Source organism: Chiloscyllium punctatum, chromosome 50, assembly GCF_047496795.1.
Source record: "Chiloscyllium punctatum isolate Juve2018m chromosome 50, sChiPun1.3, whole genome shotgun sequence".
Lineage (NCBI taxonomy): Eukaryota > Metazoa > Chordata > Chondrichthyes > Orectolobiformes > Hemiscylliidae > Chiloscyllium > Chiloscyllium punctatum.
In genome coordinates, this window is record NC_092788.1 from 56,225,061 (window position 1) to 56,297,149 (window position 72,089).

General features: G+C 45.3%; 1 protein-coding gene and 1 long non-coding RNA gene across 5 annotated transcripts; both read right to left on the reverse strand.

Annotated features, from left to right (window-relative positions):
- Positions 1-5,352: 5,352 nt before the first annotated feature.
- On the reverse strand, positions 5,353-34,794 carry LOC140470071 (uncharacterized). 3 transcript variants are annotated; one of them, XR_011956341.1, is made up of 8 exons: positions 34,704-34,794; positions 32,743-32,849; positions 26,148-26,254; positions 23,653-23,752; positions 22,004-22,108; positions 17,971-18,067; positions 7,971-8,058; positions 5,353-6,127 (listed from the first exon to the last, which is right to left on the reverse strand). It is a non-coding gene; the product is annotated as an uncharacterized lncRNA (long non-coding RNA). The 3 variants fall into 3 exon arrangements; XR_011956340.1 differs by having other exon boundaries at positions 7,971-8,063; XR_011956342.1 differs by lacking the exon at positions 7,971-8,058.
- Positions 34,795-35,567: 773 nt separating this feature from the next.
- Positions 35,568-44,535, reverse strand: LOC140470146 (endogenous retrovirus group 3 member 1 Env polyprotein-like). Of its 2 annotated transcripts, none has more exons than XM_072566580.1 (2): positions 43,495-44,535; positions 35,568-38,431 (listed from the first exon to the last, which is right to left on the reverse strand). In XM_072566580.1, the coding sequence occupies exon 2, from the start codon at positions 38,188-38,190 to the stop codon at positions 36,409-36,411; it is 1,782 nt and encodes a 593-aa protein (XP_072422681.1). In that variant the 5' UTR covers positions 38,191-38,431; positions 43,495-44,535; the 3' UTR covers positions 35,568-36,408. The 2 variants fall into 2 exon arrangements, 1 of the variants encoding a protein (XP_072422681.1); XR_011956419.1 differs by lacking the exon at positions 35,568-38,431 and adding an exon at positions 43,038-43,310.
- Positions 44,536-72,089: the final 27,554 nt, after the last annotated feature.

Sequence of the window (72,089 nt, forward strand, 5' to 3'; positions counted from 1 at the left end):
TCAGGCAAAAGCCTTTCATCAGGAATAGAGACAAGGTGCCTGCAGGGTGGAGAGATAAATGAGAGGAGGGTGGGGGTGGGGAGAATGTAGGAAAGAGTACAATAGGTGAGTGGGGTGATGCTGAAGGTGATGGGTCAGAGAGGAGGGTGGAGTGGACAGGTGGAAAGGAAGATAGGCAGGTAGGACAAGTCATGGGACAGTGCTGAGCTGGAAGTTTGGAACTAGGGTGAGGTGGGGGAAGGGGGAATGAGGAAACTGGTGAAGTCTACATTGATGCCCTGGGGTTGAAGTGTTCCGAGGCGGAAGATGAGGCGTTCTTCCTCCAGGCGTCTGGTGGTGAGAGAGCGGCTGTGAAGGAGGCCCAGGACCTCCATGTCCTCGGCAGAGTGGGAGGGAGAGTCGAAATGTTGGGCCACAGGACATTGTTTTTACCTAAAAATGAGCTACTTTTCAACAGACAGAACAGACAAACCTTTCTCGTTCCAGTTAAATGCCAATAATATTCAGATCCTGATGACTCTGCTGACTGTAGAAACATGCTTTTGAGATCCCGGTCTCAATTATTCTCAATTAATATCTGATAAAAATATTCACAAGACAAAGCTCACAGTCAGTGCAAGATGAATATGAAAGACAAATATTTCCTTGGTATGTGTCTGATGTGTAAATGCTCCTCTTCAAATCTCCCCGCCCCCACCCAGGAAGAGGACATGTCCATGCGCCTCGCTGTACCTTGCCCCCAATAAAGATGGTGGCCATAACCCAGGACCTATCATTGCCTGAGGACCACAGACATTTTACCATTTGCTTCAAATGTGGGAGCAGGAGTTTCTAATTCAGGACTAGCGACCTGTACAAAGTGTAATTAAACCCCTCCCAGTCTAAACTGATACATTTAATTCGGTTTCCGCTGCCACTCCCCCTCTCCCGTTTCCACCTCCTTCACACACCAAGGGTCATTCCGGTACCTGTGACCCTTCCTTAGATCCGATTGTAGGAATTCTAAATTTTCCCAGCCACCTTGTGGAAGCAGGGCCATCGGCCCAACAAGCTCGCATCCACCCTCCGATGACTATCCCACCCAAACCCATTCCCCGACCCTATTAGTCTACATTTCCCCTGACTAATGCACCAAACTATGCATCCCAGAACACAACAGGAAATGTAGCTTGGCCAATTTACCGAACATGCATATCTTTGGACTGCAGGAGATAGGGGATAAAGAGTAAATAATAGGTTGAGATGGAGTGCAAAGAGAGACAGGAATATTTGGAAAGACAAAGGAGTGGAAAATGATCTTGCTGGGAGTGTGCATATCTGTTAATGGAGGAGACAGGAACCTGTGTCTGGCAGCATCTCAGTGGCGTTGGTGGAAATGGTGGCTGATGATTTACGTTCTGCTGCAAAAAAGACCCTGAGCTTCCAGTTGCCTGCTCTTTAACACACAAGACTGTTCCCTGGCCAACATCTCTGTCTCAAGCTTACTGCAGTGTTCCAGTGAAACTTGATGCAAGCTGGCAGAACCCTCCAGAACATACCAAATTGCCTCCTCTTTCAAGGATTCACAATTTCCCCTCCCATGTGGTCAACAATGCCCTCCAGTGTATCTCCTCCACTTCCTGCACCTCTCCTCTTGAACCCCACACCTCCAACCGCAACAAGGATAGAACCCCCCAGTCCTCACCTTCCACCAAGATACAACACATCATCCTCTGCCAGTTCTACCACCTACAATCAGACCGCATCATCAGAGATATATTTCCCTTCCCACCCCTTTCAGCATTCCACAAAGACCATTTCCTCTGCGACTCCCTCATTAGATCCATGCTCCCCACCAACCCACCCTCCACTCCCAGCACCTTTGATTGCCAGTTCAAGAGGTGTAAAACCTGTGCCCACACCTTCCCCTCACGTCAATCACGGCACCAAAAGATCCTCCCACATCCAGCAGAGATTTCCCTGCACGTCCAGACACCTCACCTATTTTATCCTTTGCTCTCGATGTGGTCTCCTCTACATTGGGGAGTCAGGACGCCACCTTGATTCAGAGAACATTTCTGGAACACATGCACCAAACAACTCCACCACCCTGTGGCTGACCACTTCAACGCCCTCTCCCACTCCACAAGGACATGCAGGTTCTGGGCTGCCTCCATCGCCAAATCCCAGCCACCCGACGCCTGGAGGAATAACACCTTAACTTCCACCTTGGGACCCTTCAACCACATGGCATCAAGGTTTGCTCATCTCCCCTCCCCCCACCTTATCTCAGATCCAACCCTCCAACTCGACACTGGCCTCTTGAACTGTCCCACCTGTTCATCTTCCTTCCCAATTATCCATTCCAACCTCTCATCATTACCTCCCATCTACATCTACCTATTGCCTTCCGAGTTCCCATCCCACCAACCCCACACACCCCTCTTATTTGCCTCTCAGCCCTCTTACCTTTGGAGAGCTGATGAGTTAAGCAGCCTCCTTTCTGCATTAACAATTCTGTGAACATTTCATTCTGAGCCCTCTAAGGGAATATCAGGGCAGGGTTTGTAAAGAGGTCAGATTGAATGAGGGTCTCAGTGAACAAAAGTGAGACACAGATACAGAGAGGTTTTGGGATGGATTGAATCAAATGTTATCAATTTGCACGGCTGCCAACATTACAGAAGGTACAAAGGGGAGTGATCAAGAGAGTGGAATTAGAGCAGCAAATAAATCTTAAACATTTATGGAGCTAAAGGGGATGCTGGGTAAAGATACCACAGTTAGTGCTGATTTCATTCCAGACACACCAGCCAGGGCACACATCCTTGCTGTGTCTACCATATTGATCTCTTTAAGATTTTTGTTCATTTGAAGTGTTTCATGTTTAGATAGTCCAGAGAAGACAGCTTCATTCTCCTCAATCTCTTCTGCCAAGGCAATGTTACTGTTAGAATTCAAGTCACTATGACGTGTTACTGGCTGCTTCAAGGACTGGAACTGGCAATTGAGACTGAAAGGTTACTGTATAAAATATCTTCAATTGTATTGCCAGATTGCCAGACACGAGGGGCTTTAAGAAAAAGAACTTAAATGATGGGCACTGAGTGTCAGAGTGCCTACTGTTGTGGGGACATTCTGTTCAGATCCAATCTATTGGTAATTGTTAGAATTGACTTATCCTGGCTCCAGAGAAGTGGGCAGAGCATCATAATGGTCATCGAAGATGGTAACAAATTTCCCAGAGGTTACAAATCGTAAATGACAGAGTAGGCATGAGTTCTGCTGGTAAAAGTGTATAAATTTATTCAAAAAGGCTCCAATTTACTTTCAGAAACAAGTGAGAGAAAAGCACATTCCTGAGGTCTTTGCATTAGTCCAAATTTAGACATTCAGGAGAGCTGAAGGGAGAGCTGGTGTTGGGAGTTGTAGTAATGATAGGGAAAAACTCGTTTCACAGAGAGAGAGAGTTCACAGATGGAAAACTCAGCTTTAACATCACATCAACTGCAGAGTCGTCCAATTCTGCAGGTCCTGATCCTTATCAGTAATATAAAAGGGGAAAGCAGCATTCTTCGCTCAGACAAATCATTCCCATGTTAGGCAGCTGGTCGAATATTTAACTGGTCATGTGATCTGGGAAGACACCAATGTAACTGGACCAGGGCGAAGCTGTGTAAATGTGAAGAAATTTACTTACCCCTCCCAGTGGGACACTCACTGACACCGTCACACTGGGGAGAGGCTGTTCACCTGCCTCACGTATGGGAAGGGATTTACTCGATCTTACAATCTGCTGAGGCACCAGAGGGGGCACAATGGATTTAGATCCTTCACCTGCTTCTTGTGTGGGAAAGGATTCACTCAGTCCTCTGATCTGCTAAAACACCAGCGAGCGAGCTCTGGAGAATGACCATTCACTTACTCCCAATGTGGGGAGAGATTCACTCAAATGCCCCACCTGCTGAGACCCCAGTGAGCCCACACAGGGGAGAGGCCATTCAGATGGTCAGTGTGTGAGAGGGGATTCAGTGATTCGTCCTGACTCCCTGAGACCCCAGTGAGCCCACACAGGGGAGAGGCCATTCAGATGGTCAGGGTGTGAGAGGGGATTCAGTGATTCATCCTGACTCCCTGAGACACCAGCGGGTTCACACTGGGTAGGAGCTGTTTCCCTCTTTGTGTGACAAGGGGTTTGCTGAGACTTCAACACGACTGAGAGCCCAGTGAGTGCACACAGGGAAGTGGTCATCCCCCTGCTCCGTGTGGTGTAGAGTTCACACATCACTGCAGGACTCTGATTCTGATGTTACTGTCCACCAGAGTCAGGACTGGACCTTGTACATGATGACATTGCTGGAGTATTGATGTTGTTGTTGTTAACCACATTAACTGGGCTGGAGTTGACTGAATTTATATTGCCACTTTCTGAACCTCAGGATGCCTCTCTGGGCAGTAGGTCACCACACACAGCAATGTGACAATCAGCAGGGTTCATCTGTATTGATTTAAATTGTGATCATAGCACTGCTGTCTCACAGCACCAGGTAAAAGGTTGGAGTCCAGCCGTGGTCAACGGCCTATGTGGGGTATCCACATTCTCCCCATAATCGTGTGGGTCCCCTCCATGTGCGCTGGTTTTCTCCCACAATTCAAAGATATGCAGGTTAGGTGGATCGGTCGTCATAAATTGCCCACAGTGTTCAGAATTTGCAGACTAAGTGGATCAGCCATGGGAAATGCAGTGTTACAGGGATGGAGTGCTCTGGACGGGATGTTCTTCAGATGGTTGGTGGGGTTTGATGGGCCAATGCTCTCCTTCCACACTGTAGGGATTATATTCTATGATTGAGGATAAAGAATATTCTCGGGGTCTCCTTGGAGGAGGGGCATGTGGGGTGTATCAATGCTCTCTATGCCATTAGATAGAGGTGGGCACCGCAGGGGATACAGTGCATTATCTCCACCGCCACCGCCACCCCCTCACCCCCAACTCTACTTTGATTTAGTCCTTTCCTACTCTGTCACTTGTAACGGTTTGCTTTGCCCATAATGGGCTTTGTTTGTAAATATTCAACTGATGACACTGGTGTGCTCCTGCTGGCGATTATACGTTAACAAAAAACAAAATAATAGAATAATGATGTTGATGGTGGGAAGGTTGCTCAGCTGTGGGAGATAACACTTCTGGGGAGGAGAAAAATGCTTCACAGCTCACAGAACGAGAACTGAAAGTAGTTAAATCAAACCAAAGGTTCAAAGAGGGAAGGAATATTTCCCTGGAGTTTGAGTAACTGAAAAGTGATGGGGTCCGGGAGTAGGCAGGATTTTGTTTAAAGGGCATTTGAAATTTTAAAAACTGTTATATGCAGATAGTTTCAATTCTTTAAGTTTTATTTATTGTGGAATAAACTTGTACTTTTAAAAAAAAAACAAATTCACAAACCTTGCGTTAAAGATAAATTTTAAAGAAAATCCATCAAACCATCCCTCACTGAAAACAGAGGTCGAAGTGCAATCTCCTGCAGAATCCCTGCCCCCTTCTTCCTACCCAGGCTCCGTGACTATATACATACCTGGGAGATAGCAGCAGGAGGAGCCCATTCAGCCTTTCAATCCTGCCCCACCATTCAATGGGAAACAGCTGACCATTCAGCTCAGTCTCCTGTTCCTGCTGTGTTCCAATCCCCTTTCATGGCTTTACCTTGAAGAACTATATTTCAGTCCTCCTTAGGCTTCACTGCCATGTATACCAGCGATGTTGCTGTGTTATTGCTGGGTGTAGGCAGGGTTAATGTGATGGTGCTCTTCCTGGAGGATACACTCAGCGTCCCTCATCATCCTGCAGGAACATCAACTGGGTTTCAGCAATGAGAGATAGAACCCATTTCCAGGATATAGTCATCACTGGCTCAGCCAGCATTTATACCCCATCACTAGGTACCATTGAGATGATGGTCGTGAGCTGCTGTCTTGAACCATTCACCGTCCATTTGTCGCAGATAGACCGACAATGCTGGGAGGGAGAGAGTTGCAGGATTTTGGCCAAGTGATTCTCCATCTTTGGTTCTTCAAATGCTGGTTAACTTAATCACAATCTGCACATGATTTTGAGATTTCAGTCTGCAAATCTTCACCATCTAGCACTCTGTGTAAAGGAATATGTACAGATTAGAAATTCAGAACAGACTATTCTAGTTTCTCTGGAATATCTTTTTCCCCTTTCTTCCCCCAAAGCTGTAACCCTCCAGCCCACTTACTCTCTCCCACCATTCTGACTCTACTACCCCCTAATGTACACCCTCCTCATTCTCATGGAGTTACTGATAAACAGATCCATGTCACCACTTCCCATCCTGGTTTGACTCTGCACCCTTTCTGGGTTTACTTGCTTTCCCTTCAGTTGCTGCAAGTCAATAATGTAAGAGCAGAATGAAACAGACGGAAACAGAAAGGGAGGTGGCAGATCCTGGACAGAAGAGAAACCTTTAATCTGGGAGAATGGATCAGATTCTTCCTTGTTTCCCATTAGTTTATTCCCAGTATTACAATGAACTGGGGATGGAGAGTGGTCCCACGAGGGTGTAGTGACACTTTGACCCCCCAACTGATCAATACTACAAGCAGATACATTCCTCCTCAAGCCAATCACAGTGTGAAATACTTTCCCCTAATTACCCCAAAACACATGCTCCAAAACCCGCCCACATTCTGTACATATACAGTGCCGGGTTTCCCAATACACCTGTGGTTCCTGCCTCAGGAATTATGGAAGTTACAGTCCCCATGAAGTCACTGGAGCCCTGTCTCTGGAAAGTGAATGAAACGTGTGGGATGGAAGGGTGTTGTGTATAGGATCCCCATTCAGACAGACAGGACATTTAGCTTGTCACTGGGTTTGACTGAGACATCTGGTTAGACAACCCAATTTTTGACATAAGGAATATAGATTCAGTCAATTGCGGGGTGGAGGGGTCAATAAGTGGAAGCAGTTTTAGGCAGAGGTGGCTCAGTGGCTAGCACCTCTGCCTCACAGCTTCAGAGACCATGGTTTGATTCAAGCCTTAGGTGACCATGTGGAGTTTACACGTTCTCCCAGTGGCTGCATGGTTTTGTTCGGTGTTCCAGTTTCTTCCCAAAGTCCAACGATGTTCAGGTTAGGTGGATTCGCCATGGTAAACCACAGTGTCCATGCATGTGCAGATTAAGCCATTCACCATGGGAAATACTGGGAATGGGTGAGTCTGAATTATAGGATTGGTGTGGACCCGATGGATGAATACCCTGCTTCTGCACTGCAGGGATTCTATTCTATTCTCATGAAGAAGAATGTACCTATCTCAACGTGTTATGAATCTGTGGAATTCCCTATTCAAAACGCAGTGGATGCCAAGACAATGAGCAAATTTAATGGACAGATACAGATTTTAAATTTGCAATGAGCTGAAGGGTGAGAGAGAGAGGGGGAGAGGGGGAGAGGGGGAGAGGGGGAGAGGGGGAGAGGGGGAGAGGGGGAGAGGGGGAGAGGGGGAGAGGGGGAGAGGGGGAGAGGGGGAGAGGGGGAGAGGGGGAGAGAGAGAGAGAGAAGGTGGGAAAATCCAGCTGAGACCGAGGTGAGCTCAATCATCACCGTATTAAATGGTGGGGCTGGTTCGAAGGGCTGCATTACCTCTCCTGGGCCCAGGGCTTATCTTCTTACGGTAATAACTGGAAAGATGAATCCAAAACTCACCACCTTCACCAAAGGGGATTTTCGGAAACAGCAGGATAGTCAGATGGGTTAGCGTTCCAAACTTAGATAGTGAGGAAGCGTGTAGGAGATAATGGTTTTGCAATTTTAAACTGAGGGGTAACAGTGATTTATGGTTATAGATTGTGTCGTACATTCACACTGTCCAGAATACTCTGTTGTGAATATCTATTCTGTAATTTATTACAAAGCCAAGGTTACTGATAATGAAAAACAAAACACCCAGGATACATCGCCTCACCTCGTAATCTGACAAAAGACGCGTGATAAATCTGGTTGAATTTCGAACACAGATGGAAAGCGGGTAGATTAAATCCAGTCCGTAGATCCTGTGCTAAAACAATGAAGACTACAATAGGATGAGGCGGGAGTTGGTAATGTAGACTGGGAGCAAAGACTTTACGGTGGGATAGTTTACAGATAGTGGAGGAATATCAAAGCAATTTTTCGAAGTGCTCAGCAAAAGTTTATATATCAGTGAAAACGAAGGACTATCGGAAAAGGAATAATCTGCCATGGGTGTCTAAGGAAATAAGTGGAGTCTATCAAATTGAAATAGAAGGCATACAAATTGGCAAAGACCAAGGAGAAACTAGGAGATTAGAAAAACTTCAAAAGGTCAACTGAAAGCTTGATGGGAGTGGGTATAAAAAGTGATGAGTAGCAATGCCCAGGGACAGATAGCAGTTTACACTGTTAGAGGGAATACTGGATTAGTGGTGCTGGAAGAGCACAGCAGTTCGGGCAGCATCCAACGAGCAGCGAAATCGACGTTTCGGGCAAAAGCCCTGGGCTTTTGCCCGAAACGTTGATTTCGCTGCTCGTTGGATGCTGCCCGAACTGCTGTGCTCTTCCAGCACCACTAATCCAGTATTTGATTTTCAGCATCTGCAGTCATTGTTTTTACACTGTTAGAGGGAAACCTATTGTTTGGTGAACATATGGCCTCTGTAATTGTTGAAGCATTTAACAGTTACCAGAGAGATAATCCTGATCAAGTTAAAAATCACAGCACACTCCAAAAGCTTGTACTTCCAAATAAACCTGTCGGACTATAACCTGGTGTTGTGTGGTTTTTAACTTTGTCCACCCCACCCCAACCCCGGCTCCTCCATATCAGAATCCTGATAGACAGCTCCACTGAAACTGAAGCGCCTGTAAGGTACTTGAGGGAGCCACAGGGGGTGTGTGGGGGAGGGGTGTGTGGTTTAACCAGAGTTGAACTGAACTAGAGACTTTTTAACTGTTGTTGACATGGAGATAATCCTGAGAGACAGTCTCTATGCAGTCACAAATCACATAGGTAGAAGAATGGGAGCCATACATCGGACCTGATGCTGCCTAAAGGCGTTTTGCACATAAAATACCCAGGTAACTACCATGTCTCATCAATAAAGACTCAAAGAAGACCTCTCAGAGTTCTGTGCCTAGTTATTCCTATCCAGCAGGGTTCAGGAATATGAGTACACAGCAGTCAGTCTTCACAGTGGAGAACACGAAGAACATGCCAGTAATTGACAAGGAGACTGAGGAAGGTGAGGATCTAGATAATAACCATTATCGTGAAAGAGTTAGAGCTGGGCAAGCTAATGGCGCTAAAGGTAGACAAGTCTCATTGCCCTGATGGAATACATCCCAGGATACCAACAGAGTTAGGGGGAGAAATAGCAAATGCACTTAGAGTTATAGAATCTGACAGCAGAGACAGGCCCTTTGGCCCAAACTGGCCCATACCGACCAGAATGTCCATCCACACTAACCCCATTTCCCTGCACTTGGCCCATTTCCTTCTGACCCTTTCCTATCCATGTATTTGCCCAAATCCCTTTTACCTGTTGAGAGTGTTCCTGCCTGAACCACTTCCCCTGCCAGCCCCTCCCATATCCATCCCCCCCTCTGTGTAAAACAGGTGCCCCTCAGCTTCCCTTTGATTCTTTCCCCTCTAACCTTAAACTGATCCAATCAAACCGTCCGATCCTCGAGTTCCTGGGAAAAAGACGGAGTGCATTCACCTTATCCATGTCCCTCATGGTCTTATACACTTCTAGAAAAGAACTCCCTCAGTTTCCTCTGCTCTAAACATAAAATCCTCACTTGTCCAACCTCTCCCTATCACTCAGACCCCTGAGCCCTGGCATCATCCTTGTAAATTTCTTCAGCACCTTTTCCAGTTTAATAACTGAAACCTACACTGCACTCATCACATTTCCAGTGTTTCCCCACAGCGTTGGAACAGACATGACAACGCCAATGGATTACAATTAATGATCGATAATTTACCCCATTACAACAATCCCATTTTCATAGCTTTTTCCATGATGCAGGAATCCTTTTGTGTTTCCTGTTTCATGGTTAATTGTCCTCATACAAAACCAGTGGCTTAACTGTTCCTGGGAAATGTGCCATGATTGTTTAGACTTTCAAAAACCAATGAAATCTCTCTCCACAGTCCCCACACTAACATGGACTTCGCTGTCTCAGTACTTTTTTCCCCAATCACACTGACATTTGAAATACTCATCCACGGGCAGAATGCACCACCTTTCCATCCAGGTAAGGCCAATGATGCTCAGATCTGCACGGATCCAGTAACTATCAAAACTGAACATGAAGTTCAATTTGAATTTCTCAACTGTAAATCCCCCCTTTCAGTACTACACAACAGAGAAAACTGAAAGTGCTGGAAATCCTCAGCAGGTCTGGCAGCATCTGAAACGCTGACAGATGCAGGAAACATTGCAGCCTTGAAGAAGTGGTTAGATTATCACACCAGGCACGTGCGCTTGATGGCCAGTATGTAGAAGATGGGGGCATTGTGTTCAACAGTTTTATACCAGAGACTCTGACCTCATTTGATTCCATGTTTCTCTGCGATTCCCTCTTTTCGGAAGCAGGCAGGAGTGGGAAGCAGTGGAGAATGTAAATGATGGGTGACCTTCCTAGTGAGAGGATTCATGTATAGTAGCAGGGATCCCTTTCTGGAAGGGCCTTGGTGAGACCACACCTGGAGTACTGTGTATACCTTTGTTCCCCTTTCCCAAGGAAGGCTACCCTGGTTATTGAGAGAGTAAAGGAGGGTCACCAGCCTGAGTCCTGGGATGTGGAGATAGTTATGGGCTGCAGATGCTGGAAGTCAGAACCCATACAATGTGGATCTGGGGAAGTGCAGCAGGTCAGGCTGCATCACAGGAGCAGGAAGGTTGATGTTTTGGGTTGGAACCCTTTGTCAGCCCTGATGAATAGTCTTGACCCGAAATGTCACCTTTCCAGCCCCATCGTATTCATGCTGGTCATCAAGCACCTATTAATTCTAGTCCCACGTTCTGGCACTCAGCGTGTAACCGATATTGTAGTGCCTGGTGTGATCATCTCAACACTTCTTCAAGGCTGCAATGTTTCCTGCATCTGTCAGCATTTCAGATGGTGCCCGACCTGCTGAGGATCTCCAGCACTTTTTGTTTTTATTGTGGATTTCCCTCATTTTGCTCAAGCACTTAGAGTCAGAGAGCTGTACAGCTCCATATTTTGCTGACTATAATTCCTGGGATGGTAGGACTGATAGATGAAGAGGGACTCAATCCTCATTTCATCCTCCTTCCCTTTGGCTTTCTGAGCCGCTGACTACATCACTACTATTCTACCTCCCATTCCCTGTCCTGAATCTGACCCATCTAAGCCTACACTTTAGTTCCCATCCCCCTGATAGACTAGTTAAAACGACACCAATGGGACTGGCAAAAGCCTCCACCAGGAGATTTCTCCCAGCTCTGCCCAGGGGTAACCGGTCAGGCTGGTACAGGACCCACCCAGAAACGGTCCCAGTGCCTGAAGAATCTAAACCCTTCTCTGGTATACCATTTCGCCAGTCACACGTCCAGCTGATCTATCCTCTTATTCCTGCTCTCACTAGCCCATGGCACTGTGAGTAAGTCTGACATTATTTTATTTCAGGAGCTACATTTTACTGTATCCCTGATCTCCCTATATCCAGCTTTCAGGACCTCATCCCTTTGTTTAATGATGTCATTGGTATCGGTGTGTTCCACAACCACTGACTTTACCCTCCAGCTCCAGAATGTCCGGCAGTTGCTCCATGATAATCGCGGATCCTGGCAGCAGGGAGGTAACATACCATCCTGGATTCATGTCTGTGGCCACAGAAGTGCCTACCTGTACCCCTGACCATTGAATCCCCTGTCACTATAGCCCTGCCACTGTCTTTCCTCCGGTTCTGTACAGCAGAGCTATCTGTGGTATCATGAACCTGGCTGTTGCTGATTTCCCGAGAAGCCACTCCACACATTCACCCCCAACAGAATCCAAGCAGGATTCAGTATCTTTTTGAGAAGTGGATGATCACTGGGGATTCCTGCACTGCCTTCCTGAGCCTTTTATTTGGTTTGATGGTCACCCATTCCCTTTCTACCTTGCAGTGTGACGAACTCACTAAATATGCTGTCCATAACATTCTCAGATGCTCCACAGTGAGTACACTCATAACTCCAGGTCTGAAAAGCAGTTTCCCAGCAGCTGCAGGTGGGCCCACTTCCTGCACACATAGCCGTCAGGGACACTGAAAGTATCCCTTATTTCCCACATTGTACAAGAGGAGCACCCCACGGGTCTGAGGGCTCCTGTCACAACGTCTCTCTCGATTCAGCTAATTACTCCCATTAAGAGAATTTAATAGAACGTTCAACCTTTCTCCACTTCAAACATTTCCATTATATATCAAAAACCCCAATCTTTACTTAAGCTGATACGTTATATTTTAAAAACTTAACAAATACTCTGCAGGTATCACTTACAAATTGGCTGTTCCCATTGGGACCATGTGAACACTCAATGACAATGACAGGGCTGCACTGTCTGCTCACACCTACACTGCCCTCAGCCTCCTGTCCTGTTCTAATGCATCTCAATGGGAGCTCAGGAACTGCATCTCATCTTTCAGCTCAGCCCTTTGTAACCCCAGAGTCAACATGGACCTCAGCAGTTTCTGGATGAACAGAGAGTTGTCAGAACCTGGAACATTCCACCTGAAAATGTGCTGGAATTGGAGTCCACAAAGCATTTTAATGAGAATTTTGCAGGGAGTAGAAAATTAGGAGTTTACAGGTTAACATCATGAAGTGAGTGATTGGGACTAAATCTGACAGTTCCTGCAAAGAGACTAGGTATAATCTGGATAAATCTGTGCTCCCACTCAGGCCAAATCACCCAGGGGGGATTCAACCACAAATTTGAACATCTTTCTGCATGTTGCTTCACAAAAGTATTGGAGATATTTTCCCAGAGACAAAACAGACAGCCCTTTCTCCTTCCACAGTAAAATGCTAATGATATCCAGATCCTGATGACTCCGCTGAGTGCAGAAATCTGCTTTTTTGAGATCCTGTCCTCAATTATTCTCATTTAATATCCCATAAAAAGAATTCACAAAACAAATCTCAGCCAGTGCAGGATGAATTGGAAAGACAAATATTTCTCTGGTATGTGTCTGATGTGTAAATGCTCCTCTTCAAATCAACCCTCCCCCACCCAGGAAGAGGACATGTCCATGCACCTTGCTGTACCGTGCCCCCAGTAAAAATGACGGCCATAACCCAGGACCTATCACTGACTGAGGCCCACAGCCGTTTTCCCATTTGCTGAAAACATGGGACCAAGACTTTCTAATTCAGGACTAACACCCTGTACAGACGTGTAAATAAAACCTCCCAGTCTAAACTGAATCATTTTCTCCCGGTTTCCGCTGCCTCTCCCCCTTCCCAGTTTCCAGCTCCTGCACACACCAAGGGCCATTCCGTGTCCATTGACCCTTCCTCAGAACAGATGGCAGCTGGGAAAATTAGACTCCCTACAGTGTGGAACCAGGCCATTCGGTCCAACAAATCCACACTGACCCTCCGAAGAGTATCCCACCCAGACCCATTCCGCAACTCTGTTATTCTAAATTTCTCCTGAACAACGCAGCTCACCTACACATCCCTGAACACGACGGGAAATTTCGCTTGGCCAATTCACCTAACCTACACATCTTTGGACTGCAGGAGATAGGGGTAAAAGAGTAACTAATAGGTGGGATGGAGCGACCCTTCAACAACATGGCAACATTTACTCATCTCCTCTCCCCGACCTTATCTCAGATCCAACCCTCCAACTCAGCACCTCCCTCAAACTGTCCCATCTGTCCATCTTCCTTCCCAATTATCCACTCCACCCTCTCACCATTACCCCCACCTGCATTTTCCTATCACCTTCCCCACTACCTTCCCACCAGCCCTACACATCCATCCTATTATCTGTCCTCTTCCCCACCCTCACATTCCTGAAGAAGTGCTTAGGCCCAATATGTCAATTCGCCTTCTCCTTGCATACTGCCTGACTTGCTGTGCACATCCAGCGCCACACTTTAACACAAATTGGAAGAACATCACCTCATCTTGTACCTGGCGACTCTTCAGCCCTCTGGCCTCAATATTGGATTCCATGATTTTAGGTCTTACGTCTCCTATGTACTAGTGTCCTAGCCCCCATCCCATAGACCAGGCCCTGTTATTACATCGCCTGCAATTATACACTACCTAGGGTTAGTCACTAACAGTCTCCATAAACAGCTATTCACCCTCCCCCAGCCAGATCGTTATACATTCCTTTGTCCAACTGCTCCCATCGCGTTCTTTGGAATCTATCACCCCCTGACTGTGGCTCTGCCCTGGGATGAGCTTCATCATTCAGTGAATGGGGCAGTATCACAGAGCACAGCGGCTGGGGGCTATTCAGCCCATTGGGGCTGTACTTTCTTCCTCTGGAGATGCTGCCAATCTGCCCTTACTCCACTCCCATTTACCAGTAGCCCTCCACATTTATCCTCAAATAGTTAAATTCCAAATCTGTTTTGACAATAACAAAAGCTGCATCCAGCTGTGGTTCAAACTGTTCCAGATGCTCAGAACCTACTGAGTTTTTAACCTGCATTATTTGCCAATTACCTGAAGGTAGTTACCAAAAATTGTGACAATAATTTCTCTCAGTGTCTCTGTAAATTAAATATCCTGGAAACAAATCTGTTTCTGGTTGAAATCACTGCTTAAGCTCCTCAGCTCCAAGGAGAATTGTCAGGTCTTTTGCTAACTTTCCATAAAAGAGAAATGTATCATAATTTTAATTTATTAGTGTCATAGAGATGCACAGCATAGAAACAGACACTTCGGTCCAAATCGTCAATGCCGCCCAGATATCCTAAATTAATCTTGTCCCATTTGCCAACACTTGGCCCATATCCTTCTAAAAGTTTCCTAAACACGTACCCAATCAGATACCTTTTAAATGTAATCGTACCAGCCTCCACACTTCCTCTGGCAGCTCATTCCACACACGTACCATATTCAGCTTGAAAACATTGCTCTTTAGATCGCCTTTCTATCTTTTCCCTCACACCTCACGTCTGTGCTCTCTGGTTCTGGACTCGCCTAACCTGGGAATAAGACCCTGGCTGTTCACCCTAACCATGTCCTTCACGATTTATCAACCTCGAAGGTCACCTCTCAGCATCCGATGCTCCAGTGAAAACAGCCCGAGCCTATTCAGCCTCTCTGTATGGGTCAAACCCTCAACCCTGGAAACATCTTCGCACATCTTTTCTGAATCCTTTCAAGCTTTATAATATCATTCCGATAGCAGGGAGACCAGGACTGAAAGCAGAATTCCAGAAATGGCTGAATCAATGTCCTGTACAGCTGCAAAATAATGTCGCAACTCCTATACTCAATGCACAGACCAATAAAGGCAAGTATACCAAACGCCTTCTTCACCACCCTGCCTATTCCAATTTCAAAGAACTATGAACCTGCACCTCAACATCTCTTTGTTCAGCAACACTCCCCAGGCCCTTCCCATTAAATGTATAAGTCCTGCCCTGATTTGTTTTTCCAAAATGCAGCACCTCACATTTATCTGAATTCCACTCCATCTGACACTCCTCAGCCCAGTTGATTGAAGTCTCATTGTACTCTGAGGTAACTTTCTTCCCTGTCCACTGCATCTCCAATTTTGGTGTCTATGCAAAGTCACTAATCATAGCTCCTATATTCACATACAAATCATTTATATAAATGATGAAAAGCAGTGGACCCAACACCAATCCTTACACCATATTGCTCAGCACAGACCTCCAGTCTGAAAAGCAACCCTCCACCACTATCCTCTGTATCCAGTTTTCCAGCCAATTTTGTATAATTTGTTAACCAGTCTGTTATGTTGAACCTGTTGAACATCTTTCTTGTCACCAAGTTAGTGATTTCCATGCACAAAGCCATGCTGACTATTCCTAATTATTTCTTGCCTTTCCAATTACATCCAAATCCTGTCCCTGAGAAGCCCTTCCAACAACTTGCCTGTCTTCAGGCTCACCGGTGTATTGTTCCCTGGACTTTCCTCATCACCTTTCTCAAATAATGGCGCCCGTCTTACAGCACCTCACCTGTGGCTATTGGTGATACAAATATCTCAGCGAGGGGCACGGCAATCACTTCCCTAACTTCCCACAAGGTTCTGGGACACACCTGATCAGGTCCCAGGGATTTATTCAGCTTTATGTATTATAAGCTATCCAGTACCTCATTCTCTGTAATATGAACACTTGTCAAGTTATCCCTATTTATTTTTCCAAACTGTCTCACTTCCACATCCTCTAAGTAAAAGCTGACATGGTTCCACAGACAGCCTTGCTGATCTTTGAGGGTCCCTAATCTCTGGTGGTTACTCTTTTGTCCTAGGTGTATTTGTCGAATCTCTTTGGGTTCTCCCTTAAACCTATTTCCCAAAGCTATCTCATGTCCCCTTTTAGCCATTGGTTTCCCCCAACTATACTCCTACTGCCCTTTTACTCCTGGAGGGATTCACGCAAACCCAGCTGTCTGTACCTGCCATATCCCTCCTTCATTTTCTTGACCAGGCCCTTAATTTCTCTCGACAGGCAGCATTCCCTACACCTCCCAGCCTTGGCCTTAACAGGAACATACTCTCTGTGTACTCTCGTTGTTGCAGGCCTATGGAGGCAATGGCAGATGAGGACAGAGAAGCAATCATTCTCAGTAAAGAGGTGGTGTTGGGAAATATAACAGCCTAAAGGTAGATGGGTCGTCTGGCCGTGATGGAGTGCATCCCAGGGGACTATAACAGATGGCAGAGGCTAAATAGCAAACGCACTCTTGATAATTCACTGAAATGTGCTGGACACTGGGACGGTTCTGACAGATTAGATAGCTGCAAATGTGATGCCAATATTTTAAAATGGACCTGTTCGCATAACTTCTGTAGAGGGGGAAATGCTCGATCTCTCAAGGAAGAAATAGCGAGCTATCTGGATCGAAATTGTCTCAGAGCAGACACAGCATCGATTCAAGAAAGGTAGACAACACTAAGCTGAGTGGTAGAACAATGTGTGCAGAGGCCACTGTAAGTCTGCAGAGGGATACGGATAGGTTAAGTGAATGTGTAAGGGTCGAACAGATGGAGGACAATGTTGGGAAATGTGAGGTCATCCATTTTGGTCGGACTAACAGCTAACTGATGAAATGGTGAAAACATGCAGCACGCTGCTGTACAGAGGGAGCTGGATTTCCTTGTGCATGATTCACAGGAAGTTGGTTTGCAGGTGCAGCAGGTAAATAAGACAGTGAAGGTAATATTGTTTTTCATTGCGAGAGGGATGGTTATGCTGCAGCTGTACAGGGAGCTGGTGAGGCCACACCTGGAGTACTGTGTACAGGTTTGGTCTCCTTACTTCAGGAAGGATGTACTGGCACTGGAGAGGGTGCAGTGGAGGATCACTAGTTTGAGTCAGGATTTCAGAGGGTTGGCGTATGCGGAGAGATTGAGAAAACTAGTTCTATACTCATTGGAATTTCGAAGTATGGGGGGTTTGATTGGAAAAAAATTGAAATTATTAATGGAGTAGATAAACTAGAAGCAGGGAGGTGATTTCCACTGGGGACGGAGCAAACTAGGGAGCAGAGAGTCAAAATAAGGGGATATCAGATTTAGGACTGAGTTCAGGATGGACTTCTTCAGATAAATCTGTGAATCTGTGGAATTTGCTGCTGAGTGCAGCAGTTGATGTTATCAACTTGACTATCGTTAGGTCAAAAGGTAGATTTGTGAACAGGAAAGGAGTTAAGGGTTATGGTGAGAGAACAGGACAGTGGAGCTGAGACCATGAAAAGATCAGCCCTGACCTTATTGAATGGCAGAGCAGGCTCGAGGGGCCAGGTAGCCGACTCCTGCTCCTCTTCCTTCTGTTCTTATGTTCCCACTTTCCAGCTGTCCCTTTACCTGGGAATAGCAAAGAAATATTGAAAGTTCTCGCCTTGTACCGTCAAAATTCGCCTTTGTCCAATTTAGAACACCGTTTAGATCTGGTTTATTATTTTCTGTAACTATTTTAAAACTAGTAGAATTATCAGAGAATCCTGAGTGTGTGGAAGCAGGCCATTCGGCCCATCACATCCACACTGACCGTCAAAGCCTCCTACCTTAAACCTGTAACGCTACATTTCCCATGCCTAATCTACCGAGCCTGCGCATCCCTGAACAATCTGGGCAATTCAGCCTGGAATATCCACCCACCCTGCATATCTTTAGATAGTGGGAGGAAACCACAGCAAACAGACGAAACCCACGCAGGTAATAACAACAAGGTGATCATCCCTTTCTTATTTCCCAGGTCAACCTAAATAACTTCGCTGGACGTAATCTCAGAATATCCTCCCTCAGCACAACTGTAATGCTACCCCTAATCAAAAAGGCCACTCCGCCTCTTCTCATGTCCCCCTTTCTATCCTTCCTCTTGCATCGATACCCTGGAACATTACGCTGCCAGTCCTACCCATCTCTGAGCAACGTTTCTGTAATACCCATGATATCCCAGTGCCACATTCAAAACCATACCCTGAGCCCATCTGCCTTCCCTGTCAGGCCTCTTGCATTGAAGTAAATGCAGTGTAACTTGTCAGTTCTACCTGGTTCTGTGCCTTGCCCTTGTCTGCCTTGACTGTCTGACTTCTGAACTGTACCAGCCTCAGACTTACCTCTTTTCTCACCATCTCTTTGAGTTTACCCACACTTCCTCACTGGTTTACTGACTCCTGAGTAGTACGAGCAAATCTCCCTGCCTGGATATCAGACACCTTCCAATTCAGGTACAATCCATCCTTCTTATGCACATCAACTCTACTCAAGAGGAGATTACAATGATCAAAAGATGTGAATCCTTCTGCCCTACACCAGCTCCTTAGCCAATCATTCATCTCCTCCATCCTGCTATTCCTACTCTCACGAGCATGTAGCACCTGGAGTAATCCACATATTATGACCGAGGACCTGGTTTATGATATTCCAGGCTAATTTGCTATATTCTCTCATCCGGATCTTTTCCCCTTCTTATGTCATTGGTACCAATGTACAATGACCCCCCCACTGGTCATTCTTTCCTTTGAGAATATTCTGCTACCTGTCCGAAACATCCTTGACCCTGGCACCAGGGTGGTACCACCCCATTCTGATGTCTCACTGTCAGCTGCAGAAACAGCAGTCTGTGCCCGACTAGAAAGTCCCTGATCATCCTTGAGCGTTTGGAATCTGATATACCTCTGATTATAGTGGAGTCAATCTCAGTACCAGTAACTTGGCTGTCAGTGCAACATTCCCTGAAATTCTATGACAACCTACATTATCCAAAACAGTAAACTTGTTTGAGATGGGGATAGCCACAGGAGACTCATGGCTGAAAAAATGTGTTGCTGGAAAAGCGCAGCATTAAAGGAGCAGGAAAATCGACGCTTCGGGCATAAGCCCTTCTTATGCCCGAAACGTCGATTCTCCTGCTCCTTTGATGCTGCCTGACCTGCTGCGCTTTTCTAGCAACACACTTTTCAGCTCTGTTCTCCAGCACCTGCAGTCCTCACTTTCTCCACAGGAGACTCATGCTCGACCTACCTCCCTCTCCTACCTTTCCCAGAGGTAACCCATCTACCTGACTGTATCTGCAGTTTTCCGGCCTGAAACACATCCTGACTCTTGTAAATTCTTCATTACCATGAAGCACTACTCCATCTGATCCATGTGATCCAAGAGGATTTGCATCACTTCCTGCAGGCTATCATCAGGATCACTCAAACTCCCCCTACTCTCCTCCAGGAAGTGCACATCACTGTACGAATGGCCATCTCTGCACCTTAATCTGTAGACCCAGAAAAAGGCAGAGTCTTACAGCTTTACAAAAGACTACTCTCGAATACATTAGAACCTGTATTTTATATTTAAAACATTGAACCAAAAGATCATAACAGAGGCACTTAAACTAGTAAACACTCACCCTACTGAATGTTGTGGATTTTAAAAAGTAAAACAGAGTAAGATTTACCTTTTAAGAGACTGAAACCCACTGAGCTGATCCCCGGCTGCGAGTCACAGACATACAGCACGGAAACAGGCCCTTCAGTCAAACTCGTCCATACCGACCAGATATCCGAACCTAATCTCGTCCCATTTGCCAGCACTTGGTCGATATCCCTCTAAACCCTTCCTATTCATATACCCATCCAGATGCCTAATAAATGTTGCAATTGTACCAGCCTTCACAACTCCCTCTGGCAGCTCGTTCCATAAACGCAACACCGTCGCATGAAAATGTTGCCCCTTCGGTACTTTTTATATCTTTTCCCCTCTCACGCTAAATCTATACCCTCTAGTTCTAGACTCCCCCACTCCAGTGAAAATACCTTGTCTATCTATCCGATCCATGCTCATGATTTTAGAAACCTCTGAGACCACTCCTTAGACTCTGACACTCCAGGGAAAACAGCCCCAGCCTGTACAGCCTCTCCCTATATCTCAAACCCTCCAACCCTGGCAATATCCTGATAAATCTTTTGTGAACCTTTTAAGTTACACAACATCCTTCTGATAGGTGGAGAACAGAATTGCGCACAATATTGCAAGAGTGGCCAAACCAATGTTCTCAACAGCTGCAACCAGACCTCCCAACTCTCTTACTCAATACAATAAAGGAAATCATACCAAACACCTTCACTATCCTATCTACCTGCACCTCTCCTTTCAAGGAGCTGTGAACCTGCACAACAAGGTCTCTTTGTTCAGCAACACTCCCCAGGACCTGACCATGATGTGTATCAGTCCTGCTAAGCTTTGCTTTTCCAAAATGCAGCACCTCGCACTTATCTGATTTGAACTCCATCTGCCACTCCTCAGCCCATTTGCCCATCTGATCAAAATCCCATTGAAATCTGAGGTAGCCTTCTTCACTGTCCACTTCACCTCCAATTTGGTGCCATCTACAAACTTACTAACTATACCTCCTGTGTTCACATCCAAATCATTTATATAAATGATGAGAGGTAGTGGACCCAGCACCAATCCTTGTGGCATTCCACTAGTCACAGGCCTCCAGTCTGAAAAATAATCATCCATCACCACCACCCTCTGTCTTCTGCCTTTGAGCCAGTTCTATATCCAGATGGCTACTTCCGTGCGATCTAACCTTGCTAACCAGTCTCCCATGGGGAACCTTGTCGAACGCCTTACTGAAGTCCATACAGATCACAACTACTGCTCTTCCCTCCTCAATCCTCTTTGTTACTTCTTAAAAACCAGATCGAGTATGTGACACATGATTTCCCATGCAGAAAGTTATGCTGACTATGCCTAATCAGTCCGTGCTTTTCCAAATACACGCAAATCCTGTCGCTCAGGGCTCCCTCCAACACCTAGTCGAGCACAGCGTCTGTAGTTCCCGAGCTTGTCCGAACCGCCTTTGTTAAATAGTAGCACCGTATTAACCAACCCGCAGTCTTCTGGCACCTCGGCTGTGACTATCAATAATACAAAAATCTCAGCAAGAGGCCCAGAAATCACTTCCCTCGCTTCCTACAGAATTTTAGGGTACACCTGATCAAAGCCTGGGGATTGATCCACCTTTATGCGTTTCCAGACATCCACTACTCTGCAGTATGGACATTTTTCAAGATGTCACCATTTATTTCCCCACATTCTACATCTCCCGTGTCTTTCTCCACAGTAAATACTGTTGCAAAATATTGCATCTTGATAAAACAAACAAGGGCAGGACTTACACTCATTAAAAGTAAGGCTTTGAGTAGTGATATGGAACAAAGAGACCGAGGAGTTCAGGTCTTCTTAGTCTGTGTCACATGTAGACAGGGTGGTTAAGAAGGTGGTTAGCACACTTACCTTCATTGCTCAGACCTCTGAGTACCGGAGTTGGGAATTTAGGTTGAGGCTGTACAGGATGCTGGGGAGGCCTCTTCTGGAATACTGTGTCCAGTTCTGGTTGTGCTGTTACAGGAAGGATATTATTAAATTGGAGCGGTTTCGGAAGAGACTAACCGGGATGTTGCCATGAATGGAGGAATTGTGTCACAAGGAGAAGCTGAATAGGCTGGGATGCTTTTTCACCACAGCGTAGGAGGTTGAGGGATGACCTTAGAGGTTTATAAAACCATAAAGCGTGTACATAAGGGGGTGTGGGGGGATTCAAGACCTGGGTGCATACAATTTTAAAATAGATGAGAAAGGTTTAAAAAATAAATTGGGGATTTGTTTTTACTTTTACATGTGTGAAGTGAACTCCCAGAAAAAGAGGCAGCTGTGAATACAATTACAATGTTTAAAAGACATTTAGACAAGTACATAAATAGGAAATGTTTGGATGAATGTGGACCAAGCGGAGGCAGGTGCGATTAGATTAGTTGGGAATTATGGTCGACACGGACTGGTTTAACCACAGGGTCTGTTACTGTGCTCCCAAGAAAATCGACCAATCACGTGTCATCTATTCTAGTATCACCTTTTCTGACCTGATGTCCAATGGAGCCTGTCATATTCCTATAATAAACATCTCAGCGGTATACAGAACAGAAAAACGCTCTAGTGGTCCATTGAGTCTGTGAGAAAGAAAACTACCACCGAAGTATCCTCATCTATTTTCCAGTACTTGTGGAAAAGTGTCATCTATCATGGCATAGCAAGTGCACACTAAATACATCTCAAATGTTTTGGGGATTTGTGTCTCCCACCCTCACAGACAGTGAGGTTTAGTGCAACTGGTGCTCGATGATGACATCACCCACAGGAACACAGAGCAGCTGGGTCTGTGCAAACCAGAGATCGCCCATACATTGGGAAGGATGGCAGGGTCCCTGAGAGGGGGCACAGGAGAGTTACCAGGATGGTTCAAGGAATGGGGGATTTTAGTTGCAGGGACATGGGTGTTGTTAATACATATCAAGAATATCCATCTATAATAGATGGACTCTCGTTCTCAACCTCTCCCCTTGCCTGGGCTGTCGTAACCTTCAGGTTAAACCACCACCAGACATCTCTCCCTAATAAGAGAGCAGCCCTATGGTCTGGTAGGACAATGCTGACTTTACCTTTTACACAGTGATGCCACTGTGCATCGGGGGTGGAGAGAGGGAATGCTGAAGGTGGTGGATGGGACACCACTCAGGCACAGTGCTTTGTCCTGGAGGATGTTCACTTTCTTTAATACTGTTGAGGGCTGCACCGATGCAGGCAAGTGTAGAATGTTCCAACACGATCCTGATGTGTGCCTTATAGACAACAAACAGACATTGAGGAATCAGGGGTTTGGGAAAACTGAGATTGTTCTCCTTGTAGCAAAGGAAATTGAGGGGAGCTGAGAGACAAGTGTCTGCAAAACATATACATTAGGATGTTAAACCTTACAGTCATCAACTCATCGTACAAGGATTACTGGACACATATTGAAGATTTCGGGGAGATCTATTGACAGGGTGGTTTGATTCAAAGGAGAATTTTTACGCAGAAAATGGATTTGAGCTGAACAATATACTCACACACAGTGCAAATATCCAGGTCCTGATGAATGGAGTAATTCAATCAGCGTTTGGTGTTACAATTACTGAGATTCCCATCTGAATATCCACCTGTAGTATCCTGTAATACAAGTTTATAAAATCTGTCACTGTCAGGTCAGGTTAGAAACTCACACCATCCCCTCCTCCTGGGCCAGGATGACTGGACACATTACCCCTTGTGGAGACCAGTAGTCAGTTCAGGGGGAAATCTATGTGGGTTTCTATGAGTTTCCAACTTGGGACTTCATGTGACTGAACAGGGCAGATCTTTGCCACATGGGACAGAATGTTCCAAGAGTCAGTGAGATGTGGCGACCAGGATTTCCTTCCTTCTGTGCTGCCGCTGTGCCTCATCAATAAGACATGGGGGGGGGGGGTGAAAGGCTCATGCAGCTCGATGGGCAAGTTGTCTCCATTCTCACTAAGGGGCAGCAAGATCCTCCCAGTCATTCCAAAGAGTCTCTCTGAAAAGACAGCAACTCAGCATGCTTCCCACTGGCCGGTGCTCCCTGGAAAGATTTAGAAGAATGAGGGGGGTATCTCCTGGAAAATGCAGAACAGTAAACTTCTAAAAGGATTATAAACTGTTTACAGACAGGGATTCGTTGGAAAAGTGTACAAGTTGGTAAAAGGAGCATAACTTGGGATAATGTGAATTTGTTTATTTTGGAGGAGGTAATAAAAGAACAGAGGACTATTTAAATGGTGGAAACTGTAGAAAGCTGCAACACAAAAGGGACCAGGGGTTAACTGTACAGGAAACACAGAAAGCTAGCACACAGTTACAACAGGTCATCAGGAAGGGGAATGGAATATTGTTCCTGATTTCAGGGGATTTGCAGTAGAAGAGTTTCGAGTATATTCCTGAGAGCCACTTTATATAGTGCGAGTGAGACCACATCTGGAGTAATGAGAGAAGGTTTGGTCCTTTATTTAAGGAAATACATCACTTCATCGGAAGCATTTAGAGAAGATTGACTGGGATGATCGCTGGTTTGCAGGGACTCTCTTTTAAGAAAAGGCTGAAGAAATTGGGACTCGACTCACTGGATTTGTGGGAGAATGAGAGGGGACCTTATTGAAACATATAGGCTTATTAAAGGGTATGACAGGGTAAATACTGAGAGGATGCGTCCCATCAAGAGGGAACCTAGAACCAGACTCTGGGTCAGTTGCAGAATCAAGGGTTTTGTTTTAGATTTGTCAACTTTAATGCAACACAGACATGGGTAAGGGGTTTCAGTAGCAATGGAGCTGGGGTGAGGTGGAGAAAAACAACATTTTAGAGATTGGAATTCCTGGTGTTTGCGATTGTGTCGATGTCTGATCAGAAGATCAGCTTGGGGTCAGAATATGAGAGCAATATTGTGAAGAGTGTAGTTCTGCCTCAGGCATTTACCAGTGAGAGGGAAAGGAATTTGTAATAGCAACTGAAGGCAAGGGGTTTAACCATTGCAGTGTTTCATTGGAGGAAATTGCAGCCAATCAAGTTGTAGGCGTGTGGTAAGCAGTTTGATGAATGAGTAACAGTGGAGCAATGGAGAGGGATGATAGGGAGAGAGAGCTGGGCATTGTCAGTGTACATGTGAAACCAATACGATGTCACCTCCTGGCAGTATGTAGGTGAGATACAGGAAGGAACAAAGATAGATCCTGGATGGACACCACATATGAAGAATTCAGAAAGGGAGAGTGGAGATGGAGCAGGATTTTCCAACAACCTTGAGGTCAAATATTCGTTCTTAGCAGAATTGGAGAGAAGGTCATAACCAGAAAAGACAGACAGAACAACGAACAATATTTGTGAATGGGTGAGGGGGAGTGATGAGGAGAAACCAGACTCCAAAACTGCTATTTCTACAACAGTGACATCACCCAACTCCACCCTAGTCTCAGCCCATTTACTGAAATACTCGTCCATCCCGGTGTTATCTCCAGACTTCATTATCCAAACACACTCCCGTCCAGCCTCCCACATTCAACTTCCATGTAATCTCAAGAGTATCTAAAACCCTACTGCCTAAGCGCTCACTTGTACCAAAACTTGTTGATCCATCAAAAGGCTCCTATTAACAAGCAACAATTTAAAATTCTCACCCTTGATGTAATTCCTGGCTGTGAACATCCCTGTCTCCCTGCACCACACAACCCGAGAGACCTCGACAGCTCATTTTCTTTCAGACTCCCAAAGATGCATTTATTCATTGCTTCACCAGTCTGGCTGTTTCGACACGGTCATGGGAACACAGTCTGGAATTCGCAAACTAACCCTCTCAGACTTGCTTTCCTCAAAACCTGCTTATTTGACGATATTTTTGATCACCTGACCTAATATCCCCATCTGTGGCCTTATGTCAGAAATTCTCAATTTCTGTGAAATTATAAAAATGATAAAAATACAAACTATTGCTGATTTGCACACACATTGTCAACTCTTCACTGTCGCTGAGTGAATAATCTGTAACATCTCTTACCCAAGAACATTGTGGGAGCACCTTCACCACACGAACTGCAGCTGTACAAGGAAGTCAAACATCACCCTCTCCACAGGCAATGGGACTCTGGCATTAATCACTGGTGGCTGTGGACAGAGAAACACAGTTGATATTTCAGGGAGTGCTAAATGCATTACAGGAAGTGAGAATGTTGCAGAATTTGATGGTCAGAAATGGAAGGAAAATGCACTCTTTTGTTGAAAAAAAAAGAATTATTCACTGGCAAAGATACTGTGGAAAATTTAGTCCGTTTAGAGAGCAGCACATTGTCAGGGGTTGGGCAGCAGAGGAAAATTAACTTACAAAAGGTCTGTGAAAGTAACAGTAAAACACTAAACAAGCCAAACAGCCTGTGTCCAAAGACTTTAACTCCCCTTCCTGCTCCACCAAGAACATGCAGGTCCTGGGCCTCCTCCACCGCCAAATCCCAGGCATCTGATGCCTGGACGAAGAACACCTCATCATCTGTGTTCGGACCCTCCAACCAGATGGGATCAATGTGGATTTCACCAGTTTCCTCATTTCCACTCCCCCTACCTTATCCCAGATCCAGCCTTCCAACTCAGCACCGCCCTCTTCACCCGTCCTACATGTCCATCTTCCTTCCCACTGATCGGCTGCTGCCTGACCTGCTGTGTTTTTCCAGCATCACACTTTTTGACATTGAAAACATCCTGACTCTCACACTGCGTAAATCCTGCCCTCTCACTTCCTGCCAGGGAAGGCTGCGCATGCGTCCCCCTGCAGCTTGCCCCTTACAAAGTCGACGGCTACACACATGTCCCGTGGATCACTGCCCCCAAGAAGGATGGCGTGATCACTCACAATTTCACCATTTTCCGGTTTGCCACAAACATGGGCCTGGGATTTTCAAATTTGTGTTTTCCGATGTGCACTAAGTTCTGTAAAATGTCTCAGCCCATTCCATTAAAATTTCCTTCTCTTCCTGGTCAATAGGTCATTCCATAACCGTGCCCTGCACCTTCACACATTTCCAATGGCTTGGTCCCAACAACACTGTGCTGCCAGTGAAGCTTATCACGTGGCTGAGTACAGCCACGCCCCTCATTCACTCAGATTTGTTGGAGGACCAACTGGCACTGCCTGGTCTTCCAGTCCCGTCTCCATCATCTTATTCGTCCTGCACTGAGATCAATCACCAGAGGCCCATTATGGGCTGGAGCATGCTCAGTGCTTCCTGCTTTTGCTGCTGTTCATCAGGTATAAAAGAGAGAGAGGGCTCATTCCTGTTTCTCCTAATGTCAGACAATAACAACAACTACCTGCATTGTATGGAGCCTTTCACATTGACAAATCCCGAAAAGTGTTTCACGAATGCTGGAAACGTTGATTAAAGAGAACAACTTTAAGATACATCTTTGAGGAGTTCAGAGGGTGTTAGGAAGGATATTGAAGAGGTTTTATTTTTTATGATTAGATTACTTAGACAAACCGCCTAAAGAGCAACCCACTCAGACCCATTCCCCAACATCTAACACTGTGGCAATTTAGCATGGCCAATTCACCTAACCCGCACGTTTTTGGAATGTGGGAGGAAACCAGAGCACCCGGAGGAAACCCACGCAGATACGGGGAGAATGCGCAAACTCCGCACAGACAGTTGCCTGAGGCGGGGACAGAACCCGGGTTCCTGGCACTGTGAGGCAGCAGTGCTAACCACTGTGCCACTATGCCGCCCATCTGCAGCTCTGTCCTCTGCAGCTCCAATCATACAGTGATGTCTGTGGGAAACAGCTTACAACGGAGACAGTTAGTGGCAAACCATAGTTTAGCAACCTCATGTCCTAGCCCCGCCCCCCCCCCACCCTCCTACCCACACACCAGGCCTCGTTCTCACAGCCTGCCATTACACACTACCTATGGTTAGCCACTAACAGTCTCCATTAACAGCTAGTCGCCCTCCCCCAGCCAGATCGTTATCCACTCCTTTATCCAACCCTTCTTCTCACTCTATCCCCACCTATCCTTTACTCCTTACATCGTCCCCTAAACCCTACCTTCTGCACATAAACTGATCTTTTTTTCTCAGTAATATCTGTTCTGAGGAAGGGACACTGGGTCTGAAACTTTAACTCTGATTTCTCTTCTCAGATACTGCCAGACCTGCTGAGCTTTTCCAGAACCTCCTGGTTGTTTTTTTCTGATTTAGATCTTCCGCAGTTCTTTTGGTTCTAATTTACCGGGAGTTTGTAATTCAGGTCCCACAGCCTCTGTCCCAGTCTCTGCTGTCTCTCCCAACCCCAAACAGTGACATTGCACCTGCACAGCTCATGGACAGGTGTTGTCTTGCTGGCCACACCCCTCATTCACTCCCATTGGCTGCAGGACCACACAGCCACTCCTCCCATTGGTCTGGAGCTGCCGTCAATCAGCGAGGCCCCATTGTGATGAGAGTGGAGGGCTAATCCCTCTCTCTGCCCTGGGATGAGCTTCACCATTCACAGTGAATGGGGCAGTATCACAGAGCACAGGGCCTGGGGGCTATTCAGCCCATTGGGGCTGTACTCTCTCCCTCTGGAGATTCTGCAAATCTGTCCCAATTCCCCTCCTATTTGCCCACAGTCCCCCAAATCTTTCCTTAAAAATTAAAATTCCAATTCTGTTTCAGAATACCTGCTGAATCTGTGTCGTTCAGACTGTTCCAAATGCTCAGAACTTACTGAATACAATAATGTTCATATTTTCACTTTGTATTATTTGCCAATTACTTGACAGTAGTTACTAAACATTATGACAGTGTTAACAATTCCTCTCTCTAGACAAATTCAAGACCTTGGAACCAAATCTGCACCTGGTCAAAATCACTGCTGCACCTTCTCAGCTCCAAGGACAATTATCTGTGCTGCAGCTTGCTTTCCACAAAAGAGGAACACATCTTAGTTTATTAACGTCATAGACATGTACAGCACAGAAACAGATCTTCGATCCAATTCATCCATGCCAACTAGGAATCCTAAACTACTGGAGTCCCATTTGCCAGCTATCCATCAAAACCCTTCCTGTTCACGTACCCAATCGGATGCCTTTTAAATGTTGTGATTTTTCAGCCTCCACTACTTCATCTGGCAGCTCATTCCATACACACACCACACTCAGCTTGAAAACGTTGCCCTTAGATTACTTTTAAATCATTGCTCTATCAACCATGTGCTCTAGTTTTGGACCCACCTAACCTCAGGAAAAAGAACCCCAGCTGCTCACCTTATCTATGCCCCTCGTGATTTTATAAATCTCCATGAAGTCACCTCTCAGTCTTGGACTCTGCAGGGAAATTAACCCCAGCCTATTCAGCCTCTCCCTGTAGCCCAAGTCCTCCAAACCTGGCAACGTTTTTCTAAATCTTATCCGAACCTTTTCACGTTTCACAACATCCTTCCCAGAACAGGGAAATTCAAACTGAAAATAGAATACGAGAAGTGGCTTAATCAATGTCTTTTAAATGTTGTAATTGTACTAGCCTCCACCCCTTCCCTTGGCAGCTCACTCCAAACATGCACTGCCCTCAAACTATCCAACTCTGGCAAAGTCCTTGCAAACATTTCCTGAAAAGTTTCAAGTTTCACAACATCATTCCTGGAACAGGGAGATTGGAACTGAAAACAGAATTCCAGAAGAGCCTTAATCAATGTCCTGTACAACGACAACATGACAGAGACCATAACAAACGCTGCATTCACTCCCTTGCCTATCTGTGACTCTACTTTCAAGGAACTATGAACCTGCACTCCAAGGTCTCTTTGTTCAGCAAGACTCTCCAGGACCTTACCAGTAAGTGTATAAGTCCTGCCCTGATTTGCCTTTCCAAAATCCAACAGCTAACATTTATCTAAATTGAACTCTATCTGCCATTCCTTGCTCCACTGGCCCATCTGATCAAGATCCTGTTGTATTCTGAACTAACCTTCTTCGCTGTCCACTACACCTCCAATTTTGGTGTCTTGTGTAAAGCTACTAACCATACTTCATATTCACATCCAAGTCATTTATTTAAGGATCCAATATCGATCCTTGTAGCACACTGCTGCTCACAGTCCTCCAGTCCACAAAGCAAATCTCCATCATCACCCTCTGTCTCCTACCATCAAGCCAGTTTCGTACCCAAATGGCTTGTTCTCCCTTCATTCCATGTTATGTAACCTTGCTAACCAATCTGATTTGTGGAACCTTGTTGAATGTCCATATAAACAACGTTCACAGCCTGGTTTAATCAATTTTCTTTGTCACTTCAAAACATTCAGTCAAGTTAGTGAGACACGATTGTGCACGTACAAAGCCACATTGACAACAGGAGAAAGGAGGACTGCAGATGCTGGAGATCAGAGCTGAAAACGTGTTGCTGGAAAAGTGAAGCAGGTCAGGCAGCATCCAAGGAACAGGAGAATTGACGTTTTGAGAAGGGCTGATGCCCGAAACGTCGATTCTCCTGTTCTTTGGATGCTGGCTGACCTGCTGCGCTTTTCCAGCAACACATTTTCAGCTCCACATTGACAACAGTCAATGATTATTCCTTACTTTTCCAAATAGATGGATATCCTGTCCCTCAGAATCCCTTCCAACAACTTGCCTGCCACTGACTTCAGGCTCACTGTTTTCTTGTTCCATGGCCTCTCCTTACCACCTTTTAAAATAATGACACCTCACCTGTCACTATCAATGATACAAATACCTCAGAAGAGGCCCAACAATCACTTCCCTAGATTTCCAGACAGTTCCGGGATACATCTGATCAGCTCCCAGGGCTTTATCCATCTTGATGCGATTCAAGACATCCAGTAACACCTCCACTCTAACATGGATACTTTTCAAGTTCTCTCTGTTTATTTCTACAACCTCTCGAGCTTCCATATCTTTCTCCAGTAAAAAGGGCGTGAAATATTTGCATATCTTCCCCACACCCCGGTGGTTCCATAGACAGCCTCGTTAATCTTTAAGGGGTCCTATTCTATGGTCCAGTTCATCTTTTGTCTGTGATATATTTGTTTAATCTCTTTGGATTCTACTTAAACCGTTTCCTGAAGCTATTTCATGTCAAACAGCATCAGCAGCAAGCAACAGAGCTAAACGATCCCACAACCAATAGATCAGATCGGAGCTCTGCAGTTCTGCCACACCCATTTGTGAACGGTGATGGACAATTAAACAACTCACTGGAGGAAGCATCACAGATATCCCCACCCTTACTGATGGAGGGGTCTCACACACCCATGCACCAGATAAGATGATAGCATTTGCAGCAATCTTCAGCCAGAAGTGCAAAGTGGGATGATCCATCTTAACCAGTGGTTTCTAACATCACAGATGTGAATTTTAAGCCAGTTTGATTCAGTTTGAATAACATCAAGAAATGGTTAAGTAGTGCAAAGGCTACGGGCCCTACCAATATTCTGGAAATAATACTGATGGTTTGTGCTCCAGAACTTGCCACCTACCAAGCCAAGAACCGCTCCTGCACTGGCATCTACCCATAATGTGAAACATTGCCCAGGAATGTTCAACACAAAAACACCGCTCCTGCACTGGCATCTACCCATAATGTGAAACATTGCCCAGGAATGTTCAACACAAAAACCAGCCAATTTCCATCTATCAGTCCACACTCGACCAGCAGTAAAGTGATGGAAGATGTCATCAACAGGGCTACCAAGCAGCAGCTGCTTAGCAACAGCCAGCTGAGTGACACTCATGTTTGGCTCCACCAGGGCCACTCAGCTCCCGATTGTGTTACCGTCCTGATTCACAACCTGACAACTAACTGATTCCCAGAGGCGAGGTGAGGGTGACAGACTAGTCCCACTCCAAGATCACTATTTCTAGCTGATTCTACCCTTGTCTCAGCTCATATACTCTCATCCACCTTCTGTTATCTCCAGACTTCAGTATCCAAACACACTCCTGGCCAGCTTCCCACATTCAATCTCCCTGTAATCTTAAGAAAAACTAAATCTCTGCTGCCCAAGTGCTCCCTCGTACCAAAACTTGTTGATGCATCAAAAGGCTCCTATTCATAATCAACAACATAAAGCCACAGAGATGTACAGCATGGAAACAGACCCTTCAATCCAACCCATTCATGCTGACCAGATATTCCAATCCAATCTCGTCTCACCTGCCAGCATCCGGCCCACATCCATCAATTTAAAATTCTCACCCTTGTTTTAATTCCTGGTTGTGATCATCCCTAGCTCGCTGCATCACACACATCCTTGAAGACCTCGACAACCCATTCTGTTTGAGACTCCCAATGATCTGTTAATTCATTACTTCACCTGCGTGGCTGCTTTTACAGTTGTCAAAGCAACATTTTCTGAAATTCGCAGCCAAAACCTCACAGGTCTGCTTTCCCCCTTTAAGACATTCCTCAAAGCCTGCTGATTTGGCAATGCTTTTGGTCACCTGACCTAATATCATCAGTCTCTGACCTTATGTCTAAAGTTCCCAATAATATTTTGGTGAAATTATAAGCATGATGATAAAACTACAAACTGTTCTTGATTTGGACATTACCTTCAAATCATCACTATTGCTGTAATGAATACTCTGTAATGTCTCTTACCTAATCACATTGTGGGAGCACCTTCACCAAACAAACTGCAGCTGTACAAGAAAGTCAAACATCACCCTCTCCACAGGCAACAGGACTTTGGCATTAATCACTGGTATCTGTGGAAGGAGAAACACAGTTGATGTTTCAGGGAGAGCAAAACAGATTACAGGGAATGAAAATGGTGCAGAATTTGATAGTCAGAAATGGAAGGAAAATACACTTGCTTATTGGAAAAATAATTCCTGACTGTTCAAGATTTTTCAGAAAAAAATTAATAAGCAGCACATGGTCGGGGCTGGGCGGCAGTGAAAAATTAACTTACAAAAATGCCTGTAAAAGTAATCGTAAAATACTAAACAGATCAAAAATACACCCATTGTCAATATCTAGCTTGCTCAGAATCGAACAAAGTGCTCATAAGGGAGCCCAAGGATGAAGCAGAGTTGTATAAGCTGTTATGATCCCACAGTCATAGAGATGTATAGCACCGACACAGACCCTTCGGTTTAACTCATCCATGCCAACCAGGTATCCGTACCTAATCTATTCCCATTTGCCAACACTTGCCCCATATCCCTGTAAACGCTTCCTAATCAGATCATGTGTCTATTTAGATGCCTTTAACATGTTTTAATTGTACTAGCCTCCACCACTTTCTCTGGCAGCTCATTCCACCCACTGCATGAAAGTGTTTTCCTTTAGGCCCCTTTGAATTTTTGCCCCGTTCACCCTAAAGCAATGTCCTCTACTTTTGGACACCACTACTCCAGGGAAAACACCTTGTTCATTTACCCTGTTCATGCTCCTCATGATTGTATAAACCTCCATAACATCACCGCTCAGCCTATGGCACTCCAGGGAAAACAGCCCCAGCCTTTTATGCCTCATCCTGTAGCTCAAATCCTCCAACCCTAACAACATCCTTGTAAGTCTTTTATGAAACCTTTCAAGTTTCACAGCACCCTTCTGATAGGAGGCAGGCCAGAACTGCACACAATATTCCAAAAGTGGCCTAACGAATGTCCTGTACAGCAACATGACCTCCCACATCCTATATTCAATGCTCTAGCCAATAAAGGAAAATACACTGAACACCTTCTTCATCATCCTATCTACCTGCAACTTGACTTGCAAGGACTATGAATCTGCAGTCCAAGGTCTCTTTGTTCTGCAAACGTTTCCAGGGCCTTGCCATTCAGTGTATAAGTCCTGGGCTAAAAAACGTGTTTCTGGAAAAGCACAGCAGGTCAGGCAGCATCCAAAGATCAGGAGAATCGACATTTCAGACATGAGCCCTTCTTCAGGAATCCTGAAGAAGGGCTCATGCCCGCAATGTCGATTCTCCTGATCTTTAGATGCTGCTTGACCTGCTGTGATTTTCCAGCAACACATTTATTAGCTCTGATCTCCAGCATCTGCAGTCTTCACTTTCCCCTAGTGTATAAGTCCTGCCCTGACTTGCTTTTCCAAAATGCAGCACCTCACATTTATCTAAATTAATCCGTATCTGATCAATATCTCACTGGAACCTGAAGTAACCTTCTTCACTATGCACAATACCTCCAATTTTGAATGACCTGCAAACTCAGTTACGATAGCAAGCCATTTAAATGAATGACGAAACAAATCCAGAAATAAACATCCATTTCTCTGAGTTTGAATGTGCTCTGTGTAAATCCTACCCAATGACTCTGTACCAGAGAAAGGCTACACAAGCACCTGGCTGCACCTTGCCCCCTACAAAGATGGCGGCCGCGCACGTGTCCAGTGAATCGTTGCCCCGAATAAAGATGGCGGCGCTCACTCAGGCCTGCAGCCGCGCTGAGGCAATTTCCCGTTGACTACAAACACGGGACTGGGACGTTCAAATTTGTGCTTTCCGACGAGCACAATTTATTTGTAAAACCTCTCCGCTCATAGCAACACAGTTTTTCTCCCGTTTCCCCCGGTTTATTTATTTCTTTCCTTACCGTATCCTTTCGCTCCATAACTTCCTGAGTATTCATTACAGCGACTCGCCGCTGTGGGCGAGGGTGATCACGTGGTTTGTCTAGTTCTGCCCCTAGTTCACTTTGATTGGTTGGAGGACCAACCTTCCGCCGGGTCCTCCAGATCCGCCCACCGTCCTTTCATTGGTCCGGTGCTGACATCAATCACCTGGGGTCCCTTTGTTGGGTTGAGCATGCGCAGTGTTTCCTGCTTTTGCTGATATGTTGGGTAATGTGATGGGTCAGTTCAGTGAGGGGAAGGATCCCTTTGTGTGAGCTCTGCAGTAGATTTCCTTTATTAATGGAGGGAATTGCCTTCCTACTCATGACTGTATAGCTGTGATTGATGAACCAATGCCATCTGAACCAGTACATAAACACCCCATTTTCACAACATCTGAGATCTTCAGCTCATTGTATCGCGCTCTTCTTTGGAAACAAAACAACATGAAATAGAGCCTCAAGGAATTGGAGCAGGAGTAGGGCATTCATTCCCTTCAGCTTGTTCCCCCCATTCTGTCAGATTATGGCTGGGCCAACCCAGACCTCAATACCTCTTTTATGCTTGATCCGCATAGCCCTCAACTGCTCAATATTTCAAAAATCTATCTGCCCTCTTTTAGGATAATTTGAGATAGAATCATAAATTCCCTACTGTGTGGAAACAGGCCCTTCGGCCCAACAAGCCACACTGACCCTCTGAAGAGTAACGCAACCAGATCCATTCCCCTACCACATTTAACTTTCACAATTGTTTGGGCTTGAAAATTCTAGACATTCACTGAGAGAATAAAAATCTTTACTGTTAGAAACGAAAATCGCTTCTTAATAATCGCTCTAGACAAATTCAGGAAAACAAAGTTTTATTAGCAAGTCTGCAGAGTCGGGCACCCTTCTGAGTAAAAGGCGCCCCGAGGCTTACAAAGTTTCTCATTATATACAGTACAAGTCCCTCCCCTCCTTGGTTCTAACGAGCCATGAGGTTCACATTCTTAAAAACATCATTATTCTCCAACTTGTATCCTTATCACAAAGTCTGCAACAAATGTCTCCAGACCCTCCCCTTCCTGGCTCTTAATGAGCCATGAGGTTCACATTCTTAAGAACATCATTATTCTCCAACTTGCATCCTTATCACAAAGTCTGCAACAAATGTCTCCAGACCCTAGAGGTGTTATTTTTCTCTCCCTGTAGTCTTATCAGTCAAAGACTTATTCTTCTCTGTGCTGTAGCAGATGTCTCTGTATCAATCTGTAGCAGATGTCTCTCGAGTCGTTTCCCTGTTTTGCAGCCTCTATCAGTCAAGGACTCCTCCTCCCCTGTCTGTGTTTATGGTTTCATCAATCAAGGGCCTGCTTGTTTTACTCTGCTCACAAATTGCCAGCATTCTGCACAATTTAAACTATTCTACTTTTGAGTATACAAAATGTTTTTAGAAAAAAAAACAAAAAGTCTAATGTTTTAGAAAAGACGTCACTCTGCTTACAAATTGTCAGCAATATGCACAATTTAAACTATTCTACTTTTGAGTATATAAAATCTTCTAGAAAAGAAACAAAAGTTTTGTCTTTTATTATGGATCAGTCTGTGGTCCAGGCACATCTTAAAGTTTAAACCGAAATTACCTCTCACAATTCCACCCTTTTCTTTCTTTAAGATGTGCCTGACCAAGATAACCCCCCCCTCCTCAAGGGCCCGGGAAATCCTTGGTCTTTCGCAGCAACATCACTTTAAGTTCACGCGTCCCATGTTGTGGAACCACCACTGCCTGGAGTCGGGAAATATTTTTCTGAATTAAAAACTGAATACAGGGGATTAGGCAGGGTAGTACGAGAAGAAGAATCATGCCCCCCCCAACCATCAGCAACGCTGTGCGCCACCAACTACCACTTAGGAGACCATCCCACCATCCGATGCCACTAAGAGGACGCCAAGATTGTACTGGCACATGGGCCAATTTCCGAATTTCATCGGAAATTTCCAAAACCGCTTTACCATTATCGTCAATTTCTAGACAGCAGTTTGTCAGGTTAAACTTCCCGCACACGCCCCCCTCCGAGGCCAACAGATAATCCAAGGCAAGTCGGTTTTGATATATAGCAGCCCTCATCTGATCCTGCTGCTTAGCCAGCAACTCCAGGGCCAGAGCGGTCTGGTTAGTAATGACCTCTACGACTGCTTGGAGCCTGATAATTCGATTTAACATATAGATAGGAGTACGATATCCCCATGATCCGTCCTGTGCCCATGTAGCCGGCCCGTAGTATTCAATAATCCGGGCCGGTGGCCACTCATCCCCCCAATCACCGACTTGGATATCTCTTGGCAACCTACGCAGGGAGTCAAAGAGTTTAATTCCCAAATCATCGCCTTCCTCCCGGGGTAATAGGAAGAATTCAGGTCGTATTAGACCCAGGAAGCATACTCCAGCCCATCCCATGGGGAGTTTGGAATATGCCTGATTACCGCATATCCAAAATAGGCCATCTGGAGCAGGCCCCCCCTGTTTCGCAACTTTATTCAACACCTCTTTTACCCCAGGAATGCCCTCATAAGGGCCGGAGCCGCTACAATTCCAAAACCGAGAGTCATCACCCAGCCTCACACAATTGCGGTTCTCCTGTTTTGCAATGTACCATGTGATATCCTTAGGCCACCAGACTTGTGTGGTTGCATTCAATACACTCTGACAGGGGCTGATACCCACCTCAATCTTCCCTTTCCCTTCAACACACAACTGGCCTTCCGGGCTGTTAGTCAGTCTCCACCTCTGTCCTTTTCTTTCGTTGACATGTGTCCAATTATACTGATGTAACTCCCATATATCTAAGCTATGACCAGACCACGGCCATTGTGCAGTCATATGCGGCCCCCCACAAACCCAGCAATTGCTAATATTTAACACGGTGGCTATCCTAGACGTAAGATCAATAAACAGGTTCTGTGTTACATCGGGAAGTTTGATCTCCTCTTCTACCTCCTTGTATATAGACGGCACCTTGGAGACAACGGCCGTCCTTTGACGGTCCTGCTCTTTCTCTAACTTCCGTACAGTATTCTGTACTCTGGTCTCCCTGACTCTGTCCACATGTTCCTTGAGCAACATAGAGGGTAGGCCCCACTGCCCAGCTTTGTTAACACAGACCCAGCGGTCATTTTTGGGGCACCCACGGACCCTGCCACCGTATCCTTTATTATACACTTGATAATAGGGTTTTCCACCCTCCCAACATTCTTGCCGTGCATTCAAATCGTAACACCGATCGTCCACATGGGAGTGAGAAACAAATGATCCCGAGTAGATCCTACTCCCAAGCCTCACCGTAGTCCGACATTTGTCACATCTCCCCTCACCCTCCCCCACATACAAGAGAAAACTGATTAATATCCCCACCAATACAGTCCAAGTAGAGTTCATTATTGCTGTCTTTTCAGTTTTACCACCAACGGCTTGTCCCCTGGCTCGCATGTCCAAGTGCTCTCTCCTTCTGGCGGAACAGGTCCCTTTATCCTTGATGCGTGGACCCACCCTTTTTCTTTCGTCCGAACAGCTGCTTCAGTTGTTAACAGAACTAGGAACGGTCCTTCCCACCGCGGCTGGAGCTTTTCGGCTTTCCAGGTCTTAACAAGTACCCAATCTCCGGGCTCCACCTTATGCAGGAGGAAGTCGAGCGGCGGAGTCTGAGCCAGGAGACCTTTCCTCCGGAGTTCTGCAAAAGAACGGGATAAGGCCAGTAAATAGTTTCTGACAAATACATCTCCCCCTTGTAGAGTGGGACATCCATCAACCTTACTCCAATATGGTAATCCGAACAGCATTTCATAGGGGGAAACCCCGACATCCCGGCGAGGTGCCATACATATCCTCAATAGGGCAATGGGCAGGCACTTCAGCCAAGGTAACTTAGTTTCTAACACCAGCTTAGTCAATTGGGTCTTGAGTGTGCCATTCATTCTCTCAACCCGACCCGAACTCTGAGGATGCCAGGGTGTGTGGAATTTCCATTGGATACCCAGGGCAGTACAGATCAAATGGTGTAGTTTAGAAATAAAATGTGTCCCGCAGTCTGAGTCGATAGATTCCATTATGCCATATCTCGGGATTATGTTCTCTAACAACAGTCGGGCCACGGTTGGTGCATCGGCTTTGGCAGTTGGGAAAGCCTCTACCCAGTGAGTGAAATGGTCTACTATTACTAGCAGATATTTCCATCGCCGTACTGGGGGCAATTCTGTAAAGTCAACTTGGATCCTCTGGAATGGCCTAATTGCGAGGGGCTGACCACCGACTGGCATAGAACGCATGGCTTTCTTGTTAATACGCCGGCAAGTGGGGCATCCGACTACCTCCTGTTGGGCTAATGTGTATATCCCCCTGCACACATAGTCTCTCAGGATCGTATCACACATGGCTTGCACCCCCCAGTGGGTTTGATGGTGTAATCGGTGCAGAATACCCCGGGTGATCTGTTTGTTCAGTACTTGTCTCCCATCAGGAACTGTCCACTTCCCGTTGGTACCTAGCCGGGCACCCAATTGATCCATTTTATCAATCTCCCCCTGGTTGAAGACGGGTTGTTTAGCGAGCCCTTCCCTCAACGGTATTAACGTTAACAATTGGACGGATTTTTCGACCGCTGCCCGCTTGGCTTCCTCATCTGCCAGCCGGTTTCCCACCGCTTCCGGTGTCGACCCCTTCTGGTGACCGGGTACATGGACTACTGCAAGCTCCGTAGGTAACGCCAGGGCTTCCAACGTTAGGCTGATCATTTGTTCGTGTGCTAATTCTTTTCCCCGGGAAGTTATCAATCCTCGCTCTTTCCAGATTTTCCCAAAAGTATGAACGATCCCGTATGCATACTTTGAGTCAGTATATATGGTTCCCACCTTCCCTTCCAACAACTTCATGGCCCTCTGGAGGGCGTACAACTCACAGGATTGGGCTGACCACTTCGCAGGCAGTCGTCCGGACTCGATCGTCTGCTTTGCTGCACCATCTATGATAGCGTAGCCACTGTACCGTACCCCACTGATGCACCGGGAGGACCCGTCGATGTACAGTTCCTGTCCTTCACCCAGCGGGGCTTCTTGCAGGTCCTCTCGGGTCTTGGTCTGCAAGTCTACAAATTCCACACAATCATGCTCCTGTTCTCCATCTACAGGACGTCCGTATAGAAACTGGGCTGGGTTGCAACTAAGATCTTTTGCAAAATTGAGATCGTCCCCGGTCATCAAAATCGTCTCATACTTCAGGATGCGAGAGTCTGTTAACCAGCGGTGAGCCTTCTGAGCCAGTATGGCACTAACCGAATGTGGGGAATATACTGTGATCCTTCCTCCAAAGGTAAGTTTTCGGGCCTCTTCCACTAACATTGCCGTAGCTGCCACTGCCTGTATACAGGTCGGCCATCCACATGACACAGGGTCTAACATTTTTGACAAAAATGCAACCGGCTGACGTTTCCCTGCCCGCAGCTGGGTAAGCACGCCCTGGGCAATTCTGCCGGCGGTATTGACATATAACTGGAACGGTTCCTTCAGAGTGGGTAAAGCCAATACCGGAGCTCGGATCAGTTTACTTTTAATAATATTAAATCGCTGCTCCTCCTCATCTGACCAGTCCACCTTTTGTACTTCTTGTCCCAGTTTGTCGTACAAGAATTTTACTAAAGTGGTGTAACTTTCAATCCATATCCGGCAATATCCTACTAGCCCCAGGAATTGTCTGATTTCCTTCTTCGTCCTGGGTATTGGCATAGCCGTAATCCCTGATATTCGTTCTGGCGTGATACGGCGATGTCCCTTACTGACTTGATGGCCCAGATATCTTACTTTTTGCTCCACAAACTGGAGTTTTGTCCTGGAGACGCGTAGGCCCTGTTTCCCCAGGAAGTTCAGCAGGTCAACGGTGTCTGTCCGTACCTCCTCTTCTCTTGGTCCTGAGAGTAAGAGATCATCGACATATTGGAGCAATTGATTTTCCGCGTTACACCGAAATCCTCCTAAGATCTGCTCCAGTATTTGTCCAAACAAGTTGGGTGACTCCGTGAATCCCTGCGGCAAGACCGTCCACCTTAACTGTCGCTTTCGTCCTGTGAAGGGATTCTCCCATTCAAAGGCAAAAAGGTTCCGACTTTCTTTGTCAAGGGGGCAACTCCAGAAGGCATCTTTCAGATCTATTACGCTGAACCATTCGTGTTCGGGGGAAATTTTACTCATTAACGTGTAGGGATTGGGTACCACCGGGTACCTAGCCTGGACTACTTCATTCAACCCCCGCAAGTCTTGCACCAGCCTATATGTCCCATCCGGCTTCCTCACAGGGAGTATTGGAGTATTGAAAGGGGACATACATCCCTCCAGTAGTCCATCTGTGATTAATCTTTCTATCACAGGTTGTAACCCCTCGCGTCCTTCCATAGCAATCGGGTACTGTTTCCTTCTTACCGGGCCTTTTCCTGGTAACATGGTGATTTGGAGAGGTTTGATGTTTAAACCCCCTCTGTTCCCTTCTCGGTACCATACTTCCGGGTCTATTTGTTGATCATCTTCTTCGGTGAGGGCGAACAACCTTACCACTATTTCCCCGTTACTTGGTACCGTTCCGATCCCTAGTTTGACCTGCAAGTCTCTTCCTAACAAATTAAACCCCGCCGATGGCAGTAGAAGGAGGTCTCGTTTAGTAGTTCTGTTTTCATATCCAATTTCCACGTCCTCCACCACTGGAACTTGTAATTTCTGTCCTCCAATTCCAGATACCCCCATAACTTTTTCTCCTGTTCGGGTGCCGGGGGGTATTTGGATTATACTTGATCTTTCGGCTCCCGAGTCCACCATAAATGTGATCTCCGATCCTTGGGGTCCGACTTTCAAATTTACCAGGGGTTCCTGTCTATAGTCCTTTTGCCCCAAGGGTAGGAACCCCCGACCTCCCTAATCTTCCTCCATCAGTGCGTACGACCGCACCTCCTGCTTGTAGCTGGGGCACTCCCGTTTAAAATGTCCCTCTTCATTACAGTAGTAACATCTGAGTATCCTCTTTGTTTCCCTGTCGCGGTCTCGCGTTCCTCCACTCTTCCTTTGTTCCGGCCATGGTTCTCTTTTCCTCTGCTCTTGCCACGACTCTCCCTTCTCCTGTTTCTGCCACGGTTCCCCCTTTTCCCTTCTTCCAGCTGTCATTTGTTGCACCGCTTGCATCATTATCTTTGTCGCCTTCTTTTGCTTCTCATCGTCCCTTCTCACAAACACCTTTTGCGCCTCCCGCAGTAGTTCACTTAGAGATTTACTATCCCAATCATCCATTTTCTCTAACTTCTTGCGTATGTCTGGCCAGGCTTTTGATACAAACTCTACCCGTATGAGTTGTTGCCCCACGTCCGTCTCAGGGTCCACCCCAGCGAACTGCTGCAAATTCTTCCTAATCCTGTCTAGGAAGTCCATCGGGGTTTCCTCCGGGTTTTGATGATTACCAAAGGCCTTGGTAAAATTGTGCCCCTTCGGGGCTGCGTGTCTTATTCCTTTTATCCAATAGTCCCGCATGTCTCTCATGTTGCGCCGTCCTTCCTCCGTGTTCTTATCCCACTCGGGGTCGGTGAGGGGAAACTTCTGCTCCCCTCCTTCTCCTCCCTCTCTCTCCCAGGCCAAGAGCGCAGCTTGTCGTATCATCTGTCGTTCCTGGCTAGAGAACAATGTTTTCATGATGGAATACATCTCTTCCCACGTGTAAGTATTCGGACCCAGGAACTGATCTAATTGTTCAGCCAGGCCCATGGGGTCCTCCAGTAGGCCCTTCATCTCCCTCCTGAAATTCCGTACTTCAGTACTCGTCAAGGGAACGTTCACATAGCCCGTGCCTCCTTCCTCGCCCCCCATGGGCACTTCCCGGAGTGGATTCATTAATGCAATTGAGGTAGGATTTTGCCCGTGACCCCTTCCAGCTCGAGATCTGGTCTGTACCCCTGAGGTAGTCTGTGATTCCTCCCCTTTTTCTTCCCCTTCCTCTGACTCGTCGTCACCCTGAGGAACATTTTGTGGGGCAGACGGGGTCACGTAGGGCGGCGGTAAGTGATCTAAAGGTTCCCATTCTTTCTGCTTTCTCGAGTCTTCATTAGGTGCCTGCATCTGGCAAGATATCGTAACCGGTAGCCAACAAAAGGCATATTCACTTTCTTCCAGATTACCATCAGGTTTTGAATTGACATATAAAATAAGAGCTTGCCGGACCCAGTCTTCGTCAGTACCGAATCTAGGCCACCACACTGAGTCGCCCTGAATAGGTTTCTGGGACCACTTTTGACAGTATTTTACCACCTTCCTTTTAGATTTTCCTTTTCTCCCACCCTGATCCCAATTATTTAACATTCTTCCTAACGGACTATCGTCAGGTACCCCGGGGTATTTGTCATTGTCTCTGTTCAAGCCTACCTTTCCCTTACTCGCCTTGGATCCCTTATTTCCCATTGCCGAGGACTTCGTAATTTTCCCGTGATAATCTATCACAATTTAGCCAATTCCCGGACCTTCAGTCCCGTGATCGCCCAGGTTCCTTTGCAGGCACCCCCGGTCTTTGGATTCCTGTGTCCTACGTCTCTGTGACACAGATCACAGGCACCCCGTAGGTACACGTTCCTCCTCAAACACGGTCTCTGCAAATTCCCTCACAGGCAAGCCCCGGTCTCTAGATACCTGAGTCCTACGTCTCTGTAGAAAAATCCACAGGCACCCCGTAGGTCCCCAGGCGTCCGGAAACACGGTCCCCGCAAGTTTTTCTTACCTGGGTTCGGTGCACCGAAATTACTCGATCATTAACCGTCCCCACTGCCTCGGCCACACCCCTCCTTTGTTTTCCTGAGCCTCCCGGATATCACTCGCTCAAGCCGCGCGGGGCGACAAGCAAGGAATCAGGGACTGCTGAAATCAGCAGGGTGCACCTTCTCCGATGTCCTTCCTCAGCTCCCCCCGCGGCCGGAGTGTTGATCCCGGACGAGCCCCCAAGTTGTTAGAAACGAAAATCGCTTCTTAATAATCGCTCTAGACAAATTCAGGAAAACAAAGTTTTATTAGCAAGTCTGCAGAGTCGGGCACCCTTCTGAGTAAAAGGCGCCCCGAGGCTTACAAAGTTTCTCATTATATACAGTACAAGTCCCTCCCCTCCTTGGTTCTAACGAGCCATGAGGTTCACATTCTTAAAAACATCATTATTCTCCAACTTGTATCCTTATCACAAAGTCTGCAACAAATGTCTCCAGACCCTCCCCTTCCTGGCTCTTAATGAGCCATGAGGTTCACATTCTTAAGAACATCATTATTCTCCAACTTGCATCCTTATCACAAAGTCTGCAACAAATGTCTCCAGACCCTAGAGGTGTTATTTTTCTCTCCCTGTAGTCTTATCAGTCAAAGACTTATTCTTCTCTGTGCTGTAGCAGATGTCTCTGTATCAATCTGTAGCAGATGTCTCTCGAGTCGTTTCCCTGTTTTGCAGCCTCTATCAGTCAAGGACTCCTCCTCCCCTGTCTGTGTTTATGGTTTCATCAATCAAGGGCCTGCTTGTTTTACTCTGCTCACAAATTGTCAGCATTCTGCACAATTTAAACTATTCTACTTTTGAGTATACAAAATGTTTTTAGAAAAAAAAACAAAAAGTCTAATGTTTTAGAAAAGACGTCACTCTGCTTACAAATTGTCAGCAATATGCACAATTTAAACTATTCTACTTTTGAGTATATAAAATCTTCTAGAAAAGAAACAAAAGTTTTGTCTTTTATTATGGATCAGTCTGTGGTCCAGGCACATCTTAAAGTTTAAACCGAAATTACCTCTCACATTTACTTTTTTTACAAAACGAATGTTCCCTTATGTAATGTCCCCTGGTTTGAGACTTCACTGGTGCTAGAAGATCTAGTCAACATCTACCCTGTCAAGCTCCTCAGAATCTTGTTTCCATAAGATCACCCCTTATATTATGTGGCTGGCACAGTGGTTAGCACTGATGTCTCACCGTGCCAGAGACCTGGGTTTAATTCCTGCCTCAGGTGACTCTCTGTGTGGAGTTTGCACGTTGTCTCTGTGGGGTTCCTCCGGGTGCTCCAGTATCCTCCCACAATCCAAAAAAAAGTGCAGGTTCGGTGAATTGGCAATGCTAAATTGCCTGTAGTGTTCGGTGAAGGGGTAAATGTAGAGGAATGGGTCTGGGTGGGTTGTGCTTTGGCGGATAGTTGTGGACTTGTTGGGCCAAAGGGCCTGTTTCCACACTCTATGTAATCTGTCGAGATTCTATTGAATAATGACCTAACTTGTTTAGCTATTCTTGATAGGTCAACCTTTACATCCTCGAAGCAGCGAGCTGAATCTTTTTTTGAATGGTCTCCAATACTGGTTTATCCCTTATTAAATATGGGAGCTAACATTGTATACAGTACTCCAAGTGAGGTCTCGGCAACAGCCAGTGTGGTTAACCAATCCTCACTCCATGCAAATACGTTACCCCTGACACAGTGAGCTCCTGTATTATGCAATTAACTTTGCTGTAGCACCTTATCATTTGCATTTTTGAAATCCAAATACAGAACATCATTGGATTGCCCTTTATCAGCCCTGCTTGTTATCTCCTCAATGAACTGTCGCAAATTTGTCATAGTGTCTCTTTCACAAAACCCAGTCTACCATGTTTAATGATAAGCTTTTCTAAATGCCCTGCTATTTATTACTTTAATATTCGAATCTGCTGTATTACAAAAACAGATATTAAACTAACTAGTCTATAGTTTCCTGATTTCTCTCTCCCTTCCCTTCTTGAAAAGGTGCATGAATTCACTGGATGCTTCCTGTATCCCCTGATTCTGGAATATTCCAATCGATGCCTTGAATATCTCTGCACTCAGTTGCCTTAAAAATGTTTGATCCAGGCCATTAGGTCCTGTCTGCCTTTAGTCCTATTAGTTGGTCAATACTTTGTCCCTTGTGACAAAGACGGTTATAACATTTTTCTCCCCATGATTAACTTGCTTATTTGCTACCTTTAGGATGATAACGGTATCCTCCTTCATGAACATCAATGTAAAATAAAGGTTTAAATTATCTGCTGTTTCCTTGTACCCATTGTCAATTCCACACTCAGAACCTCCAAGGGTTCGATGCTGACTTTAGATACTCAATCTTTATATACCTGTACAACTCTTGCCATTCATTTTTGTTTCTTGTCAATTTAATTACATGATCAGTTTTCTCCCTTTTTAGTCATCCGCAGCTATGTCATTCTTTTCCTTGTGGGTACTGCTCTTGACTGCCTTTGTTACCCACAGGTGGTTCACCTTTCTCTTCGAGTTCTCCTTTTTGCTTCAAATTAACTTTTGCTAAGAATTATGTAAAACAAAACTCATCATATTACAGTGACTGAGCATGTGATTTTTTTACACATTGGATGCCTTAATGTTCTCATTGGGTTTTCCTGTTTCAAAGAAGATCTGAGATGATCTGCAAAGGAGGTGGCAGCTGATTCACTGTTAATTTCCAAAATTAATTTGAATACTTGCAAAAAGAAATTATTTGTATTACTGTGAGAGCAGGGATCTAGCCAAATACCTATTTTAAAAAGGTAGCACAGTTGTGATGGGTTGAAGAGGGGCCTCCGATTTCAAAAGCACAATGTGATCCAAGTTGTCTTCTAATCTGTGCTGTACTAATTCTTTCTGATTGAGATGACTGGGTTGGCATGTGCGCAGGTTGTAGCAGGATCTCTGACTGCCACAAACCGATCTGGGGGAACAGCTCCTGTGTCAGTGACAGTGTTGTTGGACTAATAGAGGCAACAACATTCAGACTTCACGAAGCAACTGCGAACCAGGGCTGCAAACCCACAATCCGAAGAACTGCAGGTTAGGTGAATAAGTCATGCTAAATTGCCACAGTTTCAGTGCATTAATCAGGGGTAAACATTGAGGAATAGGTTTGGTTGGGATACTCTTTGGAGGGTTGGTGTGGATTTGTTGGGCTGAAGGGCCTGTTTCCACAACGTAGGGATTCCTTGCTATGAGTAATTTTGGGGATCTAACAGAATCCTGGAATTCAGAGGGTTCTCTGTTAGTTAAAATAGTATTGTGCACTCAGCTTATGCTACCTTCTGAAGCAGTTTGAGGTCGACTGCTCTGTGCAATTTTACAGAACAGATGCTCTGGAACCAATCAGGGAACAGCTATTTTAGACCTGATAATATGATTGATTAATGAGCTCAAAGTAAAAGACCCTTTTGGTAAGATGCAATGCAGCATGATAGAATTCAGCTTTAGGGTGAGGAATTTGACTCTTCAACTAGTATCTAAACTTAAAGGCAGTGACAAGGGGATAAGGTAGTAGTTCGCTAAACTAGAATGGGACTACAGTTAGAATGTCAAAGCAGAAGAATATATTCAGTTATTTTATTATTCTCAACAATATATATTAACTTGTAAAAGAAATGCACGATGAACAGCGGTGCATAGCTGAGGGAATTATGAGTGACATCAAATTGAAAGAAAAGATGTACAAAACTGCAAAGATGATGGTAGACAAGAAAGTTTAAAAATTTCAAACTATCGAAGGATGAACAAAACAACAGATGGAAGATATTTTGTCCCTTGTCAGAGAGACTGTTGTAACATCTTTGCTCCCCTTAATACCTTGCTTATTTCCCAGCATTAGGATGGTAACAGCATCTTCCGGATTAGTAAAATAATTGGGCAAATTAACCCACCAGTCACTCAGCCTAAAACAAAGTGCTCTTGTGATTCTGTGGTAGTGTCTCCAACTTTGAGCCAGAAGGCCTGGAACTGTCCCACCTCCAGAGGTGTCATAATGCATTGAAATAGTTTGATTGGGAAAGCAATACTGAGACAAACTTCAGTAATTGAATGGACAATCTTGATGGTCTCTGAAAAATCCAAACTTGACTGATTTGTATCCTCACCTGAGGCCTGATCTCAATTAATCTGCCTCATTTAAATGGAATTGCCTTTTCTTGTGTTGAATATAATTGAAGTTTGCCCTGTCTGCATGCCCCCTTGTGCAAAACATGTTGCAATCTGTCAAAGAATAAGATTGAAAACTCAGATCAGCTGATAACCTGTTCAAGGGCTTAAACCAGTGGCCTTTTCCACTGGGACAGTAGGCGCTACAAAATTGATCCCATTTCCCATTAAACTGAGACAGGTGGTGGTGAGCTTCCTGGAATGTCTTTCACTGAAACATTTTTGAATTAAAATAAATTACTTTGGTTGCGGTGCAATTGAATTTAGAGATTTAGTGGGGAGTATCGACTGTCATTTCTTCATTTCATCGCAGAAGGAATGAGAGCAGCCCAACGCCAGCCGAAACTGCCAGATATTAAAATGCGTAACTCCACCTCATTAGCCAGTCTGACTGAGTCATCCAGACTCAAACATCATGACTGGAGGTGGGTTTTTGTGTTCACTGTGGATGCTTTTACAGAGTTCAAAATTAATGCAGAACATATTTCTTGAGAACTGAAAACAACAAATAATGAATATCACAGGAGGGAGCTGATGGCCGAGTGGTATTACTGCGAGGTAAAAACATTGACTGCAGATGCTGAAAACCAAATACTAGATTAGTGGTGCTGGAAGAGCACAGCAGTTCAGGCAGCATCCAACGAGCAGCGAAATCGACATTTCGGACAAGTGCTCTTCATCGGGAATAAAGGCAGTGAACCTGAAGCGTGGAGAGATAAACTAGAGGAGGGTGGGGGTGGGGAGAGAGTAGCACAGAGTACAATGGGTGAGTGGGAGAGGAGATGAAGGTGATAGGTCAAGGAGGAGGGGATGGAGTGGTTAGGTGGAAAAGAAGATAGGCAGGTAGGACAAGTCCGGGCAAGTCAAGGGGACAGTTACTGAGCTAGAAGTTTAGAACTAAGGTGAGGTGGGGGAAGGGGAAATGAGGAAACTGTTGAAGTTCACATTGATGCCCTGGGGTTGAAGTGTTCCGAGGCGGAAGATGAGGCGTTCTTCCTCCAGGCGTCTGGTGGTGAGGGAGCGGCGGTGAAGGAGGCCCAGGACCTCAATGTCCTCAGCAGAGTGGGAGGGGGAGTTGAAATGTTGGGCCACGGGGCGGTTTGGTTGATTGGTGCGGGTGTCCTGGAGATGTTCCCTAAACTGCTCTGCTAGGAGGCGCCCAGTCTCCCCAATGTAGAGGAGACCGCATCGGGAGCAACGGATACAATAAATGATATTAGTGGATGTGCAAGTAAAACTTTCATGGATGTGGAAGGCTCCTTTAAGGCCTTGGATGGAGGTGAGGGAGGAGGTGTGGGCGCAGGTTTTACAGTTCCTGCGGTAGCAGGGGTAAGTGCCAGGATTGGAGGGTGGGTTGATTGGGGGCGTGGACCTGACGAGGTAGTTGCAGAGGGAACGGTTTTTGCGGAAAGGGGTGGAGAGGGAAATATATCCCTGGTAGTGGGGTCTGTTTGGAGGTGGCAGAAATGTCGGTGGCTGATTTGGTTTATGCGTAGGTTGTTAGGGTGGAAGGTGAGCACCAGGGGCGTTCTGTCCTTGTTACGGTTGGAGGGGTGGGGTCTGAGGGCAGAGGTGCGGGATGTGGATGCGATGCATTGGAGGGCATCTTTAACCACGTGGGAAGGGAAATTGCGGTCTCTAAAGAAGGAGGCCATCTGGTGTGTTCTGTGGTGGAACTGGTCCTCCTGGGAACAGATTCGGCGGAGGCGGAGGAATTGGGAATACGGGATGGCATTTTTGCAAGAGGTAGGGTGGGAAGAGGTGTAATCCAGGTAGCTGTGGGAGTCGGTGGGTTTGTAAAAAATGTCAGTGTCAAGTCGGTCATCATTAATGGAGATGGAGAGGTCCAGGAAGGGGAGAGAGGTGTCAGAGATGGTCCAGGTAACTTTAATTTCAGGGTGGAATGTGTTGGTGAAGTTGATGAATTGCTCAACCTCCTCGCGGGAGCACAAGGTGGCGCCAATGCAGTCATCAATGTAGCGGAGGAAGAGGTGGGGAGTGGTGCCGGTGTAATTACGGAAGATCAACTGCTCTACGTAGCCAACAAAGAGACAGGCATAGTTGGAACCCATACGTGTGCCCATGGCTACCTCTTTGGTCTGGAGGAAGTGGGAGGATTTAAAGGAGAAATTGTTAAGGATGAGGACCAATTCAGCCAAACGAATGAGAGTATCGGTTGAAGGTTACTGTTGGGGACGTCTGGAGAGGAACAAACAGAGGGCTTGGAGGCCCAAGTCATGGCGGATGGAGGTGCACAGGGATTGGATATCCATGGTTAAGATAAGGCGTTGGGGGCCAGGAAAACGGAAGTCTTTGAGATGGTGTAGGGCGTGGGTGGTGTCTCGAACGTATGTGAGGAGTTCCTGGACTGGAGGGATAGGATAGTGTCGAGGTAGGTAGAGATGAGTTCAGTGGGGCAGGAGCATGCTGAGACAATCAGTCGGCCCGGGTGGTCAGGCTTGTGGATCTTGGGAAGGAGGTAGAACCGGGCAGTGCAGAGTTCCCGGACTATGAAGTTGGAAGCTGTGGGTGTGATATGTCCTGAGGTGATGAGGTTCTGTATGGTCTGGGAGTGGGGACACTGCTGGGCAAGGAACAGCTATATTCGAGGCTTCAATCCCACTATCTTGTGAGGACATTTCTTTCCCCTCTGATGTATGGTCCTCACTGAGACAACCCAGGTGGTCCCAGGTATCAATCTTGACCCATGCTGTATTAGTGATCCCTGTAATATCCTCCATTCCCGATCATCTTTCCTCTGTTTGGAATCTCTTCTAGTCCCCACAATGCTCTCTATCTCTGTCAGGTTCTCCAATCCCTAACAACATAATCCCTATACATCTCCAGTAGAAACTAAATTCCTTCATCCTGGTTAACCCCGAGAGTCCTGTTTATCCCTGTAAGCCCCTCCTACCAATACTGCCCTCCATGTAAATGTATTTGCCTTTAACCTCTCCATCCTTTCCTATCTGGGTAAACGTCTCCAGCTCCTCCAAGTCTTCCTTGTCTGTGAAAAATTATTCACTCCATTGAGCTGTCCCGATCTGTGTAATCCCTTCCAGATCTAAATACCTCCCTGTCTTTGAAACTATGTCAGGCTCCTACCTGAGAATCTCACTATCCGTGTAATCTCCCAAGGAACCCCTGACTTCAGGAACCCCTCCACCTGATAATATTCTCCACGTCTGTAGAAACCTTCCAGTTCAACCGTCCCTATCATGGAACTTTGTCTCTATAATCCTAATGATGATGATAAACTCTTCCTCTCTAAAGCGCACTCAATCTCTGTAAATTCTGCTGGTCCCTGCTCCCCTCCTTGTGCATGTAATCTGCTTCAGTCACTACATATCTTTATATCTTTAACGTCCTCCCCATGTGACTACACTATTTATTTCCGTTACCTTCATGAGCTTCCGTAATTCTCACCGACTCTCACCATGTCCCATCCCTATATCCCTCCGTTTTTCTGAAAAGTCCTCCTAATTCATAAAACCCTCCCTAAATTTGTCTCCTGTTCCAGCCTCCACATCTCTCCCTGGAGCAGTCAAAGCTGCTCCAATAACCTCAAAGCCTCCTGGTGTTTCTAACTCCCTTTAGTTGTGAAACTCTCCCCATGTCTGTAATATATCCTGCAGTGTCAAAAGCTCTCCCTATATTTGTATGGTCCTCCAATCCCTACAATTGCCCCTGTTTTTGTAACATTATCCTGCACCTTGAAACCTCCTGATTGCCGAACCTTCTTCAGGCTCTGCACTTTCTCTATTTCTGCTACTTTCTCCTGCTCTTAGAACACTCTCTCTCTGTATGATCCCCTGCAGTCTCTGTAGCCATCCGTATCTCAAACCACAAGCTGCCTCCACAACCTTCCCCACACCTTTTCCTGCTTCCAGTCCCTTCAGCACCTTCTATAACTGCAAACTGCCCGTTTGCCAAGGCTACTCCAGTTCCTACAATGTCTGTCAGAATCTGATGCCCACACTCTCTCTAATCTGCAAGTCTCTCTGTAATCTGTTAATATCTGCAGCCACCACTACTGTCCGTAACTTTCTTCGGTCTTCCAGTCCCATTAAGCTTCCCATTCTTGCATTAACTAAAGCCTGTGTATCTTAGTACTGCCTAAAAACGTGCATGTCTATGTAAACTGTTCCAACCCCTCACTATCTCCATAAACACCTGCTACCCCTAAATCCATCTCTATTTGTATTCCCTCTTCTCGTCCTGTCAAAACCCCCAATCTATGGAGCCCATTTGATCTTCCCTTGTTGGGTAATCTCTTGAAGTTCCAGGTGATTTCCCAATTTTAGCAGTTTCCCCAATCTTTATGACTCTCCAATTCCGATCAGACTCACTTTCAATACCAGTTTATCTAGTATCAAAACCTACCTATAATCTGCTTATTCTTCTCCAATTCTTAGAAATTAATCTCTTTACATTTCACCCTAGTTCTCCCCCAACCCTCCCAACCACAGGAACCTCTTTCAGTTTGAGCAACCCTCCCCATCTGTGTCATTGTCTCTAACCCAGTAACCTGGCATTCTCCATTGCCTTCCTATCTATGAGCCTTCAGAACCTAGAAGCCTTCGAATATCTGTAAACATCTTCCGTCACTACAACCTTCCATACCTCTCTTAGGACTCTTCTCTTGGAAACACCCCCTGTCTGTCCCTCTCAGTCTGCCTGCCTCACCCTACACCCATCCCAATCCCTATCTCCAGAATTAAATCCAGCTCCCTCTATCTCTGTAAATTCCTCAAATCCCCAAACACCTTTGTCCCGCTGACATTCTTGATCAGATGTACTCTGTTTAACTCTAACATCCTTGTGTCCCTGTAAGCCTCCCTATCTCTGTAACCTTTATCCATCTGTTCAAACCCCCACTACTGAGGAATGACTCCCTGTATTCGCCATAAGGGAGAAGGAAAGACAGTGAACAAATATGATGGAACTGTCATTCTGGAGATGTAGCTGCAGAATCACCATCGCTGGAAAGGGAATATTGAAGGGTTGTTGGGATCTATACAAAAAGGCAACAAGTTGTGAAGAAAGGATGAGGTTAATGCATTAATGAGACAGTCATATGGATCTGAAGATCAAATGTTGGAGTCTGTTTGGGTGGAGCAAGCAGCAACAACCGTTAGCAGGAATTATTTTATGGGCACCAGAAAATGATGGTAATGTCAAGATGGTTATGATCAGGACACTGAATATACTTGGAGCAAGGGCAGTATAGTTACTGTGGGTGACGGTGGTCTCCATCCCGACTGGATAACTAATGAATATCAGGGCTATAATGGATGGAATCCTGGATTGATTACGAGATGGTTTTCTCTAACATCATATCAAGGAGCCATCAACAAAATTGTCTATTGTAGATCAAATACTGTGTAATAATAAATATCTAAAAATCCTAATCTAAAGGTGTTTTTTTGAGCAGAGACCCACAATGTTGAAATGTAGATGCTCAGTTTGAGCTAGGACCATGAGAAGTAGGAGTGAAATTAGACCATTTGGCCCATTGAGGATGCTCTGCCTTTCAATCTGATCATGGCTGACCTGATACTCTTCAACTCTACTTTCCTGCCTTTTCCCCAAGCCCTTGTTTCCCTGATTCATTAACATCTGACCATCTCTGCTGTAAATATTCTTAATGACCCAGCCTCGACAGCCCCCTCCAGTCAGGAATTCCCACAGAGTCACTACCCTCTGAGTGAAGACATTCCTCCTCATCTCCATCTTAAATAGGTAAGCCCTTGATGGGATTTTATGGTCTCTGGTTCCAGATTCTCACACAACTGAAACGAAGGGAAATGACAAAGATAATTATTGGAGGTGAAATGAAAATTGGTGGAGATGGGGTTAACGAACAAGAATGTCCAAGGTTGCAGAGCTTTACAGATCAGTTGGAAAGATGTGCAGAGAAATGGCAAATTGAGTTTAATCTGGACAAGTGTGAGGTGATGTCAGATTCAAACGGAAATTAAGGACACTGAGGGAAGTTGATAAATAGAAAGATCTTGGTGCAAGACATTAACTCCCTGAAAATGACAACAGAAGTGTTTCAGACAGGAAAGAAAACAAATAGAACACTGGCCTTCATCGGTCACAACATTGGGTATAGTGGTTGGCATCTGATGTTGTAATTGTATTAAACTTCTGCTTGGCCACATTTGCAGTACTGTGTGCTGTTCTCATCTCCACACAATAGGAATTATGGGGAGACTTTGGAGAGGGTACAAAAGGTGTTTATCAGCACGTTGCCTGTGTTAGGGTTTTCATGGTGTGTTAGGTGTAAGAGGAAATTAAACAAAGTTGGATTGTTTTGCGAGAGTATCAGAGGCTGACAGGAGACCAGGTACAGAGGACGTTTAAACGAGATGTGTATGACAAGTTTTTTTTAATATAGAGAGTGGAGGTTACCGAGGGATGTCGTAGCAACAGAATGTGAATAAAGTTTCAAAGTGGCATTTAGACAGAAACATGAACAAGGATACGGGATATGGACGATGTGCAGGCAGATGGTATGTGTTAGAATAGCATCTTGCACAGCACAGCCATGGTAGGCCGAAGGGCCTGTTGCTGTGCTCTACTGTTCTATTTTCTAACTTCACAGCATCTGCCCGATCAGAGACCCTCAGAATCTTGGATGGTTCATTCCATTTCTCTCTCATTATCTAAACTTCAATGGGTTCAACCTCAATCTACTTCACCTATTCTCACTAGAAAATCCCTCCATTCCCAGGATCAGCCGAGTGACCCTTCTCTGACCTGCCTCCAATGCGACAGTATCTTTCCTTCGGGCACTCAAACTGTTCATAATATTCTAGGTATTGTCTGACTTGAACCATGCCTAATTTTAGCTAGATCTGCCTATTTTTAGACTCCATTCCCTTTGTAATAAATGCCAGCATTTGATTTGACTTCTCTATTACCTGCTGACCTTGGAAGCTAACCTTTTTAGATTGATGAACAAGAACTCCCATAACCCTTTCTCCTGCCAGTCTGAAACCAAATAGTGTTAGCCTGACATTAAGTCGGGAGCATATTAAAATTGTTCGAAAGGATATTTTAAAATAAAATAACTGGCCACTTAGAAACACATTTTATAAAAAAGACTTTGTTTTTGAGCCTGTTGGATTTAATTGGTTTGTGTGAATATAAATGGCTGAATTGAATGGGTATAGAAGGGGTGTAGTGGTACAGGGGAAATGGTGTCTTTGAATTATCAGAAGCCTTTACACAAATTTCAATAAGGGCTAATGAGTAACTTGGTAGAGAATAGGGCCTCTGAAATATGAATAAGTTCGCCTATGTGTGGAACCAGAGGAGGTGGGTGAGATATTAGACAAAATAGTGTTGTCAGTATTTACTGTGGCGAAAGACATGGAAGTTAGGGAAAATGGGGAAGTAAATAGTGATGTCTTAGAAAGAATCCTCAACAGAGAAGAGAAAGTGCTGGAATCTTAAAACAAATAAAGTTAGATCAATCCTCAGTAGCTCATTAGGTGCATCCTAGAATATTGTGGAAATCTAGGGAAGAAATTGCACTGCCCCTAATAGAAATATTTATATTATCAACAGATGCAGTGCGGTGCCGGAAGACTGGAGGGAGGATAATGCTGTTCCATCCACTTAAGAGCTGCAGGGAAAAGCCAGGAAATTACAGCCCAGTGAGCCCAGTGGTAGGGAAGTTGTTGGAGGAGATTATGAGAAAACGGTACCACATATATTAACAAAGGCAAGGGCTGATTAGAGATAGTCAGCATGGCTTTGTGAGTGGAAAACCGTGTTTCACAAATCGGATTCACTCTTTGAGGAGGTAGACAAGAGATCGATGAAGGCAGACCAGTGAACATTGTCCACATGGACAGCAAAGCATTTAACATTGTTCGAAGGGATTTCGAACATCTTGTCAAGAGGAAGAAGGAAGCTTATTTTAGGTTGAGGAAGCAAGGGTCAGAAAGCTTTTTCGAGGGTAACATAGAGCAGAACGATGGCTCAGTGGTTAGCACTGCTACCTCATAGCACCACGGACTCCATTTTGATTCCAGCCTCAGGCGACTGTCTGTGTGGAGTTTGCACATTCTTCACCTTTCTGCGTGGGTTTCCTCCAGGTGCTCCGGTTTCCCCCCACATCCCAAGGATGTGCATGTCAGGTGACTCAGCCAAGATAAATTACCCATAGTATTCAGGGATGTGTAGGTGTGGCGCATTAGTCAGGGCAATTGGGGAGTAATAGGGTGGGGGAATGAGTCTGGGTGGGATACTGTTTGCAGGGTTGATATGGAGGTGTTGGACCAAATGGCCTGTTTCTATACTGTAGGGATTCTCGAAAGTACCAGGAAGGAACTTAGGAGTGGACTTAGGACAGCTAGAAGGAGACATGAAAAATCATTGTTGGGAAGGATTAAGGAAAACCGTAAGGCAGTCTCCACTTAAGTGAGGAACAAGAGGATGGCCAGAGTGAGAGTAGGGCCTGTCAGGGATAATGGAGGGAACTAGTGCCTGAAGTCGGAGGAGGTTGGGAAGGACCTCAATGAATCCTATGCCTCAGTATTCACTGCTGAGAGGGACATTTGTGAGGACAGCCTGAAACAGGCTGATATACGTGAACAGATTGATGTTAAGAATGAGGATATGCTGAGAATTTTGTAAAAGATAAGGATAGATAAGTCCGCTGAACCAGATTGGATGTGCCCAAAGTTACTGCACGAAGCGAGGGAAGTGATTGTTGCACTTTGGCGATGACCTTTGCACCCTCACTGTTCACTGGAGTCGGACCAGATTAGAGAGTTGCAAATTTTATTCCCTTGTTGAGGAAATGGAATCCTGGGAATTACAGACCTGTCAGTCTTATGTCTGTGGTGTGCAGATTATTGGAGAGGACTCCGAGACAGGATTTATAATTCCTTGGCAAACCATAGTTTGATTACAGATAGTCAGCATGGCTTTGTAAGGGGCTGATCATGCCGTATAAATCTTATTGAAACTTTTGAGAATGTGACAAAATACCTTTTAGGCTCAATTCAGAAAGTACAGAGACATGGGTTGCCGGGAAACCTCTCTTTCTGGACATGGAATTAATGGCCCCCAGAAGACAGAGGGTGATTACAGATGAAAAACATTCATCCTCGAGCTCAGTGACCAGTGTTGTTCTGCAGGGAGAGGTGCGAGGACCTCTGCTCTTTGTGAGTTTATGAATGACTTGGATGTGTGAGTGGAAGAGTGAGTTAGTAAGTTTGCCAATGACACAAGCGTTGGTGGAGTGGTGAATAGTGTGGAGGACTGTTGTTGTTTGCAACGGGGCAATGACAGGATGCAGAGCTGGGCTGACAAGTGGCAGATGGAAGTCAATCTGGAAAAGTGTGAAGTCATTCATTTTGAAAGATTGAATTTGAATACAGAATGCAATGTTAAAGGCAGGATCTTTGGCATTGTGGAGGAACAGAAGGATCTTGGGTAACAGGTCCAGAGATCCCTCAAAGTTTGCCACTCAAGATGATAGGCTTGTTAAGAAGGAATATATTGTGTTGGATTTCATTAGCTGGGGGATCGAGTTTTAAAGCTGCGAGGTTATGCTGTAGCTCTATAGAGCCCTGTCTGGACCCCACTGGTAATATTGTGTTCAGTTCTGGTCTCTTCATTACAGGATGGATGTGGAAGCTTTAGAGAGGGTAAAGAGGAGATTTACCAGGATGCTGCCTGTACTGGAGGGCATGTCTTATGAAGAAAGGTTGAGGGAGCTAAGGCTTTTCTCATTGGAGTGAAGACGTGTGAGGATGACTTGGCAGAAGTGAACCAGATGATGAGAGGCACAGAAAGAGTAAATAGTGAGAGACATTTTTTTTACCCTGACATAAATAGCTATTACAAGGGGGTGTAATTTTAAGGTGATTAGCGAGTATTTAAGGGGAGATTTCAGAGGTAGGTTCGTTACATACAGAGTGGTGGGCGAGTGGAATGCACTGCCAGAGGTGGCAGTAAAGTTAGACGCATTAGGGACATTAAATATATTTCTGGATAGGCACATGGATAATAAAATGAAGGGTATGTAGGTTAGTTTGATCTTACGTTTGGATAAAATATTGGCATGGCATCATGACCGAAGGGTCTGGTGCTGCACTGTCCTGTGTTCTTTGTTCCGTATGGTAAAGTGGGTAATGAGCTCAGATCAATGTAAAAGGATATGGCATTCAGGAGGAGTGAGGGAACTGGATACAAAACTGGGCTTGATGATAGGAGACAGAGGGTGATGAGAGACATATTGTTTTTCTGACTGGATGCATGTGACCAGCGGTGCAGTGGGTCCCCTGTTGTTTGTCATTTGGACTAATGGTTTGGATGGGAATATTGGTATCCTGGAAAGTAAGATTTTGTTTTTGAGTTATACTGAAATTTGTGGTAAAGTGGACAGTGAAGAAGGTTATCTGTGATTCTACAGGATGAACAGTACAGCTGGGATAGTGGGCTGAAGAATAGCAGATGGAGTTTAATTTGATAAATGTGAAGTGTGCCATTTTGGTAAAACAAGTCAGGGTGGGACTTGTAAAGTTAATGCTTGGGCCTTGGGTGGTGTGGTCAATCAGACCCAGGGATGTAGGTACACAGTTCTTTGAAAGTAGTGTCACAGGTAGACAGGCTGGTGAAGCAGGCGTTTGGGATGGTTACCCTCATTGGTGAGAGCATTGAGAGTCGGAGTTGGGATGTCATGTTTACTCTGTACAAAACATCGGTGAGGCCTCCATAAAAAACATTGTTGATAAGTAGGAAGAACTCACCTGGTTCACTTACCTGCTTTAGGGAAGACCACTGACATTCTATCCTGGTCTGGCCTACATGTGACTCCAGACCCACAGCAATATGGCTGACTCTGAACTGCCGTCTGGGTAATTACCAGTGGGGGCAAAGAATGCTAGTCCAGGCAGTGACACGCACATCCCATGAATAAATAACTAAAAATACCCATGGCGCTCCCTACCTCTGCAAACCCCTCCAGCTGCAGCAATCCGTACTGACCTTGTAACAACGTTCAGGCCCTGACCACTCTCTGTAACACTCTCACCACCTCCATCCCCTTCATCTCTCCCTGTTCCTTTTGTGACAATAAGCCCTGACAATTGTACCCCTTCCATCTGACTTCCTCCTGCTAGACGACCCTTTGTAATTCCTTTAAAAATTACACCTAAACACTCCCTTATTGCAGAATTTGGTGATCCTCTCAGCCTGATAATCTAATATGATGCATTCTGTCCTGAGTGAGGGACCAGTGGGAATTTCTTGCTGAGGTTTTGTCTGTTTCAATGGAATGTCCTTTTGTTGAGTGTTTTACACTGTTCCTTCAAATGTTTTCCACTGTTCATTTACAGACACATATTTCAGTCTGTTTAGCCTGTTTACCTTGGTCACTTGTCTGCTCAAACACAAGTAATTGGCTATTTTCATTTCTAGTTGTAACTTGTCCTTTCTGCGAGTCTCTTTACAACATTATAATGCTTAAAACTGCACTTACCACAATTTCCTATAGGATCTCTTAAGGTGATATGACTCATTCACTAAGTTTCATCACACAACGGTCCATCTGAGATAGTTACGTTCCTAGCCAGTTGCCCAATGAGTTATTTAAAGCAACACTGAAAAAATATTCTTGGAACTCCTCTTCCAATATCACAGTTGTCCATCTGACTGTCCCAGGTTATGCGAAAATTGAAGTTTCCCAAAATTATCACAATGCCTTAGTTAAAAATTTCATTGAGTTCCTGTTCAATGCAGTGATGAGGAATGAAATACTGTTCGGTGGCGAAAAACTGTTCTGCTGCTTGAGTCCTTGACAAGTAGTAGCCAGAATTTACATTCAGACTGACTCTACTTCATGATCTGCGGCCAAATGCTTTCTCTGTAATGCCTTTGTTATCCATTATTGTTAGCGTTACTGATTTTGCCTGAGTTTCCACAAGATTGTGAACCATTGAATATTTATGTTTCACCTTTTGTTCGCCCTGTAACCACGTCTCCCTGGTGACTAAATCTCTTCTTATCACTGCATCACAAATCCATCTACCTTATTGATGAGAATTCGTCCATTGCAAAAACAAAGTCATATTTTACTCTTTCCCACAATTTCCTGTCACAAACCGATTCACTGATGTACAGTTTTAGTTAAACTTTGTCCCATCCTGTTCCTTTCTGCTTGTCTTCAGCCAAATTCCCATGCTGTTCCGATGCTTCACCTTTTCTTTTTGGATTTGGAAAGCTCCTTTCACCTGAACCCTGTCCCTTAATCCTCTCTGTCAGTTTAAAGCCCTGTCCATAAACCTACCGACATGATTGGCCAGGATACTGCTCCCAGTACAGTTCCAGTGGGACCGTCCTAATGGACTATTTATTAAATCAGTTATGGGATGTGGGTGTCTCTGGCTAACCAGCCTTTCTTGCCCAGCCCGAGCTGCCCTTGAGCTGAGTAACTTGCTCGGCCATTTCAAAGTGTAATTGAGAGGCAAACACTTTGCTGTGGATATGTCGTGCCGACCACGTGAGGATGGGCAGATGTCCTTATCTAAAGAACAAGTGTTTGGGTTTTTTGTACATCAGCAATGGTTTCATACTTACTTATGGATTCTTACTTACTATTTTTGAAATTATTCATTTGAAATTCCACTATTTCTGTGGTGGGATTCAAATCTGTCTCCCCTGAACATTAGCTGTGGTTTGGGATACATGCTCTAGCAATAATACCACTAGGGCATCACTTCACCTGCTCACTGGTTGCTCATCCCTGAAACCAGTGCATCATGAAGCTAAACCCATGATTCTGTGATCCCAACACCTTCCAGCACTCTAGTGATATCACTCAGTATCTCTCCATGTGGTATCCCTCACTGTGTGGGTATAATTGCAGTCTCTGTCAGTGCTTCCCGCTCTTGCAGTTAGTCTAGATCCTGGGTCAACAGATTTCTACCTCCAGAAAGATACAGCAACACAGAGCAGGATGCATTTTCCAGATCTCTGTGGGACTTAGTACCATTCTTCTTGTGTAACCCTCACTGCATCAGTCTAATGTCCCATTCTGTGTAATGTCCCATTCTGTCTATTTCCCTGTCTCCTGTAGGTACTTGGGAAGTTCCTGGCTCAATAGACTTCCCAACTGCTTGTCTGTCACCACATTGAAGATGTTTGGTCAGCCAAAGAGACAAAGGGAAGAGAGATCTGGAGCCTTCAATAAATCCTGCAGTGAGGTGAGATCACTCACAGTGCACAGAGCAGGGAGCAATGAGTGGGCTCCAAACACCGGCAAACAAGACATGACACAGATGCAGTGCTGGAGGGGGAGCATTGTACAGACACACCCCAGGCTCAATCACCACATCTACTTTAACGTACGTTGTGAGACAGCATCGGGAGTTCAGAGAAATCATTCCAGGCCTCTGCTGTCTTAGTGAGCATCAGTACAAAATAGGTTAAAGCAGGCCTCCCACAAGACGTTTGGAATGCTGCATGGGATCTTTCTCTTCTGTGTTCTCCCTCCAACACTGCACTAAGACTCAGTACCTGTAACACTGTGTCTACGGCATGGCTTGTGCACCAGTGTCTTCAATAATTTGTAACTCCTAGAACAGTTCCTGTCCCTGTAACCACCTCCATTCCCTGTACTCCCTCCACATATTTGAAAGGTACTGCATTCTGGATTACCATCCCTATTGCTGTAAATTGCTTCAGTGTCTATAACATGCTTTATTTCGGTAATCTAATCCTCTTTAACTGGATACAGAGTCATACAGCACGGAAACAGAACCTGTGGTCCAACTCCTCAATGCTGCCCAGCTTTCCGATACCGAACGAGTCTCACTTGCCTGCATTTGGCTCTTTTCTATTCTAACCTTCTCCTCTCCATGTACCTCTCCATGTTCCTGCCCAAATGTCTTTTCCATGTTGTTATTATTCTTGTTTCTCCCATGTGCCTCTGGCAGTCCATTCCGTCTATGCACCATCCTGTGTGGATAATGTTGCCCCTCAGCTCCCTCTTTAAATCTTTGCTCTCTCACCTCCCGTTTATAGCGTCTAGTTTTAGACTCACTTCCCCTTGGCTATTCACCATTCTTAGGAACTGTATGGTTTTGTAAAACTTTATAAAGTCACTCCGTAGCCTCCTCTGCCCAAGAGAACTATTTAGGACAATGTTACAAATATCTCCAACGTATCTAACAAAGTGCTGGACAATGACGGCAAGTGTCCTAAATGCCACTTTCGCCACCCTGTCCATCTGTAACTGTACCCCTTGGTCTCTCACTGTTCGACAACACTGGCCAGGGCTCTCCCATTAACTGTGTCATTCATCCCTCGTTTGTCTTAACAAAATCCAAAACCTGAATTAAACTCCATCTTTCATTCCCTGGTCCACTGGCCCAGTTGGTCAGTGTATTCACTGTATACGATAACTGTACTCACTGCCCACTACACCATTAATTTGATCATCTACAAACTTACTAACAATGACTCCTATATTCTCAACCAAATTGTTTGTGTCAGTGATGTATATCAGTGGACCCAGCCCTGAACCTTCTGGCACACCGCTGGTCACAGGACTCCAGTCTGAACAACAACCCTTTCCCACCGCCCTCTGTCTCCTATTATCAAGCCAATTTTGTATCCAATTGGCTAGTTCCCCCTGATCCCATGTCAACTAATCTTACGAAACAGTATATCTTGATAAATCCTGTCAAAGACCCTGCTGACTTTAGTGTAGACAATGTATGGTCACCACTTCAACAAAAGTATCAAGTTAATGAGACCTGACTTTGTATGCACAAAGCCGTGCTGACTATCTTTAATCAATCCTTGCCTTTTCCAAATGAATGTGACTCCTGTCTGGCAGAGTCACTTCTACAACTTACCCACCATTAGGCTAATTGGTCTTTAGTTCCCTGGTTTTCTATTGCAGCCTTTCTTAAATAATAGAATTAACCCACATTCTTGTCATAGAGTCATAAAGAATGGAAACTGACCCTTCACTTGATACCCATCATAATCTCAAACTAAACTCATCCCAGCTGCCTGTTGCTGGCCCAAATCCCTCCAAAACATTCATGTTCATATACTCATGCAAATGTCTTTTAAACGTTGTAATTGTACCCACATGCACCCCTTCCTCAGGAAGTTTATTCCACACTCAAACCACCCTCTGTGTAACAATTTTCCGCCATGTCTTTTTTTTTTAAATCTCTCTCTTCTAACTTTAAAAATGTGGTCTCTCCTCTTGAGAATCCCCCACCCTGAGGAAAAGGCACCGACCATTAAATTGGTCTATATATCTCATTTTTTTCATAAAAAGTGCTCAGCCTATCCAGCCATTTTTCAATCTCAAGCCTTCCATACCCAGCAACATCCTGGTTAATCTCGTCTGAACCCGTGCAGCTTAATAATATCCTCCCTATAACTGGGCGGTCACAACTGGATGGAGTACTGCAGAAGAGACCTCACCAGTGTCCATACAATCTCAACATGTTGTCCCAAATCCTACACTCAATGGACTGAGCAATAGTCAAACATGCCAACACTGTCTTATCCATCCTGTGATACAAACTTCAAGAAATATGTAACTGAACCTGGAGGTCTCTCTGCATTAAAACACTAACTGAGGCCCGAACATTAATTGTATAAGTTCTACCCTTGTTTGTTGTACGAAATGTATTCGTTGCATTTATTCAGACTGAATACCATCTACGGTTTTTCAGCCCATTCACCCATATTGTCAAGGTCCATTTGTAATCTGAGTCAACCTCCTTCACTGTCCACTATGCCACCCTCCAGCCTTCCAGCACCTCACACGTAGATGTCAATGGTATAAATACCTTTGCTAGGGGCTCCACCATTTCTTCCCTAGCATCCCACAATGTCCTGTGATACACTTAATGAGGTCCTAGGGCTTTCCATTCCTCTGTGTTTTAAAACCTCCAGCACTACCTCTTCCATAAATGCACTCTTTTCAAGTCACAGAGATGGATACCATGGAAACAGAGCCTTCGGTCCAACGTATTTATGCTGACCAGTAGATCTAACACATCCCTCCCATTTATCAGCATTTGGCCCATGTACCTCAAAACCCATGTTATTCATGTTCCCATCCAGATACCTTATAAATGTTGTCATAATATCAGTCTCTGTTACTTTCTCTCTCAGCTCATTCCATACACGCATCACCATATGCATGAAAAAGCTGTCACTTCAGTGCCGTTTAAACCTGTTCCCTCTAACCTTAAATCTATGCTCTCTAGTTTTGGACTCCCCAACCCCTGGGAAAAGACCTTGAATGTTTACCCAATCCATGTCCGTCATGTTTATATAAACCTCTGTCAGGTCACCCCTCAGTCTCCGATGCTCCACTGAAAATAACCCCATCTTATTCAGCAGCAACCCGGGCAACGTCTTGTAAATCTTTTATGAGCTCTTTTTAGTTTCACAACATCATTCCTATAGGAGGGAGACTGGAATTGCAGAGTACACCAATTGTGGTGTAACCTATTACTCTTGTTCCCTGAGTTCCCCAGTCTTTGTCCACAGTAAGTTCTGGAGTGAAAAATGTGTTTAGGGTCTTGGGAAATATCCTGCAGTTCCACACATGAATTGCCTCATTGATATTTAAGGGCCCCAATTTTGGCCTGAGATACTCGTTTACTTTTAATATTTTATACAATCACTTTTGGATTCTCCTTATTCTTCTCTGCCGAGGCATTTTCATGTATCTTTTCTGCATTACTGATTTCTACCCAAAGTGTATTCCTACAGTCCCTATGATTCTCAAGGATCCCCTTGATCCAGCTGGCTATACCTGACATTCGCCCCCTTTTCCATGACCAGACCCTCAATAGACAGCCAGCATTTCCAAATGCTGTCAGCATTGACCTACACAAAAAACAGGAACATGTTGGCGCTGAATGCTCAAATTATCTCACTTTTAAAATATTCTCACTTGCCAATCTTCCCTTTCCCTGCAAATACACTCCCCAGTCACCTTTTGAAAGTTCCTAGCTTATGCTATCAATATTGGGCTGGCTCCGTTTTAAAAACTGAACTTGTGGACCAGGCCTGTCCTTTTCCAGAGCTATTTGTAAACTAGAAGAACTGTGGTCACTTTAGCAAAATGCCTTCCCACTAACACCTCAGTCCCTTTCCTGATCTTGTTTCCCAAGGAGTTGGTCAGGTTTTGTCCCTTTCTCTTTTTAGGCTGTTTACATATTGATTGGGAGTTTTCTGGAACGCAATTACCAAATTCCTCCCTTCCAAACGCTGAACACTGGCAGTCCCAGTCTAAGTTTGGAAAGTTTAAAAAAATCCCTAAAATTACAGACCTATTATTCTGATTGATATTTGAGATCTCCCGACATACTTGTTCCTCAATCTGCCACTGGTTATTCGGGGTTAGTAGGACAATTGTATCAAAGTGATGACACGTTCTTATTTCTGAGTTCCACATAGCTTCATTGGGCGATCCCACAGGAATATCCTCTCTAAGTACTGCTTTGATGATTCATGCAATCAAAACCCACCACCACGCGTCCTCTCTTGCCTCCCCTTCGATGCTTCCTGTAGCATCTCTACCTTGAAACAATGAGCTGCCAGTCCTGCCCCTCCCTCAGCTGTGTTTCTGTAATAACTATAATATCCCAGTCCCATGTTCCAATCCATGTCCTGAGTTCATCTTCCTTAGCTGTCAGGCCCCTTGCAATGAAATAAATGCAGTTTAATCATCAGTTTCCCCCCATTCCCTGTTATGTTCTTGCCTGCCTTGTCTTTTGAAATCACTCTCTTTAACGTGTGCACCAGCCTCAATCTTCGTTGTGACCTTACAACTGTTTAAGGTCCAATACCCTGCCAGACTAGTTTATATCCTCTCAAGCAGCTCTAGTAATTTACCCCATCAAGATATGGGTCTCGCTCCCGCTACCAGTTCAGGTGTCTTCCCCACCCTGTCTACCTGTGCTGACCCATTCAGAGATCAATGGACTTATCCACCAAGGTCCCTGTGTTCCTCAGTACGCCGCAAGGACTGACCATTCATTGTGTCTGTCCGTTGCTTATCATACCTCCCACAAGTTATTACCTCACATTGATCAGAAATAAGTTCTGCTCAGCTTATCATCTGATTGACATCGGACTGCAGCCTGAGACCATCCCCCTCACTGTGGACAACACCCTCACCTTTCATGGCATCTGCAAACCGACTAATGACACCTTCCGCTTTCACATCCAAGTCATTAATGTACATCATAAACAACAGTGGTTCCTGCACAGATCCCTGTGGTACACCCGCTGGTACATCCGCTAATTTTACATCCAATTTGCCAACCTGCCTTGGATCCCAATGGCTCTTTACCTTTGGATCAGCCTTCCATGACGGACCTTGTCAAAGGCCTTATTCAAGTCCATGTAACCCACATCATCTACACTGCCCTCATCAATATTCTTAGACACCACTTCAAAATCTGAATTCCTCAGACAATATCTTCCTCTACTCAATCCGTGATCACTGCCTTTTCAAATGTTGATTCATCCTCAGAATTGTTTCCAATAATGTCCCTCCCCCTGCTGTCAGACTCCCTGTTCTGTAATTACCTGGCCTACCCCTGTTGCCCTTCCTGAATAAAGGTGAAAATGCATTGCTGGAAAAGCGCAGCAGGTCAGGCAGCATCAAAGGAGCAGGAGAATCGACATTTCGGGCATCAGCCCTTCTTCCAGCATCTGCTGTCCTCACTTTCTCCTCCTTCCTAAATAAAGGAACCACATTAGCGATCCTCCAGTCATTCGGCACTTCACGTGTGGCCAGCAAAGTATTAAATATATCCACTAGGGCCCCAGCAACCTCCTCCCTAATCTCCCATAGCAGCCTGGGAACATTTCATTGGGCACTGGGAATTATCTCCAACATTACGCCAAATAAAACATTTAATATCTCCTCGTTATTGATCATACCATGTTATAGAATCTCACCAACCGAAATGAAGTCCGCAGCTACAATGTCTTTCTCCTGTGTGAATACAGATGGGAAGTATTCATTGAAGACCTCAACTACTTCATCTGGCTCCATGCACAGATTGTCACTTTGGTTTCTAACAGGCCCCACTCTTTAGCTGGGAATCCTCTTCCTCTAACTACACTCATAAAATACCTTGTGACCTTTCCTTAACAGTATTTTAATGAGGATATTTCATGGCCATTCTTTGCTACTCATTTTTAAGGACCCCTTTGCACTCTTGATACTTCTGAAGAGCTTCGCCTGTTTCCATCGTACTGTACCTCATTTATCCAGCTGACAGTATCGCTTGACCAGTATTCGCTCTTCAGGGACCACACCGGCCCTGAATTCTCACTGTATCACTTTAACATTTTTCCTCTTTCCGAATGTGAACGTAACTGCAAATAGTTCCTCCGTGTCTGTGTTTGCCAGACCCTGTCTCCTGATAGTGAGAATGCCCAGTGACAGTCAGATTAGAACAATTAGGGGGCTTCCCCAAAATTGGCCTCTTCACTTCTGCATTATTCCTTTTCCAAAATGACATTGAAACCTAGTGTTATGACCACCATCGCCAAAACATTACAAAAATCCTTATGTTTGCCATCTTGTCCAGCACCTACAGCCGACTCTGTCTGTAACATCCAGCCCTTACTGACCTCCCCATCTGTGTACCTTCCTCCAGCACATGATGTCACTGTAACCTTCTCCAGTCCCCACAGCACTCCTCCATCCTGTCTTACAGCACCCCATTACCTCTAACCTTCCACCATCCATTTCACCTCCCTGTCTGTACAGAGTCCTTCAGTTCTGTAGCGTTTCCTGCCAAGCCTCCCTTTGTGTAACGTTCTGAAGCCACTTGAACTGTCCCAATATCTGTAACCTTGCCCTCTCTTTCCATACCTCTCTGTCTCTGTAACAAACTCCCTTCCTTACCTTTGACCACCTCCAGTCAGTACTAGCCTTTCTAGCTCTCGAACATCCTGCAGCCACTAAAACCATTCATGTGTCTGAAACCTCCTCTCAATTGTTGTAAAAACTTTCATTCACACAACTGCCTCTGTCTATAACCTCAGCCAGTCCATAGAATCCTTGCTAACTCTGGAACCTCACCCAGTGTGCACAACTCTGAGCAGTACTAACTTCATTCAGTCTCCCCAACCGTCCCTACCTCTTATTGCCTGGAGATTCCACAGCCCTCCCTATTGCGCTAACCTCCTCCAGTCCCTCTCATGGACACCATCTGTGAAACCTTGTCCTATCCCTGACTATATATTCTTCCTTTTCCAATAAACCCTTGTGAACTTTCGAACCTGGTCTAATGTATGCAGCGCTCTGTATAATCAGACACAGGGATGGCTCAGTGGTTAACAATGCAGCCTCACTGCGCCTGGGACCTGGCTTCGATTCCAGCCTTGGGCAACTGTCTGTGTGGACTTTGCATGTTCTCCCTCCGACTGTGTGGGTTTTCCCGGGCGCTCTGGTTTCATCCCACAATCCAAACGTTGCACGATCAGTGGATTAACTATCATTAAGTGTGGTTTAGGTGAGCTAACCATGAGAAATGCAGGGTTAAAGGGATAGGTAAAGGGGTGGGTCTGGGTCAGATGCTCTTCAGAGGTTTGGAATGGACTGGTTGGGTCGAATGGCCTGGTTCCAGACTGTGGAGATTCTATTCAGATTTTTGTCCAGTCCTGCCAACCATCCCGGTCTCTTGAACCTTGCGTCATTCCAGTATTCTCTTTAAAACTGTAATATCCTCCAGTCCCTAAGACACTCCTTTCCGATGTAACCTTCTCCAGTCCTTACAAAGATTGATATATAAACCTCTTCCTGTTTTTAGCACCCTCCCTACAACTACTGCCATTTGTTACACCACTCCCAATCACTGTTCCCTCCTGAAACTCCCATGAACATTCATATCTTTGAAACACATTGGACTGTCTCAACTTCCCTTTGACAGTTACGTGCTGAGACCTGCTCTATATCAGTGAAGTAATTAAGTCTTGGCAACACTCACTGTTATAATCTCCCTCCAGCCTTACAGCACCGAGGATCTGTAGAAGGTCTTTTCAACCCGACAGCCATCTCTGTGTCTGTAATCTCCTCCACTCCCCATAATACATTCTCTCTGAGCTCCTCTGTAGTCCACTAAACACTCCCTAACACTGTCTGTATCAGTGAAACCTTCACCAAAACACAACCTTCCCTATCTGTGTAAATCCCTACACCAGTCCCTATCCCTCTAGCTCCGTCTAACAAGATAACCCTCCATGTCTGTGTATTTACCTTCAGTCCTTACAACCCTCCCTATCTGTGTAACCTTCTCCATGCATATTTGCTTCACTCTCGTCAACTGTCCCTGTCAGTGTAATCTCTTCCAGACGCAAAAACTCTCCATCTCTTTAACTTTCTCAGGCCACACAACCCTCATATCTGTAACCTACTCTTGTTGGAGAACCCTCACTATGTGAACTGCTCCAACTCTTCCACTCTCCATAAGCTCCTGCAGCTCTTACATCCCTCCCTATCTACCAAATCTCTTCCAGTCACTAAACAACAACAGTCTGGGGAGACCCGACAACTATCCCTATCAGTGTAATCCTCTCAGGTCTCGGCAGCACTTCTGATCTGTAGAACTCACTTAAATGCCTGTGACTCTCCCAATCAAGTTTCTACAAAACTCACTATCTATTTAACACTTTCCTGTCACTATCATCCCCCGTCAATATTAGCTCCTCCACTGTCTCCACCATCTACCCACCTCCATAACCTTGTCCAGCTCTTATACCCCCATCTGTGTAAACACCACCCTCCTCTACAACCTCCTCCTGTTAGTGCTGTGCTCCCTTATCTGTGAAACTGTCTCCAACCAAACTTCCTGCACCAATCTCTGAAAAATATTCCAGATTCCACATCCTCCATGTCGAAACAACCTGCAGAACCTAAGCCTTCCTATATCTATAATCATCTTCAGTCATGACTACCCTGCATATCTCTGTTTGTTCGTCCAGTCGATACAAACATCTTTATCTCTGTAATCTGCTCAGCGCCCTAAAACACTCCCTGTCTGTGATCCAGCCCTGTCCTACAAACATCGTTATCCCTGTAAACGCCTCCATCCTTCCCAAATTTCCAAACTTCATGAACCACTGACATCCCTGTAGCCCTCCACATTTCTGTAACCTCCTGTGGGTCTATGGTCCTCCCACCCTCTGAAACCACCTCCGGTCCCCACGTCCCTCCCAGTCTGGGTCCTCTGCTCCATATCAGACCATTGATATCTCTGTAAACACCTCCACTACTGAAAACTCTTCCTATTTGTGTAACCTTGTTCAGATCCCATACTCTCCAGCTTCCTGAATCCTCTTCATGCATTGCAACCAAAATCACATCTTTCTGTAGTATCCACGAGTGCTTACACCCTCCCCAACTCAGTAACCACTTGCAGCCCTAACAAACACCCAAACTGTGAAACCTCTTAATTCCCTACAGTACTCCCTCCCTCCCTCCCTCCTCAAATGCCTTCATCACCATGAAACCTCATAATTACTGAAACCTCCTTTTGAAACTGCAAACCTACTAATGTCTGCAAAATCCTCCTGTCCTGATATTCGTCCTTATTTCTGTAACCCCCGCCACCCTCCAGTGCCCCTCTGGGGAACATGGCAGAGGAGAGAAGATTTGTAAAGTCCGAGCAATGTTACGGAGGTAGAATCCTGGGAATTACAGATATAGTCTTATGTCTGGGAAGTGCAGATTATTGGAGAGGACGCTAAAGACAGGATATATGACTACTTGGAAAACCATAGTTAATTTAGAGACAGTCAGCATGGGTTTGTGAGGGGCAGGTCATGCCTCAGAAACCTTATTGAATCCTTTGAGGATATGACAGAATACGTTGATGGCTCATTCAGAAAATGAGGAGGCATGGGAAACAGGGAAATCTATCTGTCTGGATGCAGGATTGGATGGCCTAGAGAAGACAGAGTATGGCAGCAGATGGACAGTATTGAGCCTGGAGCTCAGTGACCAGTGGTGTTCTGTAACAATCAGCTCTGGGACCCTGTTCTTTGTGATTTTTATAAATGACGTGCATGTGGAAGTTTGAGAGTGGGTTAGTAAGTTTGTCAATGAAGGTTGGTGAAGTGGTGGGTAATGTGGAGGGCTGTTGTAGGTTGCAACGGGATATTGACAGGACGCAGAGCTGGGCTAGAAGTGGCACATGGAGTTCAATCTGGAAAAGTGTGAAGTGATTCATTCTGGAAGATTGCATTTGAATGCAGAATACAGGGTAAAAGGCAGAATACTTGGTAGTGTGGAAGAACAGAGAGATCATGGGGTCCATGTTCATAGATCCTTCAAAGTTGCCACGCACATTGATAGAGTTGTTAAAAAGGCATATGTTGTGTTGGCTTTCCTGAGCAAGTGGATTGATTTTAAGAACCATGAGGTTTAACTGCATCTTCATAGCAGCCTGGTGAGACCACACTTGGAATATTGTGTTCAGTTCTGGTTCCTTCTTTACAGGAAGGATGTGCAAGTTTTAGTGAGCATACACAGGAGATTTACCAGGATGCTGCCTGGAATGGAGGGCATTTCTTATGGAGAACGTTTGAGGGAGCTAAGGCTTTTCTCATTGGAGTGAAGAAAGGGGCGAGGCGACTTGGTAGTGCTGAACAAGATGATGAGAGGCACAGAGAGAATGAACAATGAGAGATTTTTTTCTCCTATTGCTTAAATGGCTGTTACAAGGGGGTATAATTTTAAGGTCAATAGAGGATGGACAAAAGGATAGAGAATGGTATGTGGTTGGAATGCATAGACAACGGTGGTAGTAAAATTAGATACTTTTGGGACATTTAATAGTCTCTTTGGTAGGCACATGAATGATAGTAAAATGACTGGTATGTAGATTAGTTTGATCTTACAGTTGGTTGAAAGGTTGGCATGGCGTCATGGCCAAAGGGTCCTGTGCTGTACTGTTCTGTGTTCTATGTTCCGTGTGGTAAAGTGGGTAATAAGCTCAGATCAGTGTAAAAGGATATGGCATTCAGAAGGAGCTAGTGAACAGGATACAAAATTTGCTTGATGGTTGTAGACAGAGGGTGACGGGAGACATGTTGTTTTTCTGACTGGAGGCATGTGACCAGCGGTGTAGTGGGTCCACTGTTGTTGGTCATTTGGATAAATGGTTTGGATGGGACTATTGGTTTCCTGGTAAGTAAGCTTCTTGGGTGACACTGAAAATGGTGACAAAGTGGTTAGTGGAGAAGGTTATCTATGATACAACAGGATGAACAGTACTGCTGGGATAGTGGGCTGAAGAATAGCAGGTGGAGTTTAATTATATATCTGTGAGGT

Bases quoted from the DNA above. Each gene is read 5' to 3' on its own strand.
- LOC140470146 (XM_072566580.1), bottom strand. From the start codon at position 38,190: ATGCGAGCCAGGGGACAAGCCGTTGGTGGTAAAACTGAAAAGACAGCA.